Source organism: Sminthopsis crassicaudata, chromosome 1, assembly GCF_048593235.1.
Source record: "Sminthopsis crassicaudata isolate SCR6 chromosome 1, ASM4859323v1, whole genome shotgun sequence".
Taxonomy (NCBI): domain Eukaryota; kingdom Metazoa; phylum Chordata; class Mammalia; order Dasyuromorphia; family Dasyuridae; genus Sminthopsis; species Sminthopsis crassicaudata.
In genome coordinates, this window is record NC_133617.1 from 171,799,886 (window position 1) to 171,871,974 (window position 72,089).

The 72,089-nt window shown below is 33.4% G+C and overlaps 1 long non-coding RNA gene across 1 annotated transcript; it reads right to left on the reverse strand.

Annotated features, from left to right (window-relative positions):
- Positions 1-3,988: 3,988 nt before the first annotated feature.
- On the reverse strand, positions 3,989-30,761 carry LOC141553218 (uncharacterized). The gene is made up of 3 exons (XR_012485324.1): positions 30,674-30,761; positions 30,093-30,240; positions 3,989-4,148 (listed from the first exon to the last, which is right to left on the reverse strand). It is a non-coding gene; the product is annotated as an uncharacterized LOC141553218 (long non-coding RNA).
- Between the last annotated feature and the right edge of the window lie 41,328 nt (positions 30,762-72,089).

Below are 72,089 nucleotides of genomic sequence, written 5' to 3' on the forward strand. Positions count from 1 at the left end.
ACAGTAACTTAAAATCTAAAGAAAGTAGATGTTTTTAAAATATCTCCATTAAGATTACTATCTTGATGAGGATGAGACAAAAAACTTATGAATTTTCTAATTTCATTAAAATAATTCAGCAAGAAGTTATAGAAAATCTGCCTTGCACAAGGCACTAGACTAAATACCCAGGATACGGAGATAGATGAAACACCTATCCTAATATCATAAAGTTTACAATCTAATTAGAGAAAGATAAATATACAAATAATGATGATGAAGAAGAAAATGAAATAAGTACACAGGACAAGACTGGGACAAGTGCCACACAGCATGACTAGTTGCAGGATGACCAATAACAAGATAATTACAATAGCCTTGTCAAGAAGAATGGGAGCCTGAACTAGAATGTTTGCATTATTCACTTATGCCTCTATAAATCCCTCTTTTCCTTTAAGACAAAGATCAAGCACTACCTTCAACATGGACCTTTTCTGACTCCCCAATTACTAGTGTCTTCTCTTACTATCTTATTCTAATTTTGTATTTATTATGTAGATACTTATTTGCATACATGTCTCCAACTATAGAATGCAAAGTCCTTGAGATTAGAAACTGCCTTACTGTTTTTTTGGGTTTTTTTTTTTGTTTGTTTATTTGTTTTAATATGTGTTCTTAGAGCCAAGCATGGTGAGTTGTAATGTGCTGTTGACTCCAGAAGCTGCCGACCTGCTCTCTGAGAGGAGATCTGCTGTGTCAACTCAAATCTCTTGGACAGATTCTTCTTCCAGTAGAGAGCCGTTGTCTCCAGACAGTTGCCATGGTCCAGAGTAGTTACTTCCCTCTTTTATCCTCCCAAAGAATGGGCGTGGGATAATGCAAGGGCTTCTGGGAAAAATTACATCAACCAATGAACTTGCTCCTCCTAAGCATGCAGGCTCTTCCCCAGAAATTCACAAGTAAAACTCCCAGTCATGGCCGGAACTAGAGAATTGTCAAGTACAGACTTAGCACTTAGTAAGAACCTAATATCTCATTATCTCATTAGCACTTAGTAAGAACCTAACAGTGAGTGGTACAAATCAGGCATTTAAAAATAGTTTCTGATTGAGTGAAAAAGAGGGGATATGGGAAATATTAAAGAAGGAAGAATGAATAGGATTTGGCATGTGACTGAATGTATGGCATAAAGGGAAGTAAAGATTAAAATAAAGCCAATTTTTTTTATAAATTAAGAAATTCAGCCATATTCACTTTCATAAACAATTGGCATAAAGCACCTTGGGCTTCGGTGCCCACATCTCTATTGTTTCCTGCTCCCCTACATGATCAGAGAGGGGATGGAAAAGGAAAAGAAGAGAAAAGTGGAGCATGTATCCCCATGCCCATCCAACAATACTGGTGGCTTGAGTCCTTCTAGTGAAAGAAAAGTTCCTTTTGGAATTGTCAGTATCAAGAAGAAAAGTTGAAAACCTTCTCCACTACCACCCATCTCTTCTTTCTTACATTTAACCTTGGAGCAGACAGGGTGCTTGGATGAGAACTGGATATATTAAGGACCCAACTCACCACTAATTCTACCATAACTCAATCAATATTTATTATCTCCTAGTAAATAATGAGAAGGTATTCATCAACCTTTTTTTTCATTTGACAGGGAGAGAAGCTAAGGTACAGGTAAAAAAATATACCTCAAGTAACAGACCTTACATCACTGAGACAGACTAAAATCTCAAATTCATCATTCTTTGTGTCCCTTTGCTTCTGGAGTCAGCATGTCCACATAATCACTTTATGTTTCTGCCACTTTGATAGTTTTATAGATGGAACTCCATAAAAAAAGTTTCAAAGGAAATAACTTCCAGACACCTTGAAAAGACCATGTAACCTAAAACAGCATCTTTTTGAAGAGAAAACAAATAAAAACAAGATTGTAGCTTAAGAATGCATTACTGTATAAGATAATTTAATTGTTTAAAATTGCTTATTTACTTTAGCTTTAAAAAATGATTCTATTTTTGTACAGACTTGTTTTTCTGGGGGTTGGATAAATCTGTCCAGCCTTTTCCTTTATGTTTGCTACAGAGTTTATTGTTGGGAGGATATTTGTGGGAATCAATATAAATGGTCTACTTTGCATAAATTACATCACTTCATAAAGCTGATTTTTAACACAATGGTATTCATGGAGCATATAAGAACTTTATGAGTTATGTCTAGGAGAAATTCTTAGGTGATGCATCAACTTGTTTTAAAGGCATTCTCAGACAAGAAAGCATCTGACCCAAATAAGCAAGTTAGTCCAGGCCTAGTCCCCAGATTGCTCTGTTTTACAAGCCATCACCTGGGATTTTCTTCAGTTTTTCATGGCAACAATGAACTCTCCTTATACCAATATCACATTTGAAGATCTGTCTTTCCATACAACTAACCAGTGTCTATAATGAAAGAAATCATTTTGGTTTACAGGGCTTCTAAACATGTGTGTGTGACATGAATTCATTTGGCATTTTGAGAAATTTATCTCAGGATTCTCCTTAGAATAATGTTTTTAAATGAAAAAGTACTTAGGATTACAAAGTTATATAGAAAGTTATCAAAAGTTCTTTTTGTTTTGTTTTTGTTGTTTTATTTTGTTTTTCAGAAGGCTCACAGACTTTAGATTAAGAGCCAGTGGTCTAATTGAATATACCTAGAACTTATATTTTGTTCTGGCATCTCACCAGGTAAAAGAAAGCAACATATAGTAGATAATACCTTGAATCTAGGGGGGAAATATGTTATCTTACCATCTTTTATCTCATCAGAATGTTTATAATTGAGAGTTAGCCAAAAGCAATACAATACCATCAAACTAAATGAAGTCCAAGGATCTGCATATATAGGACTTCTTAGAAATGTGTTTTAGGTAGAAATGCAGTCCATATCAATCAAACCTTCTCTAAAGTTTAGTGCTTAAGGCGCCACAATACTAAAATTACATTTCATTGAAAACTGAATTATTTTCCCGTTTCACTTAATAATAAAATGCATGAATAGCCAAAAATGTTATAAATAGTCAACGATGCCAAGAGCTTTTCATCAGAAACTTTAGTAAAACTTTAGGCCCAGAGCTTTATCAAGCTCTCTGATCCTTCTCTCTCTTCCCTTGAGCAAGACTCCACAATAACTCACTAATCATTAATAATTTCTCTACCCGTTTAGTATCAGTGAACACATAAATCAACTGTTTACTTTAGAGTCTAAGACATGGAAATATCAGTTGGGAAACAGAATTCTTTGGGGGAATGGGGGTTATCAACAGTATGTAAATTAAATCCTCTTATACTTGAGCTACTAAGCATTTCATTCACAGTTGCAATAGGAGGAAAAGAAAAGAATTGGTGAAATGCAACAAAAGTCAGTGGTGCTGTGGGTGAATGCCCACTCTCTTAGAATGCCAGGTCTAAGAATTTATCAGGAAATCACATTCTATTTGCCATTTTCAAGCCAGCTGAAACTGAATGCCATTTTCAATATAATCTCTGAACATGTTATCAGAGAAATTATCTGAGTTACATTGGTCTGCCAAAATAACTTGTTTATTTACAGGGCAATAGAAAAGGATGGAGGAAAATACATAGGAATGGCAAGACCAGGCCATACATTTTATGTATTTGGAATAAGGTCTCTGTTCCTGACAACAAATTAAATTACATATTTTGGTTTTAAAAATCATTTTCTATAAAATGGGTAAGGATTTCTGTGTTTCCATTCAATAGCAGGTGTTACATTTTTCATCTTGGTGATTTTCAAAATGACATCTACAAAATCTAACCTAGCATAATCTCCTCTAAATTTCCTGAGGAACTGTTACCTGAGCAATTCAGGAGAGGAAAAAAAGTATTTTAAAGTTGCAAACCTCCTACTCCTAGATAATTTCAGAGCTTTCCATAGAAAATTCCTAAACACCACTAAAGTTTAATCTGTATTTTAAGAATTAAAAAAACAAACAAAAACATACCTGTGTCTCCATTCATAGCTGCTCCTTCCTTTTGAAACTGTAACCTTGCTATGGTTTCTATAGCAACAGTGATGTCTTGATTTCAAGGCGATAAGATCTTTAGTACAGTCAACAGGTGTACAAGCAGTCTTGTCATTACAATGAAACTCTTTGGCCTGCGGATTCTCTGTAAAAAGGAAAGAGGACTTTTCAAGAAGAGCACTACTTATATCTGACCAGGGACACAGGCATAACCCCTATAATTTTGCACAAGGAAAAAAGGTATAAGAAAGGAACAAGTCTCCCAATAAATGTTCATATTAAATTCTCAGGGAAATATCATTTCTTAGGGGAAAAAATGGGGAAGTAATCATGCTATTAATTAATATACCAGTCAAGCAAGAAAAATCCTTTAAAAGGTTATTTCTCTAGTTTTATGTTAATAATCTACATAGACAATTGCTATCAATAAGATTGAGATAGCAATCAGTTGAAAATTATCAACAGTCATTTATTATCATAAATATTAAAATTTGAATATAATTCATATTTATATAGTATGTTAAAGTTTAACAAGCAATTTTAATAATTTGTATTAAGGATAGGAGAAATTTTATCAGATCTTTTACACTAAAGGTAGAAGATAATAGAGTAAATGGTATCAAATAACAGGTGACTTACTGGTAAGACAGCCAGGTTTACATGCCTCAGCTGACTTTTGTTAGGAAAGACTCATAGAGTAATTGCTTAATAGCTAAACTCAAGCATGCTGTCATATCTAAAGGTATGTCTTAGCACCCCCATGTAGGTAGGAGGTGGGTGTGTGTCCATATGAGTGTTCATTTTTCTTTCCAATTCCCTTATGTTCCAAAAACTTGTACTTTGGAACTTTCTAAAGTGCTTAACAACCATTACTTTTTTCTAAATTTACTTTTGAACCTGAGAAGTTCAACCAGAAAGAAAACATATAAGGATTGGAAATATTCATTTGACATTCAAAATAAGTATGGAATACAATCCAGTTACTGGTAAATGGTGTCATTAATTAATACTCAAAAGTTATAATCAAAAATTTGATTATGATCAAAGTAATCTCTGCATCTTGGGAAACAATAGCCTTCTTAGAAACAAGTGATAGAGCTCCCCAGAGTTTATAGGTCTGCTTTGAGTGTATCCATGTAACTCTAAAAGAAAGCATGCATCCTTCCTGCCCACACTATTCTTAAAAATGGCTTATCATGTTTTCTTTCATACCTTCCTACAGCTGTAGACCTGGGAACCACCTGTTCTCTGACTAATTATATACTTTTTCTACATCTAGTTACATATCCTTTCCTTACTATTTCAGACTAACCATTAAAATTAGTAATGAAAATTCTAAGCAAATCACATATTCATAGACTCAAATATTTAGAGTTGTAAGAGGCTTTATAGTCCATCTAGAGCAACCCCCTCATTTTTCAGATGAGGAAACGGAATCCCATAGACATTAGATAATTTGCCCAGGGTAATACAAATAGTGAATGACACAACAGGAATTTTAATCCAAGTCATTTAACTATAAATCCAGGGATCCTCCCACTGTCTCACCTTATGGAAGCAAGTCCCACTTGCCCCCAGCTAATTATAGTTCTTTTGATAGCAGTTTTATGTTTAAATTTCATTCAAGGTTCCATTTCCACCTATTTAGTACATAGTACTTATTTATTTGATATATTTTAAGTTTTGCTTTTTTTTTTCTTTTGTTTTGTTTTCTTTCTTTACATCCTTAGCATGAAGACTCCTAGTAAACTTAAATTATGCAGCCAATGAATGAAAATATTCCCATCCTTTCATGTGTCCATGGTTCTATACCAATACATGGCTTTTCACCCCTAAAAAGAAAAATAAATTTACATGCCTAATTGACTTCATTAATGTTCCTTATCCTGTAACTTAACATTATGAAATTCCAAACAGTATGGTCGATATAGTTTGGCTCTATCTCTTTGGTTAGATAGAGTTAAAGTGAAAAAAATGTTTTTTGTAAAATACCAATGAACAAACAAGAAATCAAGTCAGATGCAAAATTCAGAGGGTTTATGCTTATCATAACTTCAACACAATAAAAATAGCAACAAAAATTGTTTTACATATCTAAAGTTTAGCAAGTAAACTCTGTCTTCCCATAGTAATTATTATATTACCCCGAAACTGAAGCTTTTGTCTCATTAATTAATTACTCAAAAACACAGTGGAAACCATACTAGATCTGAAATTAGAGGCCTAGATTCAAATCCTAGCTCCATTTCTGCTTCCTTGGTCAAGTCAGATCATCTCAATGGGCCTCGCCTTCCTTAAATATAAGATGAGGAAGTCAAACTAAATCAGGTTTTGGCAAATTACAGATAGTCATATGTGACCTTGCAGCCTGTTTTTAGATGTTTACGGAGCATATATATATGTATGTGGATATGTACAGGGGATATATCTAGACAGATAGATAGATAGATAGATAGATAGATAGTGTATGTGTATAAATATGCTTATGAACATAAATATATTCACATATGTATGTGTTAGATGGTTTTATGTACATATATGACATTTTAAAATAAAGGCTTATTGTATTTAAAAAAAACTATTCTTAGCTCTCAGGCCACACAGAACATGTGCAGGACTAAATTTAGTCCTAGAGATAGAGGCTGAGATAGTTTTCCAATACTGGGATCCTTCCAATTCTAAATCCAAAATATTGGGATTAATGTAGTGCAGCAAGATTTACAAAATGTTTTTATCACAACAATAATATGAGTTAAATAATTTAGGTAGTAACCTTATTTTACAGATATGAAAACTTAGACTTGGATAAATTAAATTACTTCCCCAGGTCATAAAGTATAAGAGCTGCAACATAAAGTGTAAAAGCTCCAATGGATTAGAAAGGTAAGAAAAGCATTCCCAAAAAGGGAAAGTTTATATCATAATATACAAATTATGGTGGAATTTTTTTTAGTTTTTCAACTACTTTATTTCTTATTATTATATATATTTTTAATAATATTATCCCTTGTATTCATTCTTCCAAATTATCCCCCCTTCCCTATACTCCCTCCCCCTGATGACAGGCAATCCCATACATTTTACATGTGTTACAATATAACCTAGATACAATACATGTGTGTAAATACCATTTTCTTGTTGCACAATAAGCATTAGATTCCAAAGGTACATGTAACCTGGGCAGACAGACATTAGTGCTAACAATTTACATTCACTTCCCAGTATTCCTTCTCTGGGTGTAGTTATTTCTGTCCATCATTGATCAAATGGAAGTGAGTTGGATCTTCTTTATGTTGAAGATTTCCACTTCCATCAGAATACATCCTCATACAGTATTGTTGTTGAAGTGTATAGTGATCTTCTGGTTCTGCTCATTTCACTCAGCATCAGTTGATGTAAGTCTCTCCAAGCCTCTCTGTATTCTTCCTGATGGTCATTTCTTACAGAGCAATAATATTCCATAACCTTCATATATAAGGTGGATTTTTAAAAATAAAAAATATGGATTAAATATATTTAAAAATGGAACAATTTCCTATTTGACTTGAAGGGGGGAGGTTTGTAATATCTTGGATCTAGGATTCATTACGATATCTGCTCTGAAATCAGCAATAACTAGGCTTCCACTAGACAAACTGTGGAAAGGGTGAAGGAAGTCATATTATTAATGGAGACAAGTTCCAGTTTCCCTTTTTTGGGGGATTATTTATTAGCTAATGATTTATGATTATTATGATTAATGATTTATGATTAATAAATATCATTATGATTAATGATATTATTATTATGATTAATTATTAAATATGATTTGTATATAAAGAATAGAGTTCCTTGTTTATCTTTTTAAATTATGGTAAATTTAGAAAAAATTATAATTTTCTTTAGTAAAAAAGCATTCTGATATTTGTATTATGCTGAAGTTATGGCAAATATAAACCTTTTGAATTTTGCATTTCAATAATAATTTCTTGTTCATCCACTGGATTTGGAGTAAGAGAATCTTGAGTAAATCACTTGAACTGAGTTTCTTCATCTGTAAAATGGGGGATTGAATTAAATGTTCTTAAAGGTTCCTTCCAGATTTAATCTATGAGTATGAATTCTTAATGATACTACATACAACATGTTTTCCTTAGAATATTTAAATCTACATTTGAAAGTTAAGAGATTTTCACTGTTACAGTTATTTAATCTGGCAAAAGATGAACATGAGGAATTTAGATGCAAGGATAACCATTGAGAGTAGAGAGATCTACTTACATTTTTTTAAAAGCCAAAGCTTATCTTTTGCACTTTTTCATCTACTAGAAACACTTCTTCTCCCATTCAGAAACTAAACTTTTTATCAAGTCCCCTGACTAGTCAAATTCCCCAAAGAGACATTCCACCCTGGCATATTATTAGCATAGAAGTATAGGTTTTAAGAAAAAATCAATTTGGGTTTATCAATTCATACTAAAATATAACTGACTTATTGATGGGAGTGCATGCATTTTGAAATATAACAATTGTCTACCAACAAAAATTGTTTATTAGTAGGATGTCAAATAACGTAACAAAATGAATTAACTTCATAAACTGACAGAAATATAGCTAGGGGCAGATATTTTGGATATTCTTAGCATTCTTTAAATCAGTGGTGGGGAATATCTAGCCCACAGGCCTTATAAGATCCACTGATGATGTGTTGAAGTCTAGGTACAACAATCTCCCATTATAGGTTGATAATTTTCCATGACCCATGAATGATATTATAAATGTCTAAATGAACCTTGACAGATAAAAGGTGAGCTTCACCTGCTTTAAATGATAAGCAGCTCCCTAGTTTATTCTGTAATACAGTTGGTCTGTGGGACTACTACTTAAGAGTCAAAAAATTTTGCAAAGCACTGTACATTTTATGGTTATACAAAATGTGATAGATTCAGCATTGTGACATTTTAATATATGCAATCTTTTTATGAAAAAAACAAATATAAATATCAGACATTTGCAATTAATTTTAGGCCCATAAACAAATGCTCACTAAAATCTAATTAAAGTACAGTTTTGTTTTTTTTTTTTCCTGAGTATGATGTCCCCATGAGGAAAACCTTTATAACTTAAGTATTTCAATGTCAAGATGTTTTTGACAAGATGACAGCAGTTATCAGCATCTATGAAACTGACACATTTAGCTACACAGAAACATATATCAAATCGTTATTCATTATAGTTAGACATCAGATATATTCTGATGTACCCAGATGGCAAAACTAGGACCAATGTTTTGGAACTTATTAGAAAACATTTCCACTCAACATAAAGAGGAAAACACTCCTATAATTAGTGCAACCTGAAAATGTAATAGGTTGCCTAAAAAGAGAAGGATCACATAATCACTGAAAATCTTAAAGTAAAAAAGATAACAGATGTTTTTTAAGAATACTGTAGATGGAATTTATGATCTATATTGGGGTTGGACTAGCTTTCTGAGCTCTCTTTCAGAACTAGGATTCTTTAATCACTCAAAACAAAGGACAAAGTGTTTGATAAAAGTGTGCTCAGGTGATTTACTTATAAAGAACAATTTGAACTTTGTGGAGTATATATCATCTTTTCTATTTATATAATGAGATAAAAAATTTACAGTATAAAATTTACAGTAGAGACCTAGAGGGTCACAACAATTTAATCAAGTTCATATAACTAATAAGTAGAAGAATTGAAACTCTCAGGAGCATCTCAGGTCCTCTGATACTAAATCTATAACTCTGCCCTCTATATTATGCAAAATATACTTGATGTTTTGTGCTAATTCTTTCTTACAAGTTATCATTGGGTAAAATGCTTAAATGTTGTACCTATGTAATTTTTTTCTTATCCCTATAAGACCATGTAAAATTGTGATTCTTTGTGATAAACTGGGTAGCAGGTTGTGGACCTTTAAAATATTGAGTAATTTCTCAAACATGATCCAGCTTGATGTATTCTTCCTATTCAGTTCTGAGCTCAGCTTATCATACATCTGTGATATCATAGGTGCTAATATACTAATTCAATAGGCTTTTCACCCAACTCTATTTGGAGAACATGAAATCTTCATTTCTATGGATTTTACATTGTGATCACTAATATTACAAGTGAATATAGATCTCATTAGAGACTATTGTATTTTGGATTTGATTCAATATATATAGTGTTATTCTCAAACAGGAGTATTTGGAGAATCTGACCAGCTTTAGAAAATCTTTCTCCATTGGGATTTAGACCAGATAATCCTCTCTGATGGTAAAGGTGAGGATATCTTTAAGTCTTTCACCTCAATATCTCATTTGGTGATTAAAATCAGAGGATGAGGGAAGGGTTCTCTTTGTGATTTCATGTGTTCATACAATAATAATGAATACACTGTTGGATAAGAGTTTTTAAGGGTTAATTTTGCCTCTATCAAGTCAAATGTATGTGTTGGGGGAGGAAGGAGCTCACCAAAAAATGAACAAGACCTTGTATTGGCTATATCCCTTAATCACATGCAAAATAGGGTAGTAATAATTTACTAAAGAATCATTTGTCGAATCAGATTATTCTTTTCGCATTTTCATCAAAGAGCTCATTGATATATAACACAGACCATGCTTAGAAAGAGTTTAAAGAGATCAGAAAGCCATTATATGAGCTGACAGCTAATATTTTTTCTTTGTCACTTTTTAGAGGTAATATAGCATATTATATGATTCTACCTAATCAATTAATCAATCTATTAATACCCTTAGAATTGATTATTAATATTAAATAAAATATCATTCTTTCCTCAAAATCTCAAAAATCTTGGCCAAGCAAGTCTACTGGAGAAAAGTTTTTGTTAAAAGAGTAAAATGATAAAATATAAAGGTATACTTGGGCCTAATTTCTGGAAAACACCATATGGTTAAATTATTTTAAGTGGTTCCATTCATTATTCAACCTCAGTCCTCCATGCATTTAGGTTAAGTGGCTATTACAATTGAATTTATAAAAAGTTATCTCATGGGGAAAAAACCCACAGGTGAAAAGCTGCTTCATAGAGTCAGTTGACATCTCAGTGAATCATTTATTTTAAAATTGAACAATGTCCAGAATAGAGTTTTCATTAATTATTTACATAAAAGTTTTCTAAAACGTTATCATTTTTAAAAAAGGCAAAAAGAGATCACTCACAGAAGACAGAAATAAAAAAGTTTTAAGGACAGATGGCTGAAAGAACTAGAGGCCAAAACAACTGTGCACCTTTTGGAATATTGGCCTTTGCTATTCATGTTTTCATTCATTTATTAATCAATTTTCTCAATAGGCCTTTATTAGATATTCACTGAGTATATGCACTATCGTAATGGAGAACTCAGATTCAATCAATTAATCCATAAACATTTATTAATGGTTTACAATGTGCCAATCACTGTCTTAAGTGCTGCATTATAGAAGATGGATGACCTAAAAGAAACAAAGACTCATTCTTTACTATCTCCAAGAGCTCATCTAACAAGAAAAATTATGATTCACATATAAGGAATATCTAAAGAACAATCATGAAATAGGATAAACTATAGATCAAAAATCTGTAATATGACAAAAACTCTTTCTAATACAGGCTTCAATTTGTCTCCTATAAGTACATCTTGAATAATACATCTTGAGGAGTTATGAACCCTCAAAAAAGCAGCTAGTTAAGGATTAGAGGTAGCATTTGAAAATAGGTTTTCTGAACTCTAAGTCCTCTACCCTGTTCAGTATAGCATGCTGCCTTTTAATAGAAACAGTACCATAAAAAAACTTAGATGTAGGTCTGGATATGCAAGAATAGTTCTAATACATTGATACATTCCTAGAGAATAGAGGCAAAAATCATACAAGTGGATGACTTAAAATCTGTATTGACAGAAAAAAGCCCATAGGTCTATTTTCAAGATCCAAAATGACAAAATAAGAAATGAATCACTATAATTCTCCTATATTTACCTCTGGGTAACCATAAAATAGTACATCAAGACAGGTCCTGAAACTGCGGGACCAGCAAGGAGATGAAATGAAACAATTTTTTAGCTCATGATATTTGGAAGATTGGCAGGAGGGATCTGTCTCACTAAGGCAAAGTGGGGTGAGGTTCAGGACAAGAAACTTCCTAGCTAGCCAGCAACAAGCCCTACATCAGGAGGAGATCCTGAGCCCCAGTAGGATAGAGCCAACACCGACTCCACCCTGTGCATTAGGATAGCCAGGGAAGCCAGGAAACTACAGCTCTGGAAACTACTGTGTGCTTCATTGTGCTAGTGATCTATCCCCTGTGCCACCTAATGCCCCATACTGCTATTTCTAAAAATCACATAGATTATAACCCTTTGACCTCAACCTTCTTAAGGATACATATGTTAGTAAAATGTAAAAAATCCAAAATATGTAATGGATTTCTAGAAACACTATGATTTATATCAATCCAATTCAAAATTATTAAGCATATCCTATATGTTAGAAATCATGCAAGGTGCTAATAAAACACACTTTAAAAAATAATAATCTCTCTTTCCTGAAGGAGCAAATAGTCTACTACATCTCAGGAGAGTAATAAATAGGAATAAAAGAGAATTATTATTCTTTATTGTTTTAAACAAAATGAAATGGAATCTATGATATTAAATATAGGATAGTATTTATAGAGAGCAGGAAATCCATGGACACCAAGGCTAAAATTTAATAAAGTGTTAGGTACCCTAATCTTGAAGGGAGTATGTTAACTGTTCATGCATGTGGTGGTGTTTTTTTTAATATTTTATTTCTTTCCAACTATATATTATATATTATGACTTTGTCCCCTAAATTTTGAATTCTAAATTCTATCTCTCCTTCCCAAAACTTCTCCTTGAGATAGTCTACAGCCAGGAGGAAACAATTAGAAGGAAGGAAGGATTGTTGGATCATTGTATTGCTGGGAAATCAAGTCATTCACAGTTCTGCATTATGCAATATTGTTGTCACAATGTTCTAGTTCTGCTAATTTCACTTTGTATCAGTTCATCTAAGTCTTCCCAGGTTTTCTTGAAATCATCCTGCTTGTCCTTTCTTATAACACAATAATAGTCCATTACAATCATATATCATAACTTGTTTAGCCATTTTATATTTGATATATATCCCCTCAAATTATAATTCTTTGATACCACAAAAAGAACTGCTATAAATATTTTTGAATAATTACATCCTTTTACCTTTAAAATTCCTTTTGGGTACAGATCTAACAGTTATATTGCTGGATCAAAGAGTATGCACAGTTTGGCTCTTTTGGCATATTTTCAAATTATTCTTCAGAATGGTTGGATCACTTCAGAGTTCCCCAAACATATGTATGTTTTTTCCCTGGATTATTATTTAAAAAGAAGGCCATATAAGATTCAAGCTTTGACTTCTAAGCTACTCAAACTATTTCTGATTATGAAGGAACCATGTGCCTACTGACTCAACTAATGAACATGTGCTATGTCTTGATTACCCAGAATGTTAACAGAACTGCCCTTATTTTCAAGACAGGAAGCGGAAATTACAGATCCTAAGTCAATAAACCCCACATGAACCTAATGCTCACTAAACTAGTAACATAGGGGCATGATAAACATATGGTACATCTTGATCTTTATAAGATGTTTGACAAAGTTACTCATGATATTCTTATGAATGCTATAGGAAAATGAATGATAGAGATTGATAAGAAAAAAGCAGTGTTCCTTCCCATCTATTATTCCAGAGTGGAGACCTTTATTTCCAAGTGATTTATGCATCAGCTTCCAGGTCATTAAGAGCATTAATTGAGAAAGTGCTTGAGGATGAATGTTACTGTGATTTTTCTCCCAAGTTCCTCTGTTTTAGAAAAAACATTGCAGACAAATCAGGACATTCAAGTTTTAGCCCTAACTTTTGGCAGAAAGTAGATACATTATTTTGAGCAAGTAACCAAAATGTTTAGTATATTAAAAAGTTACAGAGAAAGATAACAGTCACTTTACTTATGTGTGTTGAAAATGTCTGTTTTGGGATTTTTCTCTAAATTAATTTTCTTTTGGTTTTTTTTTCTTTTCCCTTCAAATCTACTCACAACATTGCATGGAGTAAAGGCTTATAATATGCTAAGAAATGTGCTGGAAATTAGGTATACAAAAGTAAAAACATTGATATAATCACAGAATTTTATAGACGATTTAAAAATCATCAAATCTATGTTTCTATTTAAAGCAACAGTGTTCTACAAACTTCCTGGCAAGTTATTTTCTAATTTCTCCATTCATACAGAAAGTTAATGTAGGGGCCTAAAATGTTAGGCCTGGAGTTCAAGAAGACCTGAATTCAAATCAGTTTCAGTTACTTACTGTTTGGGTGAACTGTGGACAATAACCACTGTCTAAACCAGTCTCTTCAATTGTAATGGAGTGCTAATAATAGCACTTCTCTCCCAAAATTGTTGTGAGAATCAAATGAAATATTAGCAAAGCATTAAAAACACTTAGAATAGTGCTTGGAACCCAGGAGGCATTTAATAAGTGCTTGTCCCTTTCTCCTTCTCCTTCAAAAATTTCCATTGAACTCACTACTTTGTGTAGTGGACAGAATTCTGGATTTACTCAGAAATACTATTGTCAAGCCCCATTTCCTCCACTTCCAAGTTGTATGTAACTGTGAACAAATCATTTACCCATTCCTATTTCAGTTTCTTTATCTGTAAAATTATTTGTATACCTTTTAGAAATCAAATGTAATCACACATAAATGCTTTGTAAGTTGGAAGCCACTGTATCAATGTCAACTTTTATTGTTGCCCATTCCATATCAGATAGTTCTAATTACTAGAAGGTTCTTCTCTGTTGAGCCAAAGTTTGTCTGATGCCCTTTGCTTTATGCTCTAAAACTACCAATAATAAATCTTATGCCTTCCACATGATACAGTATCAAGCATTAGAAAAAAGGTGCCATGTTACACCCCAAGTCTTTCCTTTACCAGTGTCTCTCTCTCTCTCTCTCTCTCTCTCTCTCTCTCTCTCTCTCTCTCTCTCTCTCTCTCTCTCTCTCTCTCTCTCTCTCTCTCTCTCTCTCCTTCCCTCTCTCCCCCTTTGATCTCTTCCTTTGTCTGTCTCTCTCACATCTCTCTGTCCCTTTCTCTCTTTGTTTCTGTCTCTTTCTCTCTGTGTGTCTTTGTCACTGTCTCTCTGCTTCATATCTCTATTTCTCTCTGTATGCCTGTTTGTCTCTGTCTCTGTCTGTCTCCACCTCTGTTTCTCTGTCTCCCCCGTCTATTCTTCCCTCCCTCCTCCTCAGTCTTTCTGTTTCTGTCTGTCTCTCTGTCGCTCCCTTTTTCTGTCTCTGTCTCTGTGTCTTTCTGTCTCAGTCTCTTTCTCTCTGTCTCTTTGTTTATTTGTCTATCTCTCTATGTTTCTGTCTCTCTCTGTGTGTATCTGTCTTTGTCTGTCTTTCTGTCTATCTCTCTCTCTCATACAAAAAATTGAGGATACAAAAAAGAGAAAAGACAGTGTCCTCAGGGAGCTCACAATCTAATGGGGAAGATGATATGCAAATAATACATATAAAACAAGTATGAATTTATTGTTTTTCAGGCATGTTCAAGCCTTTGTGATTTCATTTGGAGTTTTCTTAGCAAAGATACTATAGTGATCTGCCATTTACTTCTCCAGCCCATTTTATAGATGAGGAAACCAAGGAAAATATGATTGAATAACTTGCCCAGGGTCACACAGATAGGAAGTGTCTGATGCCGGATTTGAACTCAGGTGTTGCTCATTCCAGATTTAGCATTCTATTCACTGTACTGCCTAGCTGACCCAAAGTATAAATTGAAATAATTAACTAAGGAAAGACATTCGAATTCAAGAATAGTTAGGAAAGGCTTCCTATAAAAGATAGGATTTTAATTGCCATTTAAAGGATATCTCAACAAGAATGTAAGCACCTCAAGGATAGGGACTGTTTTTGCTTTTCTTTCTATTCTCAATCCTTTAGCACTGTGCTTGGCATATAAGTATTTAATGCTTATTGGCTGAAGGAAGACTAAAAGGTCTCTGATCATATCTTTGTAGATTTCTTCCAAAGATAAAAAGTGAAAAATCATTCATGCCCTCCCATTCTGTTCAGTTCTAATAAAGATCCTTCTATAAACTCACCACTCTTAAAATGTGATATCCAGAATTGAGCACAATACTCCATATGTCTGAGCAGGAAAGAATTCAGAAAGATTGCTAATGACTTTGTTCTGACTATGACTAAAGCTACTCATGATTTTATTAGCTATTTATTTGTTCCTTTGGCTCATCACACTGGTTGTGTAAACATTGTGATCAAGTAAATAGTCCAGAGATGGAATACTGTGTATAAGAAGCAGCAAGAAGACCAATATTCCAGGATTATAGAATACATGAAGTAAAGTAGAATAAAAGTAGATCAGAGAGGTAGAAAGAGATCAGCTTGGGAAGATCTTTAAAAACCCCAGAGGACTTTATATTTGATCCAGGAAGAAATAAGGAATTGCTAGAGGAAGATGGAATGGTCAGACCTGACTATGCCATCTTAAGGACAATAACTTTGGTAGCCAGATGTATATGAGATTTGAGGCAAGAAGACCAATTAGAAGATTATTGCAAAAGACCAAGAACAAAGTTCTGCTTTGGTAGTGGCAATGGGAGTAGAGAGAAAGGGATATATAATAAAAATAGGCAACAGACGATATTTAATAATTGTTCAGCCATTTCCATCATTTCTGATTCTTCTTGGCTCCTTAAGCAAAAATCCTGGAACAATTTGTCATTTCCTTCTCTGGTTCATTTTACAGATAAGGAAATTGAGGCAAGCAGGGTTAAACAACTGCTTGGAGTTTCTGGGACAAAGTAATATGTGGGATGAATGTGAGTAAGGATTTGAAGTTGACACTGAGGTTGCATGCCTATGTGATGAGGAAGTTGGTGGTGCCCTAAATAATACTAGCAAATTTCAAAGAATGGAGGATTTGGGAGGAAATACAATGAGTTAAAGCTGTTTATAGTATATCCATTTCTAAATGCCCAATAGGAAGTTGGTATGTAAAACTAAAGGTCAAGAGAAAGGTTCAAAATGGACAGATTATTCCAAGAATCTAGATAATAAAGAAAAGAGGATACTATTAGGCAAATTCAAGCCTATGGCAATGGTGTTCTGTATTATGGTACTTCTAGTAGAAGAAGAGACAAGACCACAGATGGTCATATTTCAGAGCTGTAATTGAAAAGACTTTGTAAATGACTATGCTTAAAAATGAGAGAACAAGAAGAGTCATTCATAATTTCAAGGTTTCAAAAATGGAAAGTTACATAAATGGTGATAACATTGACAAAATATTGAAATCAAAAAGAGGATTAGATTTAGGAGAAAATAAAATAGACTTGTTTTATTTTTAATTCTGAGTTTGAGATATTGATAAAACAGTCAAATGGAGATGTATTTTAGGCAATTAAAGATCTTGGAAGAATGAATGGAGATTGAGATAGATGAGTCAATCCTCTCGTAGAGAGGTGAATTCAAAACCATGAGAGAACAATGCAAGTTGCCAAAGAAGAAAAAATAAAGAAAAAAGAAAGCGACTGAGTTTCTCTGGGAAACACTAAGTTTGGGAGAAAAAAAGGAGAAGCCAGCAAAGGAAAGAAAGAAGGGGAAGTTTGAGAAATAAAGAGAAGAAGTAGTTGGTCAACAATGTCATTCACATTTAATAAAGTTAAGAAGATCAGATCTATCCATTACCCCAAAGGTATCACACATGAAGTCCATGTGACCTATAGCACTCTGGATTGGGCCTGAATGAGTATAAAATGTAATTAGGAAATAGTTAACAAAAATTTTAAAACCCAATAAAATATAAATAACATTACATTTTAAAACTAAGTCAATATGTGACTAGAAAATATTCTTATATATGAATTAGGGCATCCATTTTTATTTATGCCACTACATTATAATAAATTCTAACTAGTCTTCAATCCTTGATACAATAATTTAGGGAAATTTTGTATTCTTCTTTCAAGTCAGCTTGGACAATGGAGCATTTCATTTGTACTTTAAAGTAACTCATTAATACTTAAGTTATAATAGCTACAGAATTGGTCACAAAATAAATGTTTAATAAGTGATTATTGTATGAATTAACTTTACTTTATCTGAGCAAGAGCAAAACGTGATGGAAACTGATAAAGTCAAAGGAGTCCTACTCACTATAAAAATACTTTCAAGAAAAACATTCAGGCAAAGGGGAAAGGCACATGAGTTTCATACATTCTGATGACTAGAATATCATCATGATAGAAACATAGCATAAGAGCATAGCATATAGAAAACAAGTAAGGAAATTTCCAAGCATCCATTTAGATGGATCCATACATTTAAGAAATCCAAAAGAGATCACAGTGAATATTTCTCCTACTTTGGCATCTTCATCATCTCTTCCTAATCCTGACCCTGTTGACACACTGTCTTATACATTCCATACTCTTACCCTTCCATGTTTGATCAAACTCCAACCCAGAATCACTCCCATATCCACTTATCTATAATTACCCAAAGGTGCTGAAGGAAGTCATACAACTTTATGCTGATTAGTTGCTTCACAAATTTTTGTTATCTCACTTTAAGGGAAGCTAAAAGGTTCAGTGGATAGAATATCAGTCCTGGAGTCATCAACAGGGCATGAGCTCAAATTTGCCTCAGAAACTTAATACTTACTAGCTGTGTGATCCTAGGTAAATCGCTTAACCCTAATTAATTACACACACACACACACACACACACACACACACACACACACACACTATATACATATATATATATATATATGTGTGTGTGTGTGTGTGTGTGTGTGTATGTACATATATATTACTACAATGAGGGATGTATATATATATATATATATATATATATATATATATATATATACACACACACACACATCCCTCATTGCAGTAATCTATTTTGCCCTTCCTAAATTTTTGTTCTATTGCACTCCCCACAGAAGTTATTCCAAAGTTTCTCTTCTCACTTTCTGTATCACCCCTTACAATCTTATCTCCCATTATTGCCTTTAACAAGCCCAACTCTTCAGACAAATTAGAGTTGTTCATAATGTAAGGCAACAGCATTTTTCTATTTTATCTCTTCTCGTCCAGCTCTTCTTGTTCCCTTGTTAATAATCTCCCTTCAGAGCTCTAATAAAATGCCATATCTGTCATGAAAAATTCCTAGTCTATCGAGTCTAAATCTCTTCCTTTTCTGAACTCCTGATTCTTTATAGTTCCCTTATTTTATATTCTTCTTCTGTCTTGTATTATTTGTGAATGTGTATTATTTCCCCTATTAGATTGTACACTCATATACATTGGAGTTTATGTAATGTTCTTTTTATTCCTGAGTCAGTGGACCCAGATATAAATCCTGTTTCTGACTATTTTTATGATTTGGGAAATGTTAATACCTCTAGGCTTCAGTTTTCTCATATTTAAAAGAAGATAGTTAGACTAGACCATCTCTCAAATCCCTTACAAATCAAAATCTATGTTCCCATGAATGGACAATAGCAGAGACTGGACCTTTGATATCTTTGGTGTAGGAAACTCTTACCAATGCAAGCCCACACTTTCTCTATGACTTCTAAATTTCAAGAGCACTGAGGAACTAGATGACTCGTCCAATGTCATGTCTATCAGACAGAAAAAAGAGGTAGAATCATATAAGTGTGATAGAGAAAAAGCCAGGGTATGTGGAACTTTAAGAGGACAGTAGTTCTAGGAGGTCAGGTTCTGAAAGATGACTTTGGATTGGTACCAGAATATTAAAGGAAACAAAGGAGATAAAAAGCATTAACTGGGATTGAGATATTTGCAAGTAGTCTTTCATTCTACCCAGCTCCTTGAAAAGAGTTAATTCTTCTGCTCAAATAAGTCAGAGTTGGAGTAATTTCTATATTCCCTGTCTTGGTTAGTTCTCATGAGTTCAAAATATCTCTAAGCACATGCCATCTCTCCTCCCCAGCAACACCAAACACTAACCAGCTGCCACTGTACTTATTACCAAGAGTCCTGGGAATAGAAGCTGCCCACCCCTGAGATAATCACCTTTTTTCCAATTCAGTCTGCAACCATCAATAATATCCCCACTAATATCAGTTTCCCATCAACTACTCAAAGCCAGTCTTGCTGAATCAGCAAGAGAGTCAGAAGGTGGTACATGCCAGGCAGATGAAGCTAAATAACCATTTCCCATTAGACCTTAGTAGAGACATACAAGCACCTGAGCCCAAGATCTCCAGGAGTTATATAGTATTCCCCATTCTGACATGCTCATTCTACCGGCCCTGCTTTTAATTCAATCCTTGTAGTCATTTATAGAACCAATTCTTGTGGAGAAGGGCCCCATCAGCTCCTAATCAAGAGTAACTGACCTTGTTTCTAGCTTGTCTTATGTAGTCATAGTTCAACAAAGCAAATCCTGCAGAGATTCAACATAACTTCCTCTGCAAGTGGTGCAACATCCACCTCCTCTTTTGATCTCTTTTGATATCAAAATTCTTGGTACTGTCCAGTGGTTCAATATCAAAAACCAATTCACTTTTAGAAGTAATGACATTAAAGAAGGTCATTGTCATCTTCATTGCTACAGTACACTAAGTTCCATGATACCTTTCCATATGACTTGAAGCCCAATCCACCAATATATGTTTTCTCATCCCATTAGAAGGTGAGTTTGAGAGCAAGATTTTTTTTGTTTTTCTCTTTATTTTCTCAGCACTTGATACTATTTTGGCACATAGGAAGCACTTTATTAAATGTTTTTATGTTTATTCATTTGAGTACTTCAAATTTCATCCTTTGAATCTCCAGTATTTAGCATTATAGTTGCTATTTAATAGACATAATAAATGCTTGTTCATTGACTAATTCAGGTACTTCTTTCTATGAGAAGTCTTCTCTGATTCATCTAGCTGGTAGTACTCCCTCTCTCCTCAAATTATATATTGTAAAGGATATTGGTACATGTGCAGAGTATCTCTGACAGTCTCCCATATGGAGGAGGCTTAGGAGAGTGCTTTGAAGAAAATTGGGATGAAGCACAAAGTGTTTTGGAGAGGTGCCAGAGTATGCATAGACATTATGTAACTTCTTGTCCGATAACCACATAATGAATAAAATTTGAGTGCAGAGATCTTTAAAAGGCATGAATGAGAAGTTTGAACATTTTCTCCTCAGCTGACCTTTTTGTAGATCGTTTAGATTCTTTCACAGATGAAGTCTAAAGAGAGTCAATGATATATAGAGAGGGATGTTTGACCATTAGACTGAAAGATTTTTGAGAGGAAACAATGCCTTTTGACTTTATTTGTATTTCAGTAGTTAACACAGCATCTGGAACACTGTAGATTCTTAATAAATGTTTACTGATTAATTGATTTGATCTTCCCTACCAAGGTTAACATTATATGCCTGGGTTCTTTCCCTGCATGAATCTTTGTTCTTTAAATGGATTGGAGATTCCCACATTGAGTTTTCAAAGGTCAAGAGAGCAATATCCCTCTATCTCAGCTACTTTTTGTAGCCAGACCAGCATAGATGTACTGAAAAACAAGGAATGATCTTCAGGACCAAGCCCAGCAGTAGATGAGAAAACTCATCCAGCAGTCATGCTACATCTGTACATAAACTTAGTGGGGCAAATACTATATAGAAACTCTTCTAAGTCTGTGTCAATTCTCTTGGATGGTGTAGAGGAGGGGGTACCTCTGGGTTGTTTAGGGAAGATGCATATTTTTTATTATTATTTCATCTCTGAAGTAATTACTCCCTTATTAAAACTAATTGAGACAGGCAGGTGGCATAGTGGATAGAGTGGTGAAGCTGGAGTTAGGAAAACATGAGTTCAAATCCAGCTTTAGACAATGACTAGCTGTATGATCCTGGGCAAATCACTTAATCCTGTTTGCCTGATTTTCCTTTTGAGTAAAATAGTAATAATAGCACTCCCAAGGTTGTTGTGAATAAAATGATAATAATAACTGTAAATCACTTAGCACAGTGCCTGGAACAGAATAAGTACTATATAAATGTTATCCATTATTATTAATTGATGTTAAGAGGTTAAATAAATTAGACTGCTAGTCACTGTTTCCTAACCTTATGAGGAATACAGTGGGGCAGGGAAAAGAAGATGGAACTTTAGATTCATAGGCTATCCTAAAACCCTAACAAGGAAGACATAACTTGAATTTGGGAGAAGGAGCCAGAGTATGTATACTCACTACAGTTGTAGGACTTATCTGTACAACTGTTGTATCCTTCAGAAGAATGTAAGCTCCTAGAGGCTAAATAGTAAGGGGAGGATGCCAGTTTTTAATCTTTATATAGTCAGACCCCTCCTCCATACATTACAGATGTAGGTGTTTTAAAGGATTTTTTTTAAATGTCTACTCAGGAAAAATGAGCAAATTTTATTAATTTAAATAGTTTTAAAAAGAGTGGTTTCAACCAACAAAAAACATTTTTTTGTTGTTGTTGAGTATTTTTTTTCTATTGATAGTAACAAGAAATGTCAGAGCGTGGCATGGAGATTTGAGGGAAAACATTATCTGACTAAGTAACTTAATTTTCCTTTTTTCCCTTCCCCTTGAAGAATCTTTGTGGTAAATGGCAATAGTATGAGGAAGCTTTATTATTTTTTCAAAGTATGATTTAGGAAAGAAACCTTTGCCAATAGAATTCTTTGTTGCTGTTTTCCCATCAACTATCATTGATCAAAACATTGGCTATAACCTGAGGAGTTCGACTTTAGAATAATGAGAATGTGACTCTACAGACAATTCATAATGGATTCACATCAGATATTGTGAGGCTCATTCAAGTTGTATGTCTCTATTGAAGGAGATGAGGAGGAGATCATTGTTTAGCTACTCTATGCATCTTAAAATAGCTATTCTAGAGCAGCTGTCTCCATTACACATAGGGATAGTTCTCTCTTGTTCTCTAATTGGGCATGAAATCTGACTCCCAAATAGGCTACAGAGGAGTCTGCCAAGGAAGCAGCTGCATAAGCAACCTTCTGAACTACACTTATTCAGTGACTAAAAGAGGCTGATGGACATTACAGTGTCCAGATTTAACCTGGTGAATCTTCTGGGGGATTCAAGTAACTTCAACTCGTGACTGATGAAAGACCCTTGGTGGCTTGTGGGTTTCATTAATTGAGTAACTCAGATATCTTGACTCTATTTAGCAATTGTCTTTGCACATAGTAGGCAACCAATCTGTTGAAATGAGTTGCGCTGTAATAAAAAAGCCATTGCCTTCATAAATCATTATGCACTCCAGTGGATTGTAAAGTTGTTACACAATACGGACTACGTAAATATAATTTATCCCAGAAAAAGCATCCAATATAATCCTTGGGAATACTTTATTTCTGGGGAAAAATGAATATTAGTAGATCCTTAAATCATATATAGTTAATTTCTGTTTTTTGTAAATTACCAATGAATTCAAGTGGTATAAAAAAGACTATTTGTGGATAGTATTTTATCATTAAAATGATTGCCTAAATGAGGAACATGTATAAGTAAAGAAACTATATGATATAATTTGAAAGCCAGAAGATTCAATTATGCCTACAAATATTTCTCCTACTCATTTAAAATCCAACCATTTTCTAATTATAATTTTTGCCTTGGTAATCTTCTGACCTCAAAAATATTCTAACAAAATATGAATGCTTCAAGTGCAGACAGCATAATTAGCCTTATTAAGTGCTATCAACTAATACCTTGTGGTGCCATATGGTGCAAAAGGCTTCCTGTATCACATAATCAATGTTTTTGTTTGTTTGTTCTTTCTCACCACTAAATCTACATTTCAGAGGAGGTAGGTGGTACAGTGGATAAAGTGCTAGATCTGGATTCAGGAAGACCTGAGTTCAAATCTATCCTCAAATATTTACCCTCTGTTTGACTCTGGGCAAGTCATTTAAACCTGTTTGCTTCAGTTTCCTTTTTGTAAAATTATCTGGAGAAGGAAATGGCAAACTACTCTAGCATCTTTGCCAAGAAAACCATAAGTAGATATATTTTCTAGTCTTCTAAACATATAGCAGTCCATTTACTTTTAAAACTCTTAACCTATAAATACAGGGAGTAGAATATCAAAGAAAAGAGTATAAGTACTATAGGTAAGAAGAAAAGAGTAATGTTATTAATAATAGAGATAGGAACAGCCAATATAAATCTCAGGGTTGAATAGAATATTTATGAACCTGATGGTTGCTAATAATAAACACAAAGAGAGGCATAGATATATAAGTCATTCAAATCAGAAATGTGGTGGTATTGTGAAGAAAAAATGATTTCTAGATTTTTACATATTTTTCCCATCCTATTTTTTTTACTGAGGTAATTGGGTTTAAGTGACTTGCCCAGGGTCACACAGCTAGGAAGTGTTGTGTCTGAGATCAGATTTAAACTCAAGTTGTGCTCTATCCACTGTACCAACTAGCTGCCTGATCCTATTTTCTTAAAACAAACTTGTAGTCTCTTGAAACAATTTTTCTTCCATAATCATATTTATTTCTAAACACTAAATTGTCATCAACACACAAAACATATCAATACAGAATAATTTCCTCCTTGTAAAAGAATGGCTTCTATAAACCAAATTCAAAAAAAGAAAACAGAATGAGTATCATATATGTACCCAATATTCTTCCAACTTGCCTTGCAATTCTGAAATTATTCTACACTGTCCAAATTCTTTGTCTGTTGAAATCCATTCCCTTCCCCTCACCCCCTACTATTTTTTTTTGTCATTCATTAACCAGCTTCATAAGTCGAGTGACAGTCCTGCTAAATTAAGTACTGTATACTTCAGGCTAATTTTATGTTTTTTATCACAATAGCAGGAAAGTATTAGCAGGCTATTAGTTTGTCAGCTTTCTCATTTAGCAAAGCAGTTTCAATTTATTAACAGTGAGGAGTGTGCATGAATCAATATGTTTCATTGGGCAATGTGTCATTTGTTAATCGGATATTGATGAGATTATTGACGCACAGCTAATTAATCTCAAACCCTGTGCTAGCCTTCATATGTTTCCTTAATTATGTTCTTCATCTTAGTCTCCTGGCTTTGGCACCCAGACGCTGGATTGTAGACAGTGAGTGAAGTAAGCTGTCAGGGAGTCTTTTCACACATTTACAATCCCTTGGCAGTGAAATTATTTTCTTAGTTGTAAATAGGTATCAAAGAGATATTTAATAACATTTGGCAGTAGATTGATATTGATTGGTGTGGGCTGGCTCCAAATGAGGCAGTCACAGAAATGTGCCCCAGAAGCAAAGCCTTTAAAAAGATAATGTTTAATTAGTGTGAAACAATTGCATGAACTAGTTGTCATCTGCCCTCTGGAATTTAGAAATTGCTCTTCTTTGGGCATTATTTTCTTGAACTCAACTAAGTAGCTCAGATAGTCTTTTTTAATTTTAGTATTGCTCTTTTTACTCACTGAATCCTTTTTTTAAAAAATCTATCTAGCTATGGGTAGTAGCAGGAGAGAGCAGGAGAAGGTAGGCAAGTTGCAACACTTTATAGCTTATTGCATTATTTCAATAAAGAGTGCCATAGTTCTAATTGTACTGACTGCAATTGTATCCACTTAATTAAGAATAGAGGGGAGGGAGGAAGGAAAGAAATAAGAAAGAAAGGAAAGAAGGATGGGAGAGACAAAGGAGAGGAAAAAAGGAAATTTCAACCAAAAAATTAGGTCCAGACTTTTACCTATTTAATATTTTCTAGAATTCTATCCCCCCATTTCCCCATTTCCCCCCAAATTTTGAGTTAGTACCTTTCTCCTTATTAATGTCTTGTTCATTGGTTACCTAGATGAAATAAGGAGCAAAAAAAAAAAAAAAACCCAAAATGCTATATAAAGAACACTGCATTAGGAGTCATTCATAAAACTTAAGTTACAGTCACTACTCCTCTCTTAACTAACTTTGTGATTTTGGGCAATTCATTAAAACTCACTATGCCTCCATTTCCTTAACTGTATTGGGGGGTGGGTGTCAAACAATATCTAAAATCCTCTAATAAAGTGCTATAAATTTTGTTTTAATTTCAATACATCATTTCTTTTCACTGAGCACATGAATAAGAAACATTTGATATCAAACATCTTCATGTCTTTAATATTAAGCCATTTGTTTTCAGAACAGAAAGCCAAAGAGAAGCACAATAGATGAACTTGCTGATTACTATTACCTCACTCTGGACATTACCCCAAATTCAGTCTTTGTCTTTATATGAATTATATAAGCAATTCTTTCAAATGGTTTGTGTGACAATTACTGCCATCTTCCATTTTTATCCTTATTTGATCCATACCAAACTTAGAAACAAAAATAATTACATAAGATATGTTCTGTAACATGACTCTATGAATTACTGGTGCTCTGCTTTTCCTGTAATTTCTAGAACTACTTCCTTAAGACATGTAAAGCACTCTTTATTATAATAATCAGAAAGCATTATGTACTTACTATGTGCACTGAAAATAAAGTCTCCAAACAAAACAATTCCATCCTTCAAAGAGCTATTTTTTACTGTACCAATATATGTTCTCACTTAACATCAGAACATAAATCACAGGTATCATGAGTACCAGGTGAAAAATCAAAGGATTTGGCTTCTAAGAACCCAAATTCTAAGAACTTCTGAATTCTGTATCAACTTCTCCAATACTGTATGAGTCTGGACGAATTAGATGATCTCTATTTAGGCTTTTTTTCCCTGATTGTTCCATCAGCTTCATCTTCTAAAATGAAGTTTTAAATGAAGTAATTGGAATAGGTGACTTCCAGAGTCTCTCCAATACTAAACTTATTATTATGTGATCAGTGATCTTTGCAGCTTCCAGTAATCCCCCCATATTATAGCTAATAGGAGAGAACATATAAATAAAATAACAAACATGTGACATTATAATCAGATAATAATCAACTCTATGAATATGGGAATCAAATTTACATTTTATCTCATGAATCCTGGTCTGCTATTAGGATGCCACGATCTAAAACATGAAAATCACAAGGTTTCAAAAATGATCAGTTCCCAAGAATGAAAACTTGGACAATTGTGATTAGTTCCCATGAAAAACAATAACAATAGCAACAACACCAGCAATGGCAGGGGGCAGGAAGTATTGTAGAGAAATGGAAATATCATCTCTCCACATAGAAAGGATAGGACACTTGCTTCTGGGGGGAGGATCATGAAAAGGAGGTGGAGCACCTGTGCATATTCTGTAATTGGTTCTGGGTAACTAATTACATGTTAATGAGGAAATTCTCTGATTGGCTATGCCCTCTCACCCTCAACCACTTTCTCTTTTGCCTTATTATTTTTTTGGGCATTATTTAGTGATTCCTTAACTTGTAAAATCACTCATAAATTCTGATGAAAGATGATGTTGTAAGGGGAAGTCTTAGGGAATGAGGTTGTGTGACCCATATTGGTTCCTGCATTTTGATTCTAGGCAAAGAGAATGGAGTGTCAGGATCTTTAATACTTATGAGTTTAAGTGATCTTGAGGGTGCCCCATTATCTAGCATTCTAGAGACCTCAGTTTGGTAGTCTGTGCAAGCATTAATGTTGTGATGAGCAAGGAGTGATCTTCAGGAGTGACATTCAAAATCCAGACTGGTAGTAACTGAAACTAGGACTCATCTGACAGAAGTGTCACCTTTCAATATGAAATCAGTGGAATTAATGCTATGTAAGAAATGAGCTAAGTATTGATCATATCACCCCAGGGAATTGGAAATTTACGTGGCAGAGTGGATAGAACATTGGGTCTGGAATCAAAAAGTTTCATCTTTGTGTGTTTAAAACAGGCCTCAGATACTTATTAGCTGTGTTATCCTGATTAGTCACTTAACCCCATTTGCCTTTGTTTGTTAATGTGTAAAATGAATTGGAGAAGAAAATGGCAAACTGCTCTAGTATATTTGTGACCTCAGATGGAGTCACAAAAAGGGGACATGACTAAACAAAAACTCTAGAGAATGGGGTTATATTTAATGTTGCTTTATCTTTAAAAGTAGGTACTGCTTATAAAAGCTTATTGACAATAATGCTAAAAATATAAAGAACACATTTTTTAAACAAAGAACATGGCTTGAGTTACCCCAGTCAGACTCAGTTGAGTTTTTCGGGGCTTAATTCATGGGAATAGAAGAGAATGGGAGGAGTATAAAGAGAAGAAGGGGGAGAAGTAGAAAATGGGATGGGAAAAGAAAAGAGAGGAAGAAGGGAAAAGAAGTGACAGAGGGAAAGAAAGAGAAAAAAGGTATGAGAAAGGATGAAGCATAAAAGGTGAGAGGAAGAGAAAGAGAGATGGAAAGATAGAGGATGGGTAGGGGAGAGGAATAAGTGGAGAAAGAGGAGGATGAGTAAAAGAGAAAGGAAAAAAAAGAGCAGAAAAGAAGAGAAGGGAAAAGAGAAAGGGATAAGACAAAAAAAGTTTTTAAATTAAATTTCTGTTGTTCAATTCAGCTCCAAGTCAAAGTAAAGTCAGGTCAGCAAGCAAAGCCAAGAGGAAGTCCAGAGCTTCCCTAATCATTAGAAAGAAAGAGAAGAAAAGCTGAAGCAGAGTCAGGCTCCTCTTCCTTTAGAAGTCCATAAAACAGTCTGAATATGGTGACACATTCTGTTTTACTATGCCCAACAGCATAGCAAAAAGGAGAAAATAAGTTTTTAGATAATTCAGTATTTCACATACATACACATGTACTTGCGCGCGCGCACGCACACACACACACACACACACACACACACACACACACACACACACACATACACACACACCCCTCCAAGTTTGGAGGTATTTCAGTCACCCAGGTGTTTTTCTTATAAGTATGTCAGCATAGGCATGGATTAAGTGTAAATAAAATCTTGACATTTGAAGTCTCCAGAAAGCTTTCCTCACCTCATAGATTAGGGTTCTAATCACAGAGATTACAATAATCTTTAAGCATAATTAATTTTCCCTTTATCTTTCTACTCTACCTATCCCTTCACTTAAGCAGGTACTTAGGGTAGTGTCTAGTTTCTTGACTGATGCCAGTTAATCCATCATCAAATATAATGTGCATATTTTAGAAATATCATATTGGAAATATGGTAATTAACTTGTATTATATGATAGAACTAGTTCATGGGGCTCATAACAAAATTTATTTGGCCTTTGCTCAGAACCTAGACTGAAGTTTTTAAGCATTCCTACAGGATAAGAAGCTTGGGTTTTACTTACAAAGCTTTAAGTAAACACTGTCCTTTTGAATTTCTAATTAGGGTAGGGGGGAAGACTGCCAGTACAATTTCTACCATAAACCAAGATTATGATATCAACAACTGTGCACTAACCTGAAAACTCAAGCAGATCAGATAATAGTTTTTTGAGGTCACAATCTTGGTCTTATAGTGCAGTAGAAATCTAAGCATCATTTGCTTCCTGTTCTGTTAGAATTTTAATATCTTCCTCATTTTAGACATTAGGATAGACTCTCTATCAGGATCAATTATTTCGTGGAACTTATGACTCACTTTACAAGAAGAACAAAATCAACATGCTGGAAGTGAAGAGGGATATAGATGGGAAAGGTCATAATGTAGAAAGGGAATCATAAATCAGATTCCACTTGATCTGAGAGCTAACATCCAGGTCTGTACTCTGTTCTTTGGCTTTTTCAGTTTATAATATACCATGAGTTGACAATATTATCAAAATAAGTCAACTGCCAGGATCAAAACGATCCTAGACTCCATTTGCACAATACCTAATTTGCAAAATGATTTCATCATTCTTGGTGATCCTCACAAGTTCCTGTGAGGCATTAGGGCAAGTATATTTACCCTTTTCCAAAAAATGATGAAATCAAAGCTCAAAGAGGCACAATACCTAATTTGCAAAATGATTTCATCATTCTTGGTGATCCTTACAAGTTCCTGTGAGGCATTAAGGCAAGTATATTTACCTTTATCCAACAAAGGAGGAAATCAAAGCTCAAAGAGGTCGTAGTTAATTAATGGTGAAGCCTGAATTCAAGTCTCCAAAGTTACAGGCCAATGTTCATTCTTCCACAACAGGGTTCCCGAAGAGTTTAGCCATGGACTTTAACTGGTCTGCAAAAATTTTACCAATATAGTCATTAAAAGCTATATTTTTTAATGCTTCTAATCTTAAACAACTAACTGACCATTCCTGATTCTGGTTCTCCCACTCTAGGTTCTTGTTTTCTTTGTATCCCTGGGCCCTAACTTGAATCAAAACATTGCAGGGGCCAGGTGAAAATAACCTTGATTTACATGAAATGAGTTCACTCCCTGAATTTTGATAAATCATAATCATCCAAAGGTTTCATTAATCACAATTCTGTGGTTCCTTCCTACCCTTGCCAAATTCTTTTAAAAAAACCACTTTTTTTAAGCAATTGAAGTTTGAAAATATAAACAACTGAAACTGAGATCGGGTTATGTTCACGTTGGACAATAAATTATTATAAATCACTCATTATACAAACTCACAGAGTCTGTTATTCTTCTCTTCACTTCTTACCTATCCCCAATTTTTTGGTCTCTGGGGTATGGGAGGTTCCAATTAAAGTACAATGTATTATGTCTTCTAAGGTACTATTTCTGTTTTACTAAAAAAAAAAAAAAAAAAAAAAAAAGCAGCTAATTGGCATTATGGATAGAGTAAAGAGAGACTCATCTTCCTGAGTTCAAATCTAGTCTCAAAAACTTCCCAGCTGTGTGACCCTGGGCAAGTCAATCAATCTGATTTGCCTTTGGGCAAAATTCATAAAATGAGCTAGAGAAGGAAGAGGCAAACCACTACAGTATCTTTACCAAGAAAATCCCAAATGGGATCATGAAGACTCAGAACTGAAAACAATTCAACAAAAACAATATATCCAGAAATCTAAATTCTCACATCATGAAGCATAATTCTATCTTAAAAATATATGTATATACACACATTGTGTATATATGTACATATATCTTTTAGGAAGCCAAATTGATGTTGTACTTTCTTCATAATTTTGATTTTAGCTTTAAAAATCCTAAGAAAAGACCTCCAGCCAACTATTTTATGTACACAAATGCCTGCTACTAGCACCCTGCGAGGTTATTTTTTTTTCCTGCATACTGCTGAACCCATCCCATATACCCAACATTTTCAAAGTAGTTTTCTATTTTACATTTTCTTAATTCTAATTAAACAAATCTTAATCTTGACTTTAATGGCTGCAATTATGATCCTTCATTATGTTAAATGTTAGTTGCAACATAAGAATAAATTGTATAAACAGTTTAGCTGCAATTGCATGGAGTCTAACTGTACATTACTCATTAACAAGATGTGGGTAGCAGCAATTATAACATTTCCTCCTAATGTCCCCATTTATTGAGTCACAGCAGCAAGCCCCCTTTTCACAACCCACACTGATTGACGAGAGCAGCTTTTGTACTCATGAAGAACAGGCCCTGTAACCTGCTGGGTGCCTCTAACTCAGATCGATGCAAGTACACATTAGCTCTTAGCCGCACAGGCCGGAGTTCTTGAAGGTCAAAATAGCCATCAGCATCACTGTAGGGTAGAAAAATCATTTCACAAACTGTGAACAAAAACAACACAACTTGCTTTGCAGTTTGATTATTGTTTATAGATACAGCAAGCCAAAAATTAAAGCATTGCCTTAAGGCAGCATAATTATTTACAGCTGAAGACTCATATCATTATTAGCGTTCTCCTAATTGCTTGAAGTTATATCAATGTTAGTTGATTTAACACATTTTTTATAATATGCATAGAAATTGTTTTTTTCTGCATATGGAGTGTCAGCTTAACTGTTGGATGGGTTCTTTATCAGAGTTGTGGCTTCCCCCCCCCCCAATATTGTTCGTTTTTCCTTTACAAAAGAATTTCCTTTAAACATAAAGAAAGAAGAGTGCTGAAGACTGACTTAATTTTCTCTATGATATCATTAATTTTAGTGTTGTCAAAACTAATTATAGTTTTATTTTTAACAATTATCTCTAAAGGTAAAATCATGCTTCCTATTCTATTACTTAAACTTTGTTCAGGTGATTAACATTGATCTGTTTTCTTTAGTAACTAAACTAAATTTTTGCTTAGTAGTAATAGAAAAGAATGAGATAAATTGACTTAATATTAATATAGGGTTAAAAAGAAGCCTTAAAGTTATCAACCTCTTCATTAAAAAAAAAATTCATACAACTTCCATTAAGGTACAAGATTTTAATGACATAAAAAAGACACATGGTAATAAAGTAAAATTTGTTCTGGTTTATATATGCAATGTTTCTTGTTAACAATGAATCTTAAAAATATGAATAAGTGGGATTATAAACTAAGAGGTGGAAAAGACTTTAGAGGAAATCTAGTAATTCCTTTTCATTTTACAAATGGAGGGGATAGAGACTCAAGACCAATATGACTTGCCCAATGGCATACAATAGGAAGTAGTAGGGCTGAGATTCAAAATCAGGAGCCCTTTCTCGGGTAAAGTAACATGAACATAATATGAACAGAAGGAAAAATTGGATTTTTAAAAATATATATATATTACCATTACCCAAGGCAAGATAAAACAAATAACATAAAATTCTGCAAACAAGTGATAACAATTCAATTGTTTTCTTTCTGATGTAGGTCCCAATTGTACCTGAGAACACTGTTAAATGGATAACAATGATGTGAGTGAAATCTGAAGATAATAAAAATCAAAGCAGTTTAGGCTTGAAAGGAGCCACAGAGACACCCTACCCCAAATGTATCAAACATTGGACCAAAAACACATGCCATGTAGGACCCAAACCATATTAAAATTTAATTGGGAAATATTAAACAAAATAAAAATAGGATAAAACATAGATAATCTTAATATGTGATTTTCTAAGTCAATATGAAGCCTGTGAGCTTTGGATGGGGGGCATTTCTATTTGACTTGGTACTACTTCTCTCTTTGAACCTTTTAAAATAAGGAAAACAAGCACAAAATGATTTGGAAATATACTCAACATTGTAGAAACTCCATGGTTATTGAATAACTGATCATGGTTCAAAGAAAAGAATACTGGATATGAAGTCAGACAGATGACTTAGAGTTTGCATCCCTTCTTGTCTCCTTATTAAAGTGTCTGGCCTCAGTCAATTCACTTAACCACTCTCCTTTTCATTTTCTCCTTCTGCAACATCTGGAACTCTAACTGAATATTGGTAAAATTCTTTCCAACTCTCAATCTATGAAGCTATACTGATATTAATAGAGTTAGTGTCAAAGCCAGACTATATAGAAAATGGAAAAAAAAAGAATATTAGAAGAAAATTCTGAAGAAAGGAGGTAGGAGGGGGAAAAGTACCTTGAGACTATCATGAACAAACTTAAAAAACATAGTATAAACCTTGGGCTTTATTTGAAGTCCATAAAGGATTTCACTCAAGTGAGTAGTGAGTGGACTTAGACATTAAGAAAATACATTGTGTAAGTGGTGTCTAGATGTTGAAAGGGGGAGAAATCTCAGGCCAAGAATTTAGTTATATAGAGTATCTACAGCATTTAGCACAATATCTGTCACATCCTATGTGCTTAAAATATACTAGTTTGGGTAGTTGTTGGTAATGGGATGGAAAAAAATAATAATAGCTTATATTTTTATAATGAAACATATATTACTTTGTTGGACAATTAACCCATGAGCTAAATAGTACAAACATTGTTATCATCATTTCATAGGTAAAAAAATTGAGGTTCAGATAATTTAAGTGATTTGATCAAATAGCCAGTAAGTGGATGGAGCTCAAAAGCAGATCTTACATTATGGAAGTAGAAGAATTGAGCAGACTTGGTAATTAAGAAGTACAAGATAAGAAAGAGTCAAGACACTCAAGCTTTTGAACCTACATGGGAGAATAGTGTTACTGTTAAAAGAAATGGGACAATCAGAGCCTGACAAAAAGTTATTCTCTGGTCTATTCTTATCTTCTACTTCTTTCAACTTCTTCTCAAGATGCCTTTTAGTACTATAACAAACTGTGCTTGTCCCATAACCTCCCTAAATCCTCCAAGACAAGTGGAATTCTCCTCCAAGTTCAAGTGGGTCCTCTTCCAAATAGTCTTCTTCAGTGCCCCAGCTAGATGGATTGATGTAATTGGAAGTCAGAAGATCTGGGTTCCAATATCAGCTTTATTACTTACTTTCTACATAAGCCGGGGAAAGTCAACTAAATTTTCCAGCATTTAATATCCTCATCTGAAAAATCAAGGACTTAGAATATTTCTCTAGGGTTTCTTTCAGTTTTATATCCTATGATCCCCTTACTTTCATACTCTCCCATAGCACTGGTTAACCTCTCTGTTGCACTTTTACAATTAAAGGATAATTTCTCAATTATATAAGATATTTCTACAAATATCTTAGCCCCAAGTCTTGGATTCCAAGTTATTAGACATATTGTTGGTATAATTGTGGACTGATCCAACCATTCTGGAGAGCAATTTGGAACTATGCCCAAAGAGTTATCAAACTGTGATCCAGCAATATTGCTGGATTCCAGAAGAGGGTCTATATTCCAAAGATATTATAAAAAAGGAAAAGGATCTACATGTATAAAAATGTTTGTAGCAGCCCTTTATGTAGTGCTAGGGAACTAAAAACTGAGTAGATGCCCATCAGTTGGAAAAGGGCTGAATAAATTATGATTTATGAATGTTATGGAATATTATTCTTCTATAAGAAACAATCAGTAAATAACAATAAACTAAATTTCAGAAAGGCCTGGAGAGATATACATGAACTGATGATAAGTGAAGTGAGTAGAACCAAGAGAACATTGTACACAGCAAAACAAGATTATGGAGGATGTGGCTCTTTTTTACAAGGTGATTCAGGCCAATTCTAATAGACTTATAATGGAGAGAGGACTATGGGGACTGAATGTGGATCACAACATAGTGTTTTTATTATTTTTGCTATTTTTTGTTTGCTTTTTTCTCTTTTTCATTTTTTTTCCTTTTTGATCTGATTTTTCTTGTGCTGCATGATAAATGTGGAAATATGTATAATAGGATTGCACATGTTTAACATATATTGGATTACTTGCTGTCTGGGGGAGGAGGTACGAGAAAGGGAGGGGCAAGGACAAGTTTACACAAGCATAAATAGGTTAGAATTTGTATTGGTATAAAGAATACCCAAATAAATGAGATCACAGATTGTTTGAATATTTAAATAATACTTTTACTAGCTATCACACAGCTTTTTATGAGGAAAATAATTGACAAATCTCAAATGTACTATATAAAATTAGCTATTGTTTTTATTATTAATCATCAACCATTGTGTTGAAGAAAGGAAACATCTAAATTATAAAGATATGTGAAAATTGCCCAACTAATCTAAATATAAGTAATATATTATAGATGGAATGGATTCTTAGATACTTACATGATCTATGATGTCATCAGTGTTAATCTTTTCTTCAAAGATCAAATCATAACCTTTCCATGTCAATGTGTGTGGTTTATCTATGTTCTCCTATTAGGTCATCAGAGGGAGTCCACCAACATATTGTGAGAATCTTTCTTGAAAAAAAGGACACTGAGATTATCTAATGATTTGTCCAGGGTCACAAATTAAACCAGACTTTATAATTGTGAAATCAATAATTTTCACAATCCTGATTCCAGTGAACTTAATTACCAAGGGATTAGCAATGTCTTCTTATATAAATCTCATCTTCCACGAAAATTTGCTAAATTTTTAAACCTGATTCACTTGAGGGGAAAGTCAAGTTGAGGAGCATCTATTAAATATCTACTGTGTTCCACATGTCTACTCTGTGAAATACTAGAATTTTTAAAAAAGAATCAAAAATAGTCCCTGATTTTAAGGAACTCATAATCTAATAAGTAGAGATTTAGGATATAGGAGATATATCAAATAAATTGAAACTGGGGTGAGGAGTAAAGTGTCTATTGCTCATTTTGTGAAATCCAATTTTTAAACCCCATCATACATAAATACATATAATGTAACATTTTTTGGAACAATTTTAATTGGAGGATCATGGTTATAAATTAAGGGCTATGCTTATATTAACTCCTGTTCTCAAAAAGCCTTTGAAGGCAATGAAAGTCCAGGTCAGAAAGACTGGAGCAGGTTGAGACCTGGAAATACATGGATTACAAGTTGTACTGAACAGATAACATCTGAACAGGGAAGGAATGAAGGGCAGGAACATCAAGTTATAGAGAATATGAATGATCTTAGAGAAACCAACAAACTTTTGTAATAGTTGTCTGTTGCAAGAGAATATCTCCCCCTGACTTATTGGTTTATAACCTTCTCCATCTAACCTGTAGATAAGTCAAGGCTAAATCATGCCTTTTATAACTAGGTATTGTAGAACCCAACATTTTCTCCTGAGACAAGGCATCTTGCCTATTGAAAGGATGTAGTTTCTCTTAAGAATAGGTCAGTGTCTTGCAAACCATGTCTGGTCTCCTTAGCAGATTTCTCTTTGCCTTTCTAAGTGGAGCTACATGCCCCTGCAGTGAAATAAGGCTAATACAGTCAATGGAAACTGCTGTCAGAAGGAACAAGATTAGTCAATCCTTATAGCACAAGTGAATTTCAGATAGCAGCTCAAGCATGACCACTATGAGCATGGCCTAGTGTTTATGTATACATAGGAACAATGAAGCGGCCTGGCAATTACTGGAAATACATTCCTCAAGCTTTCAGGAGATGCCAAGCTTAAAATTGTGGTCTACTCATGTGGGAGAAGCTAGATCAACTTGGATTTCATTGCAGCAATTGTAATTAAATTGTATATTTTGCCTTTCTCTAAATCTCTCCATGCTAAATGCACAGCAATGTAAACCACTGTGACATATATCAAGCCATATGATTCTCTCAGGTATGTGATTTTCTTTTCCTATCCCAGAAATCATTAGGCATTCCACTGTAAGCCATGAACTAGAGATATTCACTGATATTACTATATGCATAATATACTAATATGCATACTATATGATATAAAAGCGTATGATGTTTTCAAAAAACTTCCTAACATTAAAAGATGTGGATAGTGCATTTCACAGCTTAAAGGGGAGGACCTCTGGAGATAATAATGTAATTCACATTTGTTTAGCATTGTTCACTTTTTTTTTTTTTACAACCCTGTGAGGTAAATAGCACAATAAATATCATTATCCCCATTTGACAAATATGGAAACAGCTCAAAAAGATTAGGTAACTTACTTGTGATCACACAATAGTAAATATTTGAGACAGGATACAATCCTTGATTTTCTGACTACAAATACACTTTTTTTCCTATTATCTCATATATATATATATATATATATATATATATATATATATATATATACATATATATATATATATATATATGTATATATATATATACATATATATGTATATATATATATGTCCTATATATATTCTATTATATCTAATATATATATATATATTATCTCCCCACTAAAGAATAAATTAGAAATTCTATGATTATAGAGCTAAAAATACCCATATAAATTATCATAATTTTTGCAAACAATGAATCTCACTAAGAATTGACAATATTGGAATTGCTACTACATAGTTGCATTGAGATGGAACCGATCATCATAGCTTACATAATAACTTCAAGTAGTATGAATTTGAACATATGCTACCATAATAGTATTCATTATTTGACCTTGCAATCCCTGTCCCAAAGCCCATTGGTTTAGACTACTTTCTCCATTTTGATAGAGATGAAGGCTCTGTCCTTTGTGAGGGGTGTCAGAGTTGGAAAGAGACAGAGAACTTCCATTCTCCACAGTTATTTCTCTCAAGATTAATCAAGCTTCAAGTTTTCTTAGAGCATTAAAGCAGCTTCCAACTTCAATAGAGAAGATGGAATTCAAATTACTTTTCTGATTTTAAAATGGTTTCTTTGCCATTTCTACATGATCATTGTGAAACTGATATTTGGTGGGAGAGGGATTAAGCTTCATCTATAAAGCTTGGGGACACTTTTTCTATAAGAAAAGATCACATTTACCCTCAAAAGTGATCAAAAGTTAAACAGATCCCATTCAGATGTGCTAGATGAACAATATATGAGAGAAAATGGATATTCTATTAGTCCAGTATTCCCTCTCAATAAGTAGAGTAGAGTTATATGGCCCCTACCTCCTAATTCCCCTCCTGGTAAGAATGAAAGTCTCTTCTAGAGAAGGATGGGAAGAGAGGGAGCTAAGATGTCTATTCTGACTTCCTTTGATACACACAAGCACAGCCTCCTTCACAGATGAGTTTCACTTTATAGGTAGAGCCCATTTACTCCTTACATACTAACTAGAACCAAGATGTACAAAATAATTACCCTGAATCTTGAATTCTCAGTTCAAGTTATTTGATATTTGCAGTTCACTGTACCAACCCACAGACTCTCCCTAACTATGCCTTATAGTTAGTTACTGAAGCCAATGAAATCCATAGCTATTTGTAAAAGAGGCATGGGAGTGGATGTGAATAGATAAGCTAAGATGTAATGTATTCTAGTGTTGTTATTTCCTGTGCATTTCTTATTATCTGTGGAAATAGAACACACAATAGCAGCAATTTCTAACAGTTCAGGATATTGTAAACTCATATATATAAATTGTTTTCTAATAAGTTTCTTACTCTTCTTTCAGAATATACAGCCTGAGAAGCCACTAATACTAGCATTTCAAGCCTGATTTTAATGTTTTTTTAGCTATTTTTTTCAAAATGTTTTCAACATTTACCGTTGCAAAATCTTGTGTTCCAATTTTTTCTCCTTTTCTTCCTCCTACTCCCTCCTTAGAGAGTAAATATATATATATTTGTTAAACATGTGCAATTCTTCTATGCATATTTCCATAATTATCATGTTGAACAAGAAAAATCAGCTCAAAAAGGAAAAAATGAGAAAGAAAACAAAAAGCAAGCAAACAACAACAAAAAAAGGTGAAAACATTCTATTGTAATCCACATTCAGACCCCACACTGATTTTAATATTTAGAGAAAATTTAATTCAATCAATAACAAAAAATTAAGTTCTCTTAAATCATCACAATATTAAATTACGGAAAATATAGTTTTTAAACAAAAAATAACTTCTAAAAGATTATTATTTATAGAAGTAAGAAAAAATGGCTGATCCTTCAAAAGTAGACTAAGATTATGGTTTCATTTTTTCCCTTAAGAAATAAAAATACATTTTTCAATAAATTGCCTCCTCTGGCCATCTTTTACTAGGATACATTTCTGCCTAGGCATTTCCTGTCAGTAAATTTGCTTGTCAAAAGTTTACATGTTTTTTTTTTTTTCACCATAATACATATAGATAGTTTGTTGTGTGTGGTAATAAATATCAAACCTGTCATTTCCAGATATCAATAGTCATGGAGATATTTTGTTTTCAATCTCATGGTTGTTGTGAGCCTTCATATTTGGCTTCCAGCATTCTTACTTCTTTAGCTAGTTAGAAATACTGTAACCATTAACTACTGTTTCAGCAATATTTGTGAAATATCAGAGCTTCACTTTGGTTTATTAATGGAAAAAGATTATAGTTACTGAGAGTGTCTTATCTCTTCACATCCAACTTCTTTGTCCTTCATTCTCCAAAATAATGAGAAATATCAATAGAGTACTCAGTTTCTGAGAAAGAAAATTCCGGCTTTTTTGAATTAGTGAATTTTGAACTAGTGAACTGAGTAATAGTCCTGTCTCTAACACATTTTGACATATCATTTAACTTCTCTATTCTAAGAAATTCTCTAAAACTTTTAAGTTGCAGAGAAAGTGTCAAACAGCATTGGTAGACAACATTTCTCATTTGGGAGGTTCCTAATGCCACTAGAGTCACAAATCTAGACCCTATTTCTTTCCTAACTTTTGTTCAGTCAGGTAAGCAAGAATTCAATAAATATTTATTAAATAACTATTGTATGCAAAGTGTTGTAGTATGAGCTAGGCAAAATACAAAGATTTGAAAAAACATGGTTCCTAGAATCACGGAGTAAATGGGTGCAACAAATGTATCACACAGATTCCCATCATGACAAAATATTTCAGAGGAACCCCAAACAAAATGCTATGTAATTTCTAAAACTATAATGAAAGAATTATTACCAAAAGAAGAAAGATTAACAAAGACGTTATGGAAAAGGTAGTATTTTAATTAAGATTTAAGCAATTTCTGAACTCTCATTTCTTCCCTACAATTCTGGCTAATTAAAAACACATAAAGCACTCAGCCTATTAGATCCCTTCGATTTTTGTTACTTGAACTTTGTTCTCAAAAGAGACCATGATGTCATGGAGGTAACATTCAAGTGACTTGGACTTAAGTGAGGAAGGGCTGTGCAGTCACCAGCCTCAATTTCTCCTCCAACTGGGTCCAGTGGCAAGATATAGATCAGGATGACAGCAAACGGTCCTCAATACAGTGGGAGGCCTTGACCTTTTTAAGTTTTTTAAACTATGGTCATTAGCAGGTATCAATTTGACTAAGGTAATACCCATTCAGAGATTAAGGCTAGGTAAGAAACGAGGCAGAGAATGACTTCTTTTTGAGTTATTTTTTTAAAAATCCAATCCAGGGTCTCAGAAGAGAATTGACCTTAGAGTGGTCATCAGGGCAATTCTTTAATATTCTGGTGAGTACCTCTTTCCCATGAGATCCTACAAGTTTCCTTTAAAATTCCTCATGTTACTATGTCATATACTCCCCTCAGAAGATAGGGTAGGGATTCTTAACCTAAGATACACGAACTTCTAAAAAATATATTTTAATAACTATTTTAGCATGATTAGTTTCTTTTTAAAATCTTATATTTTGTATGCACTTATTATTTTGAAAAAGTACATATAGGCTTCACTAGACTTCCAAACAGGGTTATTACCCACAAAAAAACTTAAGACCTCCTCCTTTAGGAGTTGCCCACCACTAATCCTTTTGCATGCTAAAAAAAAGATAGAAAGGGCCTTATTTTTTTACCTTTTCATTTTCTGTGAGTTTGTCCTCTAAAAATGATGCTGTTCAGGAACTCTGGAAGGTTGTTTTCTTTCTCTAATAGGCAATGATACTAAAGAAATAATCCTCTTTTTTCCACAAGAGCTAATGCCCAAACTCTGAATTTGGGACCTCACCCATGACACAATTCTCAAGGCTGGTGCTATACAAGGAATAGCTGTTCACTTTCTAGAAACAAAATTGTTTGATCAAAACATCAGGGAAATCAAAACTCTCACACTTGCGCACTATAATATTAAATTAAAATCCCCCAACTTGCACAATGAATCTTTAAATATAAAGGCCATAGATTCAGATAGATTGGGAGTAAGAGATAAGAGTTCTCACACATGAACCATAAACTATTCTTTTGGGCCACAGGGGTGAGCACATCAAACCTATTTCTGCCATATGCTCCTATAGGAATTCTTATCTATGCCTAGGCTATTGCCATCTCCTCTAATATGAGACCATCTAATCTATGACCTGAATCTAGAAAGAGGAGAATAGTTATATGAAACTCCCCCTGTACTCCCCTTCTAAGGCAATTATAACCATTCCTAGAGGAAACTATATGGAATAAAGGCTTCCTTCCTCTGATGACAAGTTTGTTCCACTGCATACCAATCTGCCTTCTGAATGGGAAAAAGATGAAGAGCAAAGGGGTAGTGAGAGCAAAAGACTCAGTTCATCTATCAACTCATGGAGAGGTGTGGCTCCTTTGATAAGAGGTCATCTTCCTAAGTACCACTCAGCCAATCATCTTAAGGCAGCCCCTACAACTTTATACCAATTGGGAGTTGTTTTGCCTGCTACAAAAATTACCAATGTGCATATCCATATTTATAAAAGAAGGGGCCTTCCTAATCTGCAATGGACTCAGAACACATCTCAAGGGACCCATCAGCTTTCCTTTAACAGATAAAAAAAACTGAGGTCTAAGGAGGTTAATCCCAAAGACAATCAGGTGTTAAGTGACTGATGGAGCTTGAATTTGAACTCAGTTCACATTTCCGAGTGCATATTATAGATTATTCTAATTAATCTCCATTTATAGTAGTATCATATTTTAAATCTTCAGTAAGTATTTAGATAATATGAAAAATTCCATTTCACTTTTTGTGTAAATATTTGAATGACTTTCACAGAATATATTTATTAGTGTCAAGATATGTCATTGATTTTTAAGAAAATATTAAAGCATGGCTACTTTAGGCTCACTCTAAAGTGTGCTAAAATATCTTATCATATAATAATAATAATATTGCTGGGAATAGGGGGTGTTGTTTTTGTCCATGCAGTACACAATAGTCAAATTCAATTTTTATAATTAATGAGCATTAGTAGGTAGTTAGGCCTGTACAATATTTGAAGTTCCAAAATCTCTTTTTTTTATATTTCAGCAATAAAGGGTCTAATTCAACTAACTGAGATCAAACAGTTGTGATCAAATAAATAGTTATGGGCACAAAGCTCAGTAACCTTGAGCTTCCAGCATGCCAGGTAACACAAATTACCTTACCTCAAGGAAAGATACTAGACTAAATTTGCATAAATCCTATAATATTTCCATGTTATTCCTCAATTCCTGAAGTTGGATCCATTCAGCATCAACATATCCATCGAAGCTTCAAAGTTGAAAGACATTCTTTTTTTGTCTATTCAAAATGCAATTAGATCCATAAGAAGACAGCCATAGTTGATCCCTTTACCAATGTCTCACCCGAGGACACACCTCTTTTTTTTTTTTTTTTTTAAGGAGTCAGCATTACTTTGAACTACAAACCCAAACCCCTTACATGCATTGATAAAACTATGTGAATGTTCCTTTGATCTTTTACAAAGTGTTGCAGAAACTCAAGAGACAAAGAACAAAATGATTGGATTGAAGCCCTGAGGAACCATGTTTTATAAGTCAGAATTCTAGTGCAATTTAAAGAGGAATTCACTAAGAGCAAAGGAAGAATATAAATACAGCTTGTATAACAGGATTGTAATGTCTCGAAGCTGGAAAAGGCCAAAGGGCGATCTACTCCAACACATACCTAAGAAGCAATCTCATTATTGTATACTTACACAGGTGTTCAGTCAGTTTTCATTTGAAGACTTCCACTAATTGGAAAAGCACCATCTTCCTAGGTAGTCTTATTTTACCTTTACATATCTCTAATTGCCAGCATGTTTTTCTTTACATTGAGCCTAAAATTCACCCTTTGTAGCTTCAATCCAGTATCCCTAGATATACTAAGCAGTACAACCCTAGATTATTTTTCATATAACATAATATATTGCCTAATGATAATGCCCATCTTCCCCCTAAATGTTCTATTCTCCTGGCTAAATACCCCTAAACACCCCATTAAAATATGTACCAACTAAAAGTGATTACAATTACCAGAATAACAAGACTACTTTAGCATACAGAGAGTCAGAGTGGAGAAGCAGAAAGTCTTCTTTACTTGAAGTGAAAAAGACATATGTTGAAATATTGCCTCAGAAACTTTTTGGCATATAACTGTGGGTACTTTAGTTTTAACTTCTCAGTTTTCTCGTTTGTAAAATAAATATTATTTCACTAAAAAAAAGATAATCTATGTAAAGTGTTATATAGTTAAGTTACTGCTATAACCAGATTGTACTGTAGAAATTACAAATCCAAACACATCTAAAATATAATTCATTAATTTTCCTTGTAAACTCAGCCCTTCTACTAAGTTTTCTGATTTATCAAAGATTTCTCCATCCTTCCAGTCACTCACGTTTGCAACCTCAGAGTCCTAGCTGACATGTAACTCACTCATATGTAAACACTCCCTATCTATTCAGTTTCCAAATCTCATCAATTCTACCTTCATAATATCATCTCCCCTCTATTTATGTACAACCCATATGCAAATTCTCATCATCTTTCATGTAGACTACAAAATGAAATAGCCTTCCCATTTTCCTCCCTACATGTACACTTTCCCTATCTTTAATCCACTTTGTGCTAAATTGCCAAATTATTATTCCTGTTTTATTCCCTTACTTCAGAAGCTATATGGCTCTATTGTTTCTACAATAAAACATAAGATCTTTAATTTGATATAACCCAAGAATACCTTCCAAGTGTTTAAGAATCACCTGGCTACACATGTTCTATGCTCATCTTTCAAAAAGGGTTTCTTGCATTCTGGGTTTAGGTTTTTTGTTTGTAGTCCCATCCTCTACCCTTTCCATTGCCCTTTCTCTTTTTTATTATTATTTCAAAATGATATTACTATGTTTAAAAAGTGAAAGGTTGATAGAAGCTCCAGAATGAAGTATTTGTGAATTCATTTAGTGTAGGCTTAACATCTTTATATGCACTATGTTGTTTTGCTTATATTTTATTAGTTATTGCTTATAAGAATAGTGTGAGGTAGGTCAAAATTACTTATCCAGTTACAGATCAGCAAACTAAGAGTGTTATCAACAAACCTATTGGACCATGCTGCCTCTGTAAATAATTCTCAATGAATACATGAGTATAAAGAATTCTGAAAATATAATATGCCGTTTACATTTGAATGTTTTGATAGAATCGGTCTTTCATCTAAAAGATGAGATCCTTGCTTGATCAGAGAGAGAATTACAACTGGCATTTATAGAACAACTTACAATTTACAAAGTATCTTAATATAAAATACCATCTGCCCCTCACAATAGCTTTGCACAGTAAGTATCAATAAGTTGTCTTATTATGTAATTTTTAAATGAGGAAACTGAGGCTTGTGAAATAAATAAATGAACTATACTGTTGACTTGTAAGCTAATGATCCAATGAAAAGTCTGAACTACAAAGATGTTGATATGTCTTATTGCTTTTTGCATAACATGTCTCTCAATGTGGTTTAAAAATCATATTAGATTTTTGGGCTACCATATCACCTTGCTAACCCACATTTAGTTTGCAATTCATTTAAATCCAGAAATTGGTGTGTTTTTTTTCCTTGACAAATTGCTAGCTAGCCCAATGTTCCCATTTCCTACTTGTCAGGTTAATTTTTAACCTAAGTATAGGGCTTTACATTCATACATAGTAATATTCATTTTCCCCTTTTATATTAAGTACAAGATTCTATAGCCATCTCTCCCAGACTTGTGTCATATTCAAATTGAATGAGCATGATATTTATACTATTGTCAGTGTCACTAATAAAAATAATGTGCAGTTGAGTGATAAGCAGAGTTCCCTGATGAATTCTACTAGAGATTTCCTTCCAAGTTAACTTCAAATCATTCATGAGTACTCCTTACATATGATCCCTCACCAATATCAAATCTATATTGTTTTTCATCTTTTCTACAGGAATAATATCAGAAACTTTGTCAAAATATTCCACAAAACCCAGCTAAACTATAGAACATTTCTCCAATTTATCAATCTTATAACACTGCAAAGTGAAATTAATTTAATATAAGCATATTTTCTATAGTTAATCACGACATTCTTTTCAAGATGTTCTGTCTTCATCCATTTAATAACTTGTTTTAGAAATTTGCCAGAAACCAAAGTCAAATTTATTTGTCTGTGAGTTATGTGCTTCATTATTTTTCTTTTTTGTACTCTTTTTTGCCACTCTTAAATCCTGTGATACATCTCTGAATCTTTGAGATCCTTTGGACATCACTGAGGGCATCACAGCCATCCCATCTGCCTACTTTTTCAGTTTCCTTGGAAGTTGTTCATTTTCCACTCATCTGCCCATATTATTAATGCTTCTTAAGGAAAATCATAAAACTAGAAAGAATGAATATCTATTTTTCCCTTAATCTCAACTACAGTCTCACCACTCTATGAAAATTATTTTACTCTTTCTTTTTGATTCTTTATAAATTATGTATATTTTTTAAATTTGATAAAATCTACATTTCCATTTACCAAGAACATGGCTCCATTCAAATCTGTATAATAAAAAGCGTGTTGTTTTTTAAAATTAAAAAAAAATAAATTTAACTTAGTAGTTTTAACATTGCCCTACATCTTTCCCCACATGAACATCTTTCTCTTCTTTTCTATGAATTTTTGTGATATTTTAATACATTTTTCTTTCTCTCCTCTTTTATATCACTATCATTCCATTCCACTTTTTCTAAAACTCCTTCAACATACACAGCCCCACTTCCCTTGCAACAAATAACTATTAATATAAGAAAACAAATGTGCATTAGCCATGTCTGAAAAAGTATGTCTCATTCTGTACCTTTAATCTATCATTTCTTTGCCAAGAGGTGGAAGCATATTTTATCATTATTTTTTCTAAAGTTTAAATGAATCATTACATTGATCATATTTCTTAAATTGCTTACACTTGTTTTCTTTCAAGATATTGTAATCATTATATAAACTGTTTCCTACTTCTGATCATTTAGTTATGAATCATCCAGGGTTTCTCTAAATATCTCCCTTTCTTATCAATCTGTAAGATATAATAATATTATATCTCATTATGTATATAACTAAAGCATAATTTTTCAGTAATTTGCCAATTGATAATCATGTCTTTCATTTCTAGCTATTTGTAAAGCATTATTATAAATATTAAGTGCATCTGGGTCCTTTCTTTGACCCACTTTAGAGATTACTTCTATCAGTTGTTTAAAGTATCCCAGTAAGAATTATTAATCCATACCTAAATCCCAAGGATACAAAGTTCTTGCATCATCTGCATATACATGGTAACTTAAACTCATGAAGCTGATAAGGTGACCAAGAAATAAAATATGAGGAAAAAAGGCCAAGAGCAGAGGCTTAACATCCACAGTTAGGACAACTGATATGGATGCTAGTCAAAAAAAAAAAAAAAAAAAAAGATTTGAAGAAACAGTCAGAAAAGTAGGAAGAGAACCAAAAGAGAGAAACAGAATATCAATCCAGAGAAGTAAGGTTAAGCATAGTAAAGGATAATTAATTGTATCAAATTCAGTTGGCAGTTTTGAAGAGAGAGAAAATAAACATCAGATTTGTTAATTAAGGAAACATTGGCAACTTTGAAGAAAACATTTAGAGTTTAGTGATAAAGCTTAAAGCCAGACTAGAATGGGTAAGATAAAACTGATAGGAAAGGAAGTAGAAGCCACAAGGACATTCATAATTCAAAAGAGATTAATGTAAGAAGTTGTTCAAACCTTGAATTTGTGAGAAACAAAGTATTCGTGGGAGAGGGGATAATACATATTGACTAGATTGTGACACTTTAGCCAGATAGGCAAAATAATGCATAGTAAGTGTTGTGGATAAATAATTGGCTGGCATAGAGTTGAGTATGAGAAGACCATCAGAATTGCTTTTAGGAAATTGAATAGTGTTTCAGCATTTATAATGAGTTTTGAATGAAAATTGTCGTAAAAATATTTTAAGTAAACATATAACCAAAGAGAAAGATGAAAATGAGAAGCAATGGACTGTCTGAATGTTTCTCAGGAATCCCCTTAGATATTAAAAGAACTATATGTTATGGACATGAAGCTGGTATCCTATGAAGATGCTATAAATCAATATGAATGATAATTGCAGAGGATAAAAAGTTGTGGGAGAGGAGGAAAGAACAAAGGCAGGAAGGAAGGAAGGAAGGAAGGAAGGAAGGAAGGAAGGAAGGAAGGAAGGAAGGAAGGAAGGAAGGAAGGAAGGAAGGAAGGAAGGAAGGAAGGCAGGAAGGCAGGAAGGCAGGAAGGCAGGCAGGAAGGCAGGAAGGAAGGCAGGAAGGAAGGAAGGAAAGGAGGGAGGGAGGAGGGAGGAAATTAGTATTTATTAAGCACCATCTGTGTACTTACAGATATTATATAATTTACCTTTCACAACAACCATGGAAAATAGGTTCTATTATTATCCTCAATTTATAGTTGAGGATAGTTGAGGAGACTGAAGCCATTTTAAGAATGAAGAGTTTAAGTGACTTGCTCATTATCAAACAACTAGTAGGTCTTTCAGGCGAGATATGAATTTAAGTTTTCTTACTCCAAGTCTAGAATTGTATCCAGTGAACCATCTAAGTATAGTGAGGATAAGATCTATACCAGTGGCAGTAGTATCAATTCCTAGGAGATCACAGTATCCTCAAGACATCCGAGCAAATGATAACTTTTGGAGATCTGTACTCTGCAACACTCTGCTTTTGATATTTTTCTCATTATGCATGGCCACAAAGAGGGCATAATGCAATTAAAGTTATTCCAACAGTCTACAGTTTCTTTCAAAATGGTTGAAGTAGTTTATGATTTTGGCGTAAGGAAATTTGTTCCAGTTTCAATTTTTCCTGGGCCATCATGCTATGCTTTGCTACATATTTAATAAGAAATAGTTGATGTTAATCTTGCCAGATTAAATTTAAAAGGTTGGATGCAAAACCAGTATTTTAATTTGTGAGGAGATTTAAAGTGTGGTTTGATCAGCTGTTTTCTAAAACTGATTAAAACTGTTTCCTTTCCATAATTGGCAAAATGTACTTGGAATGAATTTTGTGTGTGTGTGTGTGTGTGTGTGTGTACACAGACATAAAGTCAAGTAGACTTTATGGCTTCTCTAACATGTGCTATTAGGTAGCAATACTAATAGCTCCCACTAGACTAAATGGGCCAACAGGTGCAGGATCTTGGAAGGGGAGCTTTAAAAAGTGGTAAGAAGCAAGAAATTGTCACGCTTGTGTTTTACTAGAGGCAGAATTGTCCACAATCTTCTCTCACCCCATTGCTCACTACAACCTTTTTTTACCCCTAATCATTGTTATATATCTCCACCAGCTTCTTAAATTCTAGAGAACATGTAGAAGTGTCAGGATACTCTGAAAAGAATATTTACTCTAGAGTTAGAGAGTTTGGGTTTAAATCCAGCTTCCATGTCTTACTACCAATGTGACCTTACCTAAACAAGCCACAACTTCTCCATCCTTCCATTTCCCCAACTGAAAAATGAGAAGGTTGTACTACATGGTCTCAAATATTCCTTCCAGCCTAAGGTCTTGGAAGAGGTATGGTCAGGACTAGCTAGAGTCCTAGCTAAGGAGGAAAAATAATGCTTGATTTTTCTATCTCCTAGAATACCTATCACTCTAGTGGCATCCTAAATCATATATTCTTCAATGTGTTACAAGCAAACCGTTTCCTTGCTCTATCTCCTTAAACTCTTTCCCTAATTTTTTTCCTTTCTTCTATCCTTCTCAGTTGTTTCAAAATTTATTTCACTCAGAAAAGATTTAACAGCCCAAAGAAGTATAAAGTTATACATAAATATACATAGATATCATATAACACATATCTATGCATACCATCTCACATAAACACAAAACAGCCAATGGATAAAAAAGAAATTCCTTCTCTTATGTTTAGATGGAATGCCTCCCTTTATGTTTGGATCTTTGTTTTCCTTGCATTTAATTATAAATGCTGGTGGGAGGGCCCTCTGTCATTTTGGATGAACTCTACTACAGGCTTAGTGTATCCCCATGAGCATGTGAATGCTTATTAAACATTACTCGACTGACTGATAAGACAAGTCATTGTGCCAGAGGAAATGCTAATTTTAAGATACCAACACTTCACATGACTTATCCAGTGGCCTGGGGCAGCTCCTGGGAATTTGTAATATGATACAGAATTTTTCCTCCTTTATGTCACCTGTTACAATTTCCCCTCACTTTTCAGTCACTGAAAATCATTACCATCTGACATCTGTCTGGCTGTTTCAAGCCAGGTCTCCTCTTCCAAAGGGAGATGAAGGCCTTTTTTGGCAAAAATTAGTTGTATAATAGCTCCAATACCAACTGACATAATTCCAGCCCTCCTTTGGTGGTAAAGACGTACAAGTCCATCATTTTGTTGTAATGACAGAGACTCTAGGCAAAGGTGAGAAATACAAAAGCCTCTCAAAGATATGATCTGGACTACTGGGGAATGTAGTTAGTGTTGGCAAAATAAGTCTGTCCAGGAATCCAAATTTCATTTTAATTGATGTAGTTTTTAAAAATTAGAAAGGATGCATTTGGAGGCAAAAGAAAGTGACCAAAATATAGTACCATGCTATGGCCGCAATAGGCAATGAGTATGGTCATTTTTAATTTAGAACTAGAAAAAAAACTTAGATATTATCTTGATTAAACCCCTAGTTCATAAATATATAAATATATATTTATATACATATATTATATATATAAATATATAATAAGAAAGGAGAAGGAATATGCATACATATATTTGTGTATGTATGCATATTCCTTCTTTCTTACAAGTCATCTCTTATAATAAAGTTTAAAAAAAGAAAAGTGGAAAAATAAAACAGTTTAGCTAAACTAAGCAACATATCAACTAAATCTAAGTATATTATATTTTCTATAGCCATAGTTTTTTTATTTCTGCAAAGATAGAAGATACATTTTTCTCCATTCATCTCCAGAGCTAAACTTAGTTATCTTCATCACATGGTATTCAATTTTTAAAATATATTATTTCCAATTAACCTATTCTCATATATTCTCATATATATCATTTTCCTAATTCTTTCCTACTTACTTTCATCTGCAACAGTTCACTTGAATCTTCCCATGATTCTCCAATGCCCTCATTTTACAAAGAAAAATAAAGTATAACAAATAAAAAGTTTTATCTAAGATCACAGCAATAAAATCAATATTAAATAATTTTTTAAGGCCCAGGGGTAGCATTGCCAGTAGAGAGCTGAGCTTGATCTCAGAAAGACCTGGATTTAAGTCTTCTTTCTGATACCTAATAACTAAATGGCCTTAGACAAGTCACTTAACCTTTTAGTGTTCCTAGCAATTCTTTAAAATGATAAATTGCCAAACAGTTGCCAATCTAGAGGAAGGTTCCTCATTGGGAAATCGGATTTTCACTGTAGAATTATCACTCTGGATGTATTAGATTGAAGAAGGGAGAATCTTGAGGCATGGAAAACAATTAAGAGGATATTATAATACTACTAGTAAAAGGTAATGATGTCCTGAATTAGAATAATGGCTATATGTGTTGATTAAGTTCAGAAGCTGATTTCCAAATCATGTCTTCACTCCAAAATTAGTATTCCATCCATTTTGTCACACTAGACTTCCCAATAATGGAAAGAAAGGTTAATGAAATATCATTCATCTTTTTAAATGAAGGGAATTCTAAATAGGACTCTGCAAAATTTGGGAATATCTTTTCACAGGAGATAGAATAACTCATTGAGATAGCAAATGAAAATTTCCTTAAGAGTGGCTTCATCCTTTCTTCAGTTCTGTATCATTTAGCTCAATGAGCTCCTTAGTCAGTAGAAGGTACTGTTCTCTCTTCCAGGTTAGGAAACAGTATTTATATAGGAAATATCATTCTTAGGTGCTTCCATACACTAAATGTGTAACCTTACTCTCTAAAGTTAATTCAACTTCACAAAAGAACTAACTTCCTTCCTGAGTATAGATTAGATACTGGAAGAATCTAGCTTAACAAACTTTATATAACAGTTCAACTAAAAGGAAAAGGCAAGTATTGAATAGGTTTGACAAAGAGTCTATTCTGTGTTAATTTTAGCAGGTAAAAGTATGTGGCATTTAAGATGATTTCTTTCAGGCAGTTTTTAATGCAGAGCCGGATATCCTCTTGACAGACTAAAGTCCTAGAAAACACTTCATTTGATGCTTCCTACAGATTCATCATTATATTCCAAATCATTGCCTTTGTCCTAGACTTAAGATATGTTAACATGAAATGAAAAGACTTGTCTTTACATGTACTCTCTTGATGGATCTCAGAATTACACCCAGAAAGAATATCCATTCACCTTTTCTCAATGTTTTCCCTCCTCAATCCCTCTAAACTCTTGGAGCCTTTACAGAAAATTTAAACTAGAAAAGTCTTTTGGTCCATTTCCCTACTTGCTTCACAGAATTTGAAATAAAGATGTTCTGAGGGCTAATTAAAAAGTGCAACAGTTCCTGGGTTTTTGATTTACTCATCTAATGATGTCCAGAAACCTTTCATTTCTATGATAACATAATTTTTAAAAATTATCTGTAATATAAATAGTCATACTTATCTTAAAAAGAATGTTACAGAACTCATTTTATTCACAACCTTGAGTCAACTCATCTTTTCTGGAAAACAAAACAACTAACATTTGCACAGCCCTTTGTAGAGCTAGTAAGTAAGGGGGGAAGGAGGGAAAGGAATTATTTTTAACCTAGGATTTCTTCTGGTTACAAGTACAGAACCCTTCCCACATTTCTTCAATAGAAATTCACTTACCCCATGTTTTGAAGAACTTGGGAGTAATTTTAAGTCCCCATTTCTAAATTTTAGGATTTAGGGCTTTTCATGATGATTCTTCTACATTATTGCAATAATTTACTACCCCATAACCATGTAGCAATCATTAAAAAATAATAACAATAATTTCCCCATAAGATGTTTTGAAAATTATTTATATATTCCATAATTTAGCATATACAAATATGGGTATTGAATTTTTTGCATAATATGATATGTGTTATATGTATGGTTGGGTATGGTATAAATGATTTCATTAAGGATCTTCTGATCATGGAACCTTCCTCTACTACTTCAGATTGGCAAATGCTTTGCTTTTTTTTTTTTTTTTTTTTTTTTTTTTTTTAACTTTAGAAAGTAGCCTGGGGTACTCAACAGGCTAACATAGCTATGCAGGATCACACAGTCAGCATAAGTGAGCACTTGAATATCAGGACTTTTTTTCTACTACCTCAGAAATATCAAGTTCAAATAGAAATAGAGGCCACTAAACAAAATTTAGGGCAGCTAAGTAGTACAGTGGATAGAATGTCAGGTCTGCAATCAGAAAGATTTAACTTTCTGAGTTCCAATCGGACCTCAGATACTTGCTACTTGTATGACCTTGAGCAAGTCACTTCAACCCTGTTTGCTTCAATTTCCTCATTTGTAAAATGAGCTGGAGAAAGAAAAAGCAAACCACTCCAGTATCTTTGCAAGAAAATTCCAAATGGAGTCGTGAGGAGTCAGAAATGACTGAAAAAAATAATAATATCAAACTCTACTTAAGAATTCTTGAGAGCTGCATATAGACTTAGAAAACCACAAATTAGCATCATCTATGTTGTATTGTATTTTTATCTATTTTTTAAAAATATGTCTCAATTGCATTTTAATCTGTTTTGGGCTGAATTTGAGAGTGTTGCCAACACCCTGTGGCCTGCAAGTCATGTGTCTTACATCTTTGTAGTAAATCATGTTGCTTTGCAAATAGAAACATCCTATGAAAATGTATTGAGAGGACACATTTGTAAATAGGTTATTACATTCTGAAAAATAGGAATTTTACAAACTTTTTTTCATCTTCTCCTTTAAAGTATAGGACAAATATTACTAACCTGAGTTTCCTAGGAAAGAAGTTATAGAAATCAAAGTCTAAATCACTTACTCAATATAAGCTGAAAAATCGTGGCAGACTTGGAAATAGCAACAAAATCTCCTGACTCCTAGGTATTCATTTATTTACTTTTCCAATCTTTTAAATTATGTCCTTTGCAAAATTGCCCTAGGGGACACATACAGAAAGTTAACACATTAATTATAACAAGTAAAACAATCTGGAAATAACAGTAACAGTTTAAACTATTTTTTTTAAGTAATAAGCTTTATACTCTTAGTGTAACTCTGCTATGGAAAACAAAACAGAATGGATGGGGAAAATAGGAAGAGGAAATATACATATCTGGATAGAGTAATTAAAATATTAGATAACAGAAAAAAAGAACATTGAGTTTTTTCACCTCCCTGAACCTCTATTTTCGCATTAGTAAAGTGAGAATGTTGGACTAATTTTCTTCTAAATCCAAAACTTACAACCTGATTTGAAAGAAGAGAGGACAGTATCTACCTCTGCATAAATCAGCAGCTATGATGGGGTCTTTAAAATCCTCACTTAAGTACATTCTACATTAATCACTAAAAAAAACTGCACCTTGAAGACAAGCCACAGATATTTTCTTGGGAACAGCCAATTAAGATCATTTTTGTCCTTTTTCTCTATTGTTTCACATTTTCTTTCACATTATTTCTGGCTCAAGATAACAAATATCTGGCACATAAATGATTCTTCTCTTTTTACACAGATGCTCAATATTCTTCATGTGAAAAACTTTGCCTCTCTAGTCCCTAGCTTGCTCCATTTTAATGGATTTTAATTCTTTTCTTCAGAAAAACAAACAGATCTGTGCTCCAGTGATTGTCTGATTCTTGGTAAAATACAATTTTATGATTCAACTGTTAAATGAAGCCCTTTGGAAGACAAATGTGAATCATTTTATCTGTATAAAGAGTGTACAAGTCAATAGTGGTCTAATAGTATACTAGCACATCCTTCATAGCATTCCCATTGACTATTCCCCTTAGGGAGGTACTACCTTAAGGAAGAGCCGTTCCCATTCCCCAGTGTGCCAGAAGACCTGGCCATGCTGTATGTAACATTTCCTCATTTCTTCCTTTAAAGTAAAAGACAAATATTATCAGGACTGTTATGTTTATAAATGTTAAGTCTTATTATAATTGAACTTCAGTCCATATTAAAAATAAAAATTTCTAGGTGTTTTCAATAATAACAATGATAAGATTGAGATTCAGAACAAAGCCTTTATACAGATACCATAAATTGTAGTTTTAAGCTAACTGGGGAGTGGAAGGGAGAGAAAGGGGTATATATTGGACTAAGCACTATGAGTTAGACTAAAAAAAAAAGGATACCTTCTCTCAATTCAGTGAATATTGAACCAAAATTCTATGTTCCTTCTAAATAATAGGCAGTATGTTCAAGCAAATAGCTGTGATCTTTTGGATCATTAAGGTATCACCATTACTGTTATAAACACTAAAAGGAAGGAAGGAAGGAAGGAAGGAAGGAAGGAAGGAAGGAAGGAAGGAAGGAAGGAAGGAAGGAAGGAAGGAAGGAAGGAAGGAAGGAAGGAAGGAAGGAAGGAAGGAAGGAAGGAAGGAAGGAAGGAAGGAAGGAAGGAAGGAAGGAAGGAAGGAAGGAAAGAAGGAAGGAAGGAAGGAAGGAAGGAAGGAAGGAAGGAAGGAAGGAAGGAAGGAAGGAAGGAAGGAAGGAAGGAAGGAAGGAAGGAAGGAAGAAAAAGAGAGAAGGTAGAAAAAAGGAGAGAAGAACAAAAGAAAAGAGAAGGAAGGAGTAAAGAAAGGAGAGAATGAGGGTAGCAGAGAGGGAAGGGAAGAGGAAATGGGGGAGCATTTGATTGAGCAAAAAGCCCTTTCTCAGAAGACCCTACCATATATGAGAAACTGTATATCACATAAAAGATGCATCTTTTAGAGCGAAAGATCATTAATAGACATGTAGTTGTCTTATATCATGGTGATTCAATTGTGTCATATATTAAAAAGAATTTTGAATAAGGAGTTGGGATAAAGGTTCTATTTCCAAATCTGCCACTAGCTTATTGTATCATATTGGGCAATTTAATTATCTCTTTGAATCTTGGATTCATCATCTATAAAAATTAAGCATTCAAAGTAGAAAAGCTCTCTAAGGTCCTTCCAAGTTCTAAAATTCTGTGAGCTATGCTATAACACATCTAAGAGGAATTAATAAAAATCTAAAGTTGAGTAAAAAAAAATCATTCAAATCAAACCAGAGAAACAGTAAATAAACAAATGCGATATTCTGAAAATTGTTAGACTAATTAACACAATGAAGAAGAAAAGTGCTTAATCCAGAGGAACTGGATTCAAATCTCAACTCTGCCCTTATTCTTTGAGTCTTTTTTTAGCTGTAAAATGAGATGGTTGGAACAGATGACCTCTAATCTCATTCACAGCTTAAAATCTAGGATCCTAAGAAGTGTGTTTGATAGAGAATGAATCTCAAATAGGAGATAGGCTTATAACTACATATACTTGTAAGATCTCCCTTAACTTTTTTGTCATGTTAAAAAACATTTGTTTTTATTATGCTTAATATATGACTTCTCACTTGTTCCTCCTATTCTCATTCTTCCTATACTTCCATCCTCTTGACTACCTCTATTGGTAGAAGGAAGTTTAGGACTCTCCAAACTAGTCTTTAGCTATTATTTATAAAGTAAGGTCCACCTTTCACTAGCATACAGCAGAATCTTTCAGAAAAAAAAAAAAATCTAAAAGTGTTTAACTCTTATTCTAATTAAAAACCTTCTAGTATATTATAATTTCCAGAAAGAATTAATGTGTTTCCACATATCTAATCCTCATCTCAAAAGAATGAAAATCCATGAAATCAAAGAGGGACTTTTTCACTTTTGTTCTGTCTTTGTGTTGCCTGGCATATATAGTAATCACCTACTAAGTCCTTGTTAGAGTATATTGAATTCAATTTGTTTGACTTGAAACAAACTGTATGGAATTAAACTAATTGAGTTGAATTGGTGTTCCCCCTAGCACTTATCTCTTATCACTTTTCAAGAGAAAAAGGCTAAATAAGTGTTTGTTGAATAAAGAAAGGAAGGAATCAAAAAAAAAAAATTACAAATATGCATAGGACAAAAAATTGATTTAGGCTGGACTGCTCTGATAATATGTCTTCTGGTTTAGCTAACTATGATATACACCAAGCATTTGCAACATTCAAATATAAGAAAAGCTCAGCTAATTGCTCAGATACTATAGGATCACAGAGAATGTGAGCAGAGGAATTAGAAATAAGCTTACCTCTTTTCTTAAATTAGCATTTCTAAAAAGAAGTTCATGCACTTCTTTTCTAGTCACATCACCTTACTCTCCTTATACTACCATTCCATACATAAATGAAGATGACAAAAAAAAAAAATTACAAATTGGAATTCTTTGAATCCCAATCCCTGAATTTTTACTGATAAATCAATAAACATTTTTTAAGTGGCTACTATGTGCCAGGCATTAACATAAGTGTTTATCAAGTCATGAAGTCCTAAACCAGTTCTCAGAAATGGGTGGGCATACTTGTATTGAGTATTATTGTTTCTTTAGACCTGAGCTTTCTAAATAAACATCCTACAGAGTGCAGAATAATTTGCAGATAGATACTTGACATGGAAAAAAGTAGCATAGTTAAGTGGGTGGAGTGCAGGGTTTAGATTAAGGAAGGTTTATTTCCAAATCCTATCCCCTACAGTTACTTAAATTAACTGTGTGACTTTGGGGCAGCCACTAAACTTCTCAAAGCCACAAGAAACTTTCTAAGATTAAGTTATAGATGACTTGAAATTTTCATCAGCAAGAAGAGTTCCTGCAGTGATGAAATCACTCATCCTTGACACATAAATCACATGCTATTGCATTTAGTAGACATGCTGAATTATTTGAATTTCCCTAATGATTTAATGGAATCTTAATATATAAAGGGGCCTCAGAGGTCACTTAGTATAGCTCCTTCTATCAAGTATGAATCTCCATTATCCAATGTCAGACAGTAGTCTTTTGGCCTTTCATTGAACATTAGTGATAGACCAGAAAGAATGTTGGATTTTTAGTCAAAGTCCATGAATTCAAATCCTGTTTTTACTATTTTCTGACAGCGTGACCTGGGGTGAGCTATTCAACTTCTCCTGCTATATGAAAGGGTTAAGACACTTTGCTGTACACACACAATATAAGATATTCATATAGTCATCTGCATCACTAAGTATGCACAAAGAAATATGCTTTCCTACATATAACTATGCCCTCGGTATTCTTTCAATGCCTCAGGACCACATTTTTAAAGTATGACATATTTAGTAAATATTGTCTGGGATGACCCACTGTGGAGTCATCATTCACAATTTCCTTTGGGGGCTCTGGTAGTTCTATAACAAACAGAAATATGTTTCATATACTGCTATATCTAGTTTGAAAGATGATCAGTGTAGTTTCTGGAAAGAAAATTACTTTGGAGCCTATTGTGATTTTCAAAGCCAAATCTGGAGGCACTTACAAGCAAAAAAATCTTAAATGCAGCACTAGGTGCAGAAAGAACCATTTCTTGAAGGCTGGCCGTGTGTCCACAAAATACAGAGTCACAAGACTCATGCTATATGAGATCAGCACATTCAGAGCTATGACAACTTCCAAACACAAAGATGGAGAAAAACACAACTGTCCTTGAAGTTTAAGATTAAGCTGGGGGTTTTAACCCCGTTTTCTTTCAAAGGTAGATGAAGATGAATGAGAACTCAACTCTCTCCAATTTCACCCCTTTTTTAAGACTTCTCAATTATATTTCCCTTCATTTATTATCCTTCAAATGAATTATACCCTATCTTCTTGCTTGAGACTTCACAAGCTACTTATATCAATGCACATAAATAGAAAGAAAAAAATTCTACATGTTCTTTCCTTCATAAGTGATATTTCCCCCCAATAATCTTTACTAGAATTGTTGGTTTCTTTTTCTTTGAGGATAAATGGAAATAAAAGATAAAAGGTTTTACAGGCTTTCTAGACTTTCTACAAGGACAAAAATAACAGGAATTAAAGGCCTGGATTTAAAAATAGGAAAACTTGTATTCAAGTTTATATTTATTAGTTACACAGCCATGGGCAAGTCATTTAACCTCTCCAAACCTCACTTTCCTCAGCTGTAAAATAGGGGTAATCATACTTGTAGCACATACCTTGCAGAGTTATGAGAATCACATGATATAACATATGAAATTTTAAGATACTGATAATAATCAGTAAGTACTATGCTGCTCTAAGTGTGTTCTTATTAAAACAGGGGTTTCCTCCTAGCCTAAATCTACCAACATTAGAGGAAAAATATTGCTCTCTCCCCATGCCGATTAAAAAAAAGCAAGGACATTAACATCCATATTTTAGATAGCTATGTGGAACAATGAACTAAGAGTCAGGAAAACCTGAGCATGAATTCTGCCTCATATGAACCTTAAAGGTTCAAATAAAATATCTTATCAAATAAATGCTGTGTGATTGAGAGTTGTAGATATATTCTTTTCCTCTTCTTATGTTTCCATATACCTGAGTTTAGAGAACCACTGTTCTTCAATCTATAACAGTCCTGGGTGGTAATTTTCGATAATCTTCCATCCTACCCTAAGCAAAGGTCATGAATACCAATAAGGCCTAACCAGCTTTGAGTGGACAATGAGACTCATGAGAATTGGGGCAAAAATTACTATAAGGTACAGTTTCATTCTTTTCAGTCAGTCTTAGGACCTGCATCCTTTTTACCTTCATATGGAATCATTAATTCTCTCACCAAAATTTTTCAAAGAGAAAATGAAAAGGGCTATTTAAAAAGCCCCCCAAAATATAAAAAGAACAAACTGAGGTCATTATAGTATGTTTATTTTCAGTTAAGTAAGCTGCTTCTAAAAATAATAAATAACAGCTAATTATTAGAAATCCAGGGCCAGTAATGTGAAAGTCAGAACTATGAGTCCATTTTCAGGACATCTTCCTTTTTCTTTTTTTTTTTTCTTTTCAGATTATCATTTTTCTTATTTTGTGGTGCTCATGATAAATATAAGCAGACAAAATAAAATTAGAATAAAAAACACAGGCGACTGTACATAAAGTACCAACCAAATCTCATGGCATGATTAGGAAGAGAAATTCAATGAAAACCTTAGCAAGATTTTACAAAATAAGCTAATAATATTATATTAGTTTCATGTAACAATCTTAAGGTTTCTTTTTTAATTAAAGCTTTTTTATTTTCAAAACATATGCAGAGATAATTTTCAACATACATATTGTAAAACAGGATGTTCCAATTTTTTTTCTCCCTTCCTTCCTTCACCCCTCCCTTAGATGGCAAGTAATCCAATATATGTTAAATGTATGCAATGCTTCTATACCTATTTTCACAATTGTCATGCTGCACAAGAAAAAGCAGATCAAAAAAAAAATGAGAAAGAAAACAAAATGCAAGCAAACAACAACAAAAGACTTAAAAATATGTTGTGATTAACACTCAATCTCCACAGTCCTCTCTCTGGATGCAGATGGCTCTCTCCATCACAAGACCATTGGAACTGACCTGAATCAGTTATTAAAAAGAGCCAAGTCTATCAAAATTGATCATAGTATAATCCTGTTGCCATGTACAATGTTCTCTTGGTTCTACTCGCTTCACTTACCTTCAGTTCATGTAAGTCTCTCCAGGCCTCTCTGAAATCATCCTGCTGATTGTTTCTTATAGAAACCACCACAAAAAGGGCTGCCACAAATATTTTTACACATGTGGGTGCTTTTCCCTCCTTTATGATTTCTTTGGGATACACCTAGTAGTGGCACCTTTGGATCAAAGGGTATGTACAGTTTTAAAGTCAGGGCATCTTTTAATGTAGCAGACTATCATTGGACCAGAATCTGAATAAATAAGAGCAAAGTTTATAATAACAAATAAAGAGAATAAGAAAACTAATTTTATTGGGTTATGGACTAATTCTCCTTAAACTCACTAGAGTCCACAAATGATTTTTTTAAAATTTGTTTTGATGATATTCCATTGAAAATTGTGACCTTTGTAGTTTGTACAAAATGATCAATATTAATTAAATTTCTATTCTCTCCAGAGTATAGTATTTGGACTGGTGTAATGGAATTTCATGGGGCAGGTTGGATTTATACATCATACATACATGTATTATAACATAAATATCTGGAAAATCTCAATTGAATCTATATATTCTAAAGAGTCAAGGAATTTCTACTGTTTCCTAAAAGCCCAAACAACATTTATTCTTTCCTATAATTTAAAAGCTTCTGAATAACATTCTCAGTTTCTATCATATTCCCTGTCATAGATCTCCATGTTCCCCATCCTTTTCTCTTTCCATATGTCTGAAATACAATCATTCAAAATAGCAACCTTACATTAATTACCAGAGACAAGTGTTAATGGATTTTAATTTTGCTTTATTAGAATTTATGCAAATTTAGCTGTGTTGAGATTTCAAATAAAATCCTCAGTCACAGGCTTCTTTTTCCTCCTCATATCTCTACTTATTGGGCAGGATGGGGAACGTTTTAATTAGTATTCTGTGTCAAGAACTGTTGATGCCAATGTTCTTAGGAGGAGAAAGAGGTGTCACAAAAATTATCTTAAAAATGGTGTGCTTCATAATTCATTAATTAGCACTGATGTCTCTGCTATTAAAGGTGCCTAGAGCAAGAGACACAATTTGGATTCCTTTTTACTGGTAATTTTATCTACTAACTTGTTTCTATCTTAGGTAAGTTTATCCTTTACCATGTACATGCAATAAAACTTTTACTTTTCTCTATTCAATGGACTCCATGAACAGAACTCTTAAAAATAGTTGCTGTTATGACTTTGCACACCATTGTTTGGGAAAATGAATTTTGAGATTTTGAAAGATTTGAGATTTGAGATTATGGAAAGAACACTAGATGGAAAGTCAGAAAATATGAGCTACAGTTTCTCTTCCGAGACTTCTTACCTGCATGGCTTTGGGCAAATCATTTAATTTCTTTGGGTCTCAGTCTCTTTATCTGTAATATGAGGCTAAAGGATCTAACTAGATGTCCTGTGAGGTCCCTTTCAACTCTGCTTCTATCACCATAAGCCCTCAATATCACAGAGGTTGATCAAGTTGGATGATAATACAATGCAACATGATAAAAGGCTAAAGTTGGAGCCAGGAAGAACTAGATTGAAAGTCAGTTCAGACACTTTGCTAGGTATGTTACCTGGGGCAAACCAGATCACATTACATCCGGAACCTTAGTTTCCTTATCTGTAAAATGGGAATAAAACTCCTGCCATATCTATAGCATAGTATTGTTATGAAATCTATTTGAGATATATTTAAAGCACATGAACCACATCTAATCAGTAAATATTTTTATACAAATTGAAGTAATAGAATATTCTAATAGTTTAAAAAAGTTAAATTATGTAATTTCTACATTTTAAAAATTAGGATCTCTCAATAGTGTGTCTCCAAACATGATGTCTACCTTACTTATCCCACTTCTTCTGACCAAGAACAAAATGTCAACATCAATTTTTGTCAAGATAGACTATACTCTCCAGGAAAAGTGTGTATATTGAGAGGAATCCTATTCTGACTAGAGCCAGAATAACCAAAAGTTAATAGTGTTAGACAGAGTAATGGTCTTTTTAAGGAAGCAAGGTCCCTAGAAATAGAACTATGACATCCAAGTAAGCCAGATTGGAAAAAAAAAAAAAAAAAAAGTGGAAAGGGCAGTTGTAAAGAACTTCAAATGTTGAGAGAAACATTGCGAAGGTTCAGAAGTCATAACAAGCTAGAGAGGAAAGCTAAACTGAAGAAAGGATAACGGATAGAAATCTTACAACTTCATGAAACAGTCAATGAGGATAGCTTTAAAGCAGGGGTTCCCAACATTTTTCAAACCTCAAACATCTTGGCTTTTCAATAAACTTTTTCTGTATCCCCTATTCCATATAAAAGGAAATAGAGCTTACCATATAAGTGTCCATAAAAAATAAAAAAGAAAGATTATTTTTTTCTTCTCTAAGAGCACATGAATTTTTTTTTTACTTTATTGATTGGAAATCTATTTGAAATTTCTGGAACATCCCAACAGAATCTTATAGATACCTACCAAAATTTTCCAAGTATTTCATTCACAAAAAAAATTCTATTGATTTTTTATTTTTTACCTCTTCAATATCTGCCTTACACCCCTACCTCTCGCTGAGGCTTTGTTCTATTCTGCCTACACAAATCACTATTTTAGGAAAGTAGCCAATCATGTTTCACTTTACCATGATTGAGCTCTACAGATTTCTACCTCATTACCTTGTCCAAGTAGATATCTTTTCTCAATCTCATCCATCTTTCACTCCTACTTTCCAACTCCCCTTTAAGTGTTGCCTTATCTAAATAAAATAAGTCACTTGATGGTAGGGATTATCTTGCTTCCTGATATTTTTTGTCAGGTGCTTCTTCCCTAGTCCATAGAAAGTGATGGACAAATGTTTTATCTTTTTATCTATCCTTTTGGCAAGCTTGTCCTATCCTTACTAATAGCAAACATACACCAGTGGGAAGGCTCTATTTTAAAGCCAAAAAAAAAAGAACAAAGTAGTCTATTTTGAATATTATTCCTGGACGTTTCCAGGAAAGGTCTTGTCCATCTCTGGGAACTTTTTGAATGCTTACAGACATGCCAGAGAAACATGAAGAAGCCTTAGTGACTAGGTAGAATAGCAAAAGGTCTTGCTTCTTGAGTGAATAAATGAGCTGTGGTTAGAACTACAGCAACAGAAAATTAGAAATTAACCCGGGGATACAAAAAAAATATGACTTACAGATCATTAGAAATGAACTAGCCAATAATTATACCCCAATGGGGAAGCTTGGAGGAGCAGTGGATAGAGTACCAGGCCCAGAGTCAGAATACTGATCTTGAATTCAAATCTGGCTTCAGATATTGAACAAGTCATTTAAAGTTGTTTGCCTCCATTTCCTCATCTGTAAAATGAGCAGGAGAAGGAAATTGCAAACTGCTCCTGTACTTTTTATCTAAAACTCCAAAATGTGTCATGAAGAGTCAGACAAGATTAAAATAACTGAACAATAATAGCTTATCCACAAAGGTTTTTACCCAGTTTTCATATTGTATAGTAGTGGTGAGCATAGCAAATGGGAAAGCAGCAGAAGCAGTAGTATTCCCTTTGCAATGTGCTTGCCCTAGTGCTTCTGTTTGATAAGTAATACTGTAAGACATTCTTCCATTTATCCAACTACACCTGAGTGCTATAAGAACATTTCACTCCATGCCATAGACAAAAGCAAAAGAAAACAGGTCACTTATAAATATAAACTAAGGGTTTCTGCTCTTCATCATTAAAAATAGAAGCTGACTGTCTTACTACATCTGTATTTGACTTTATTCCCACTACTTCACTGTAGTTATTTAAAACCTTTTCTTCTTGAATTAAGTGTTTCCCTCTTAAAACAAATGCAAAATTGTATTTAAACTAGCAATGTGTAATCTCAAAAGGCAGGGTATGGAAATGGCAGCAGTGACCAGTCTTATAATTAATACCAGACCTCCTCAAAGACCTTCTTTCACCTACAAATGAAACTAATTACTAGTATTTTTCACTGAAAGTCCCTCCTTGAGTTGTAGAGGAGCTGAGGCAGCTGCATCTTTTTTTCAGCTCACTCCTGAAGAGCCTTCCATAAATCTGTTTCAAATTCTATCTCCTGCCTCCCCCACTCCCTAAAAGAAACATTCAGGAAATAGAACCTAGTAAAGTGATTTATAGCAGCACACAGTCTGGTGGGGAGCATGCCTGTAGAGAGACAATGAATTCCATCCCTTCCTTGCCTATGCCCAGGTGTAAACAAACAGCAAGTTCATGCAATCATCTACATTACTATGGCATTGAATTGCAAATTTTAAATAGCACAAAGAGAAATATATAAGTAGGAAGTCTGGAGAAAACTGTGACTGGAGACATGAAAAATGTGTATTTTACTTCTCCAATAACAAATTAAAAGGAATCAGAAAGAGATTTGTAAATTCCATAGAACAAATTAGGAAGACAATAATTTAGTGGCCATCATTTCTTAAGATGTATAAAGTTAAGCAAACTGGTTCACTTCTCTAGAGATAATTCTAGTAAATGTTTAATAAACAACTCTCCATAAATTTAAAAATAAAAAGTGTGTACACAGGATACTTTTAAGTTTAATTACGAATCATTAATGATTTCTTCATTACGTTCTTAAGTATAAACAATTCACAAAACAAATCAAGCCTAGATTTATATGGTTTGCTAATATACAAAATATGTATTCATTTTTAAAATTTAAATATAAATTCTCTACTTGACGACTTCAGCACACAAGATAACCTCATTGAACATGTTCCCTCATCTGTGAAATAGAGTTATTTTATAAAGTCTTCCTCACAAGTTCTTGTGAGGGAAGAACTTAATCTAACAGAGCTCTTGAAATGTGAATTATTTTAATTAGATAGTGGTAACTCCTCAAATCACAAAAAAGAAAGAAAGAAAGAAAGAAAGAAGAAAGAAAGAAAGAAAGAAAGAAAGAAAGAAAGAAAGAAAGAAAGAAAGAAAGAAAGAAAGAAAGAAAGAAAGAAAGAAAGAAAGAAAAGAAAGAAAGAAAGAAAGAAAGAAAGAAAGAAAGAAAGAAAGAAAGAAAGAAAGAAAGAAAGGAAGGAAGGAAGGAAGGAAGGAAGGAAGGAAGGAAGGAAGGAAGGAAGGAAGGAAGGAAGGAAGGAAGGAAGGAAGGAAGGAAGGAAGGAAGGAAGGAAGGAAGGAAGGAAGGAAGGAAGGAAGGAAGGAAGGAAGAAAGGAAGGAAGGAAGGAAGGAAGGAAGGAAGAAAGGAAGAAAGGAAGAAAGGAAGAAAGGAAGGAAGGAAGGAAGAAAGAAAGAAAGAAAGAAAGAAAGAAAGAAAGAAAGAAAGAAAGAAAGAAAGAAAGAAAGAAAGAAAGAAAGAAAGAAAGAAAGAAAGAAAGAAAGAAAGAAAGAAAGAAAGAAAGAAAGAAAGAAAGAAAGAAAGAAAGAAAGAAAAGAAAAGAAAAAGAAACCATCAAATCAAGGATCCGTGAATAGTTAAGGGAGTAATAGGTCTGCAGAATGTTGAAGAATGGACAAAGTTTTGGGCTGAACTAAATGGCCCTCATGATCTTTTAATTCAATCCATGAATCTTGTTACAGCAAAACTATACTATACCTTACAAGTCAATCTACAATCAATGACACCATGAAAAAATATGGGAACTCCAAGGAAACAAAATACAAAGACTCACAAGGAGGACAAAATATTTTCATTATGGAATACTCCCCTGATATACATGCATATCTATTAAGCACAATGACACTCAAGGATTTATTTAAGGCAATTTGAAGTAAAAATTATACAATCCCTTCCTTCAAGAAGGTAACATCCTATTTTATGGAGATTTTATATATACACACACACACATGTATATATATATATATATATATATATATACATGTGTGTGTGTGTAAAATATATACAAAGCAGCACAAAGAAATTTCAAGAGTGAAAAGATCAGGACATCTTCATATAATAAGTAGAGTCTGAGCAATACTTTGAAAAGTATTGTATCTACTGTACTATGTAATGGAAATTAAAAAAAAATAAGCCAGTAATTCATTTTTAACTTAATTTATTTTTTCTAATTAATAAGCATTTATTTTCTTTACCTCCTGCTCCTTTTCAATTGAACAATAAAAAGTAAACCCTCAACACAAATATGTATAATAAAAAATAAATTCCCCCATTATACATGTGTAATATATGTGTGTATATATTATACACACACACACACATACATCATTGCTCATTTTAAGTTCTTTTCTCTGACAAGAGTGAATCAATTTATTTTATCTTGGATATTTTGGACAAGATAATAATTTTGCAATGAGGAGGTAGGAAGGAAAGTCTTTTCAGACAAGTGAGAACATTTTGACAAATGCATAGTAGCAAGAAATTCAACTTTATATATAGGGTTTAGTTAATAAGTGAGTTTGACGGGAAAAGAGATTCAATTAAAGGAAGCAAACTGATATAAGTGGAAAAGATAGGAGGAAAATATTGAGGAAGAAAATAAAATTTCAAGCTGAAGATTTTTTTTAAATTTAGTCTTTAAAATAATAGGGAGACACTGAAGATATTTTTATAAAGATAGGAGAGTAGAAATATTAAATCTGTGTTTTAGGAATGTCAAAATTGTAAGTATGGCAAGTGGTTTGGAAAAGCAAAAGATTGAAGATCTGAGACAAACTAAGAGGCTAACAATGTCATAACCATCTAGAAGGTACCTTTATTTTGATCTCTAAGATATGCTAGTAAATGCAGAAATACTAAGTGCCTCTATTTCAGCAGTTGAGGTGGGCCAGAGAAGAATTATTGCTTCCTTCACTTTGTGCCTCTGGTTCAGTTCTCAGGAAATATAGGTGAAAGATCAACACCAGATGGCTCTAGAGGGGATACATCTAATGGTTCTGCTGTTCTCAAGTCACCCTGGACAATGTGTCGACAACTTCCTGTTCTAAATGTTATAAATGCCTCGGACACTGATTTTTCAATGATGGGAACCAGGTGCTTCCGAAGATTGGGTTCTTCTCTCCATGAAGGAATCCTACTGCAACAACTCCCCAGCAATTTCAAATCAACATTCATTGTAATCTTGAAGAATGAATGGCTATCTCAACAACATTTAAAATACTCATCTTGAAAATAATATCATAGGAGGCAACTTTATAGAATATTTATATACAACAAGTAGTGTCACCTTGTACTTATTCACTGATATTTATAAATTCTAAAGCACCTAGGAATATCTTTCCCATTCATCCTCTGAATAAGATTATTTTTTCATGTGAATAATCAATGGAACTGAATCATACATAATATAAAGGGATCATGATGGCTCCTCGGATTCATTTGGATTGCTTGACATTCACTTATCAATGGGATCCTTCTTGAAGAATACAAATGTCCAATCCTAAAAGCCTTTAAGGTAATTGGTTCTGACTTTCAGTGGCCTTTAACAGAGGGCAGTAAAAGCATCTGAACTGATTAGCAAATATTAGAAAATGTGCATGCCTTGTGTTAAGATTTGATCCTTTGGTTAATAGTCATACATGTACTTTCTAAATAGCATAAAGATTAGAAACTGTTCCTTTCATATCTGTCATCTATGGTAATACATATTCAATCTTCTTGCAGTGACCAATGAGTTGATACTACTGAAGGCACTGAACTATATATATATATATATATATATATATATATATATATATATATATATATATATATATATATATATATATATACACATATATATATATACATACATATATATATATGTATATATATATATACATATATATATATGCATATATATATATGTTAATCTTCTTGCTATAAGTGAAATCTGAAAGCATAAAGAAGCTGCAGATAAATGGAAAGATGACTCCCAGGCTCATCTAAGAGAATCAAATAGAAGTGTTCATTCTGTGGTCTTTCCAGAGAAACAGGAATAATCTTTTGATGGGACACTTGATCATCTTGTCTTACAATATTCTTGATAAGTCTAACTAAGCAGGTCATATAAAGACAATTACAACTTATCTGCTCACTTACATAGCAATGACATAAGTAAAGAAATTCTGCATCCAAAATAAGTCAACATGTATCTCTACTAGTTTACTTCAATAGGAAAGGATGGGAATAATGCAAATATCCAAATGAAGAATGGATGTTTGCCCCAAAATACAAAAAGCAACATATACATGTCTTTTCATTCATGCAACTCTTGTCTATATTCTCCCATAAGTTCTTTTCAGGGATTTCACCTAACATGTTCAGAGCTCTTCTCATTTTCTCCATCAGCACCAGTCAACCCATATCAAAACCCTCAAAGAAGTAACAGACGCAAAGGCTCCCCCAGAAGCCTCAGGGCAATATCACTACAGCATCTAAAACAGTACTCTATCCATACTGGAAGCAAAGCTAAAATATAAAATAAAGGAAAAAAGGCAAAAAATAAAGAGTAAACAACAACAACAAAGAATCTGACTATAGAAAGTTTTATGGTGACAGGGAAGACCAATCCAGAAACTCTAAAGAGAAAAACAATATCAAAACACCTTTGAGCAAAGCCCTAAAGAAAAATGGAAAGTGGCCTCAACTCAGAAAGAACTCATGGAAGAGCTCAAAAAGGATCTTAAAATCATATAAGAGAGATAGAAAAAAAATGGGAAGAGAAATGAAAGTGAACAAGAGAATTGAAGGTAGAAAAATAAACAGCTTAGAAAACTTCTTTGAAAGTTGAATTGGCTAAATGGAAAAGGAGATACACAAATCCAGTGAAGGAAACAATTCCTTAAAGAGTACAATTGGCCAAAAAGAAAAGAAAGTACAAAAGCTAATTGAAGAAAACAATACCTTCCAAGTAGAATTGGGTGAGTGAAAGCTAATGAAAATGAAAGCTATTAGAAATATCAAGAATAAAACAATTTCAAAAGAATATAAGAAAATTTAGAATCTCTCAAGGGAAAAAACAAAAACAAAACAACAACTGAGCTAAAAAATAGATCCAGGAAAGACAATATCAGAATCATTAGAGTACCCAAAAGCCATAATCAAAAGGAAAATATGGAAAGCATCTTTAAAAAAATTATTAAGGAAAACTGCCCTGATGTCCCAGAAGGAAAACTAGATATCAAAAGAATCCACCACTTATCTCAGAATTCCAAAATAAAAATTCCAAGGAACATTATAACAAAATTTCAGAATTATCAGGTCAAGGTAAAAATACTGCAAATGGCCAGAGAGAAACAATTCAAATATAGGGGGGCCACAATCAGAATTATATAAGACTTTGAAGCTATAATATTAGAAGATTGAAGGTCATGAAACATGATATTCTGGAAAGCAAAGAAGCTAGGATTACAACCAAGAATCATTTACCTGGAAAAACTAAGCATTATATTTCAAGGGAAAAAATGTTCATCCAAAGAAACAGAAGTATTTCAAACTTTCACAAGAAGACCAAAATTAAATAAAAAAATTGACCTTGAAAATCAAGACCTAAGAGAAACATAAATAGATTAAAAGGTAAAAGAAAATAAGGAGTTCAATAGAGCAGAATAAACTGTTTATATTTATACATGGAAATATACTTGCAATTCTTAAAATTTATATCACTAATAGTATAGCTAGAAGGAATTTATACAGAGTATATAGGTTTGAATTTGAAGGAGTGACTTTTTAAAAAAAACTTAAGGGATAAGAAAGAAGCATACACTGGGTGCAGAAGGAAAGAAAAAGTAGAATGGTGTAACTTATTACACGTGAAAAGGTGCAAAAGACTTCTTAAAATGAAAAGGGAAATGGGAGGATGGTTGATGAGCATCACTTGAACCTCACTCTCATCAGTATTGGCTCAGAGAGGGAACAATATATACCATTAGTTGAAAATAGACATCTATCTTACCCAAAGGGAAGTAGGAAGGGAGGAAATTAAGTAAAAAGGGTGGAGTGGGAACAAACAGAAGGATGACAGATAAGGGGAGGTAATAGAAACAAAAACATTAGTGGAGAGGAAAAATTGAAAGGGAAAGAGGTCAAACAAGAGGAAAAATAGGATGGAGGGAAATACAGAGGTAGTAATCATGACTGTGAATGTGAATGGGATAAACTCTCCTATAAAATGGATCCATATAGCAATGTGGATCAAAAAATGGGAACTCCAATATGCTGTTTATAAGAAATACCTTTGAAGCAGAAAGTAGAGGTAGAAGTAGATCATAATTAGTTATGCTTCAGATGAAGTGAAAAAAGTAAGGGTAGCAATCCTTATCTCCATCAAAATAAATGCAAAAATAGACCTAAATAAAAGAGATATGAAAGAAAATTACAACTGGCTAAAAGGTATCATAGACAATAAAGCAACATCAGTATTAAATATATACCTACCAAGTGGTATATGAATATATGCACCAAATTCTTGAAGAAGAATTTAAGTGAATTATAGGAAGAAATAGACAGCAAAAATATACTAATGGGAAGCCTTTTAGAACTTGATAAACTATCACCTTTCAGAACTTGATAAACCCAGAAACTAAACAGCAAAGAAGCTAAGGAGATAAATAGAATATTAGGCACCATAAGCAAATTAGAAGATCAAGAAATAGTCTACCTGTCAGATATATGAAAAGCAGGGAGGAATTATGACCAAGAAGGTATTACAAAAATGCAAATTAGACCATTTTGATTGTATTGAATTAAAAATCTTTTGTGCAAAGAAAATAAGTGCGACCAAGATTAGAAAGAAAGCAAAAATCTAGGAAGCAATCTTTACAGCAAGTGTCTTTGATAAAGGCCTCATTTCTTATTTTCCAATTGATCAATGAGCAAAATATATGAACAGGCAGTTTTCAGATGAAGAATCAAAGCTATCTTTGATTCTAGAAGGGGAGGGAAGGAGAAATTTTTGAAACTCAGATGGATGAATGCTAAAAAAAATTTCTTGAAATGTAATTAGTGGGAGAATAAAATACTATTTAAAAATAAAAATAAAATAAAATTATGAAATAAAAAAATAATTTGTTTAAACTCAAGATGGACAAGTTTTGATTTCATACCAGATATTTTTTTCCTTTTTACTCTGTCACCTAATTTTTATTATTTTTATCTTTTTTTCTAACAAGTTAATGGTCATACAATAAACAGCTGATTTAGAAATTAATCCCACATCAGTAACAAATCATTTACATGGGTTTTTAAATATAATCAATTGTATAGTTTGTGTTGTTATCCAGTATTCACCATGTCTAGATAGAGCAAAAGCATACAAAGGAATGTGATAAATGGTGGACAGGATATGGAAAAATTGAGATACTAATGCCTTGTTGTTAGAGTTCTGAAATGATCCAATCATTCTGGAGAGCCTAGGGCAACCAAATTGTCCATAAGTTTTGGCCTTGCAATATCACAATTAGATCTGTCTCCCAAAGAGATCATAAAAAGAGAAAAAGATCTACATATGCAAAAAAATATATAGGAGACCTTTTTATGGTGGCTAGATATTATAAAGTGAGATGATGCTCATCAACTTGGGAATGGTTTTCCAAACTATGGTATATTCATGTAATGAAATTCCATTGTATCAAAAAATGATGAAAAGAAGATTTCAGAAAAACCTGAAAAGACTTATACAAAGTGATGCAAAGTTATATGAGCAGAACCAAGATTATATTGTACACAATATCAGCAAAATTGTATGATAATCAGCTATGAAATGACTCAGTTCTTCTCAAGAAAATGATGCATGACAAGTACTTAAAGATAATAAAGGAAAATGTATCCCTAACTGATAAACTCTGAATGATG